The 69,016-nt window shown below is 56.7% G+C and overlaps 1 protein-coding gene across 4 annotated transcripts; it reads left to right on the forward strand.

Annotated features, from left to right (window-relative positions):
- Positions 1–524: 524 nt before the first annotated feature.
- ADCYAP1R1 (ADCYAP receptor type I) lies at positions 525–50,337 on the forward strand. 4 transcript variants are annotated; one of them, XM_051852889.3, is made up of 18 exons: positions 525–665; positions 9,291–9,412; positions 10,683–10,788; positions 20,206–20,313; positions 22,416–22,436; positions 23,334–23,375; positions 26,203–26,312; positions 26,712–26,809; positions 27,299–27,431; positions 28,300–28,453; positions 28,749–28,809; positions 29,488–29,557; positions 33,409–33,500; positions 36,446–36,529; positions 40,059–40,142; positions 42,840–42,969; positions 44,379–44,420; positions 45,790–46,793. In XM_051852889.3, exons 2-18 carry the CDS (start codon positions 9,362–9,364, stop codon positions 45,976–45,978), a joined length of 1,575 nt encoding a protein of 524 aa, XP_051708849.1. In that variant the 5' UTR covers positions 525–665; positions 9,291–9,361; the 3' UTR covers positions 45,979–46,793. The 4 variants fall into 4 exon arrangements, with proteins under 4 accessions (XP_051708849.1, XP_002713785.1, XP_008259832.1 ...); XM_002713739.6 differs by lacking the exon at positions 36,446–36,529 and having other exon boundaries at positions 45,790–50,337; XM_008261610.5 differs by lacking the exon at positions 36,446–36,529 and having other exon boundaries at positions 40,062–40,142; positions 45,790–50,337.
- Positions 50,338–69,016: the final 18,679 nt, after the last annotated feature.

Genomic DNA, 69,016 nt, shown 5'->3' on the forward strand with positions numbered 1-69,016 from the left:
TCCCGGAGGAAGGGAGTAGGCTCTCTCACACAAGGACTCCTGAGGGAGAAGGGAGACAGCTTTCTCGCCCTGTGTGTCCCGGGAGGGCAGAGAGGCGGGCGCTGATGCCCGGAAGCCCTGCGACAGGGAAGCAGCACCGAACCGGGGGTCTGAGCACCGCGGCTCCCGCTCCGGTCCGCGCGGCGGGCGGGGTCCCCATCGCGCTCCCTCCGCCACCTCCGACCTAACCCCGCCCCCGGGCGCTCATTGGCCGGCACCGCACCCCGCAGGCTGCCAAAGTCCGGGGAGGGAGGCGGGGGTCGGTGGCCTGGCTGCTGCCCCGGGCCTGGCTTCTCCGGCAGGACAGAGCCGGGCTGGGCGGCCGCGCGGTGCAGGGCGGCCCACGGAGAGCGGGGGCGCCGCGCTCAGGCCCCGGGCGGTGACTAGCGGCGGCAGCTGCGGGCGAGCGCGGTCCCCGCGTGCGCACACGCACCCGCCGCGGCGCAGGGACACACGGACCCCGCCGCCTGCGGCCGACGGGCGCCCAGAGCCGGCTTGGCGAGCTCAGCGGCGCGCTCGTCCGCATCTCCGGCGGCGCAGGGCGCGGATCGCCTGCAGCGCGCCTTCCCCGCCGAGGCTGCCCCGGGCCAACCCGTGGCCCCGCGGCCAGGTCCCGCCTTGAGCAGGTAAGGGCCGATCGGGCCGCCTCGCTCCAGCTCCAGCGATTTCGGACCCTTCCTGCAGCCCGGTGCCCCCAGCACACCGCGTCCTCCCGCGACGGAGAGCCGGCACGAGCCGGTGCGGGGCACAGCTCCCAAATCCGCCGTGAAGCCCGCTTCGCCGCCGCTCGCTTCCTGCGCGTCGGTCTGGCTCCCCACCCCCACTCCACCCCGGTGTCTGGGGCCGTGCTTGGGGCACCCGATCCCCGCAGTCCCCAGGTTGGGGGGTCGGCTCGACCGTCTCGCGCCCCTCCCGGTTCCGAGAACCGAGACTGGCCGCTGCGGCCGGAGGGACGCAATGAGACCTGCCCCCTGCCCCCGGCAGACGGACGCGTCTACGCGGGTCGGGAAGGCGCCGCCGCGTGTCCCCCCCGGGGCTGGGTGCCGCAGTCCTTTAAAGGGTCTGAGGAGTGGACACACGATGCGAGGGATGGAGTAGGGGCCGGCGCACAATGCCCGCGAGGCGAGCCGTTTAGGCTGGTTCCCAGGAGCGTGGTCTCTCGGTTTCCCGCGGCGCGCAGGAGCTGGCTCAGGGATGCCTGAGCTTCGGCGGTCCCGTGAGGAAACGCCCTACGAAGCCTGTAGGGGAAAATGCGCCGGCCTCCTGCGGCCCGAGACCCCTGCCGGCCGCCCGAAAGGCCCGGGCTGCCGCAGCAGCTGCAGGGAGCGGGGGCCACATCCTCAGCCGGACCTTGGCGGACTGGGGGGTCCGGAGGGACCAGGGCACTAGCGGATGGCGCCTGACCGCCCGGAGGAAGGCCAGCAGGAAGCTGATGGCCTCTCACGTGGAGCTGGGCACCGGGCCGCGGCCCTGGGAGGATGCTGGGGGCGGGGAGGGGACGCCCTGTGAATTCTTCCGCTCCTCTCTGTGTGTTCAGAGCAGGTGCGTCAGAGTCTTTTTTGCCGCCCCCAGCTTTACAGAGTCCCATAAACACCGCCCCCTCCCCCCAACAAAAACCAGACTCAGCACTGGGCTGTTCCTTGGGGGAGGGGTGGAGAGGGGCCTCATGCTGTGAGCAGGGCGCCTGGTCCTGGGAGTGCACTTGGCCAGGGGCAGACGGGCATTCTGAAGGTCAGGCGGGAGGCTTCTTTGGGGGTGGCCGTGGGCTTGGGGAGAGGATGAAGGGCTGTGTTTGTGAGGGGAGGGTGCAGAGCAGGCAGCAGTGGGGTGTGCTCTGGCTGTGTGTGAGGGGAGGGCTCTCCTCGCTGACCTTGGGGAGGGCGGGCAGAGGTGCTAGTCTGGGCGCCAGTGGAAATTTGGAGGTAGGAATTAGAGAGTCGACACACTGAGGCAGGCCCCAGGCCGGATCCTGCAATGGATCCATCCACAAGTGTGTGTGCGGTGACCGGGGAGGTGGACGGGGTCCCTTCCCTCTGCCCCGCTGCTGTTTCAGGGGTGCTTCCTGTCTGGGACCAGACCCCTGTGTGGGGCGAGCAGAGGTGTGAACCAGGAGTCTTTCCAGGGGCCCTGCCTGAGCCAGAAGCCCGCCGCAGGCAAAGGAGGTGTAAGGGTCCTGCCTGTGTAGGGTTCAGGCTGGGAGGGGGGTGCGGGGAGCACTTGAATCCATCCTTTTCACAGGGCTGCCTCTCTCTGCTGCACCCCTGCTTTGGGACACTCCCTGCATTTGTGTTGAGTCAACAGATAGCCACGGTGTGCGCTGACAGGTGCATGGATGTGACTGAGATGCTGGGGAGGGTGGCTTTCCTCCTGGACCAACGGCTTGGGCTTGAGTGTTCCGGGTGGCCAGCCTCCCAGAGACGGGCGTTTCATTGATCATGGGCTGGCGCTGAGGAAGCGGAGGACACCTTGTGCTGTTTGCCAGAGGGCAGAGGCAAGGTGTGCCAAGCGCAGAGCATGAGCCCTGCTCCGTGCCAGGAGGGCCTTGCTCCCCGCGGAGCTGACCTGGGCTGACACTTGCCTGTCCTGGGAGCTGTGTGAGCAGAGATCTGACAGCCCAGCCAGGGGCTCCCTGGGGGCCTCCTCCCTGGCAGAGCCACATGTGGCTTCTGAGTGGAGGAATCTGAGCTTCCGGGGTCTGAATGAGCTGGGCCGAGGGGTCCGGCTGCCTGGCAACACGGAGCCTAGAAACTCCTCGGTGGCGACGTGTTTGTGCCGAGCTCTGGATGCCGTCAGAGCACACGGTGACAGCCACCCCCACAGTGACACACAGAGAAGGAGTGACACACAGCTGGGGAGGCGGGCAGGCATCCCATGACACCTTCAAGGGAGCTGGGGCAAAACAGAGCAACAACAGTGCAGGCACACGCACACGGAACCCCACGTTCCCAGGTCTGGCCATGCCTGGGGTTGCCCGGCTCTGGCCCACAGCCTCTCGTGACGAACGGCTCCACACACCTTGAATGAATCGGAGACAGTGTGTGTGTGCCTGTGGGTGTGCATGCGTGCGTGTGTGTGTGTGTGTGCATGCTAGAATGCGTGCGTGCCTGTGTGCGATGAGCCAAGATCAAGGGCGGGAAGGCTTTCTTTGGGAAGTGCCAGGTAGTAAATATTTTGGGCTTTGGGACCATGTGCTGTGACACAAGGCTGTAATTCTGCTGTTGTCGCCTGAGCAACCACAAACCACACATAGAGGAGCGGGGCTATGTTCTGATAAACTTCACTGGAATTTGAATTTCAAGGAGTTTGCATGTATCATGAAGTAAGGTGTGTGTGTGTGTGTGTGTGTGTGTGTGTATGTGTTTTCCTGGCCAATTAGCAACCTAAAAGCCCTTCTCGGCTCACTGGCCACACAGTATAGGCACCAGGCTGCTTCTGACTCACTAGAAGGCTTTGCCAACCCCTGGGCTACATGGTTAGAGACAAAAGAGGTTGGAGACAAAAGGGGCACAGTGCTGAGCAGAGATGCCCCAGGGTACCTGGGATGCTCCACTGCATCCCACCCGGGGCTCAGTGTTCCCGTCTGTTTAATGGGCCAGCCCCAGCAGAGGTTCCTGCTGGCCTCACCACGCTCCTGCAGACCAGCCTCCACTGTGTTGGTGAGTCACCTGGACCCAGTGTTCAGGACTGAAGACTGAGAAGATGTCTCTAGAAGTCACCACACAGCTCCCGAGTCCCCTTTCCTCTTCCCTCTCTGTCTGCGTCCAGGTCTGTGCCCCCTCCCTGGGAGGGGGCCCGCCTGGAAACCTGGGCATGAGCTCACAGTGCCCATGGGGCGGCCTGAAGCATCCAGTAGGAAGAGGGAGCTCCTCCATCCAGGGCTGGCAGCTCTTAGAGGACTGCGACGTAGGAAGGGGCAGTGCAGCCAGGGTGGCTTCCTGGAGGTGGAGTTGGTCATGGGGAGTAGCTGGGCATTTCATTCCGCCTCTCCCCAGATTCAATGCGTTGGCTTGGTGATCCTCTCCTTTCCACCCTGGCTGATGGGCGCAGCAAAGGATCGGCTGAGAAAAAAGATGATGAGACCCGTCCAGATTCCTCAGCTGCCTTAGATGTGTGCAGTGAGCCAGGCCCTGCCTTCCGTTTCTTCCTCTGCTCACTGCCCTTCCTGGTGGGTCCTCCCTGCCCCTCTGGGTCTCTCCAGGTCTCTGAACACCCCCCTCTCTTTCCAGTCCTGCCAGTCTTCCCCACCCTGGCTCCGTCACCTCTGGTTCTACAGGAGGGGCCCGGGGCTGGCTTTGCACCTGCTCCCGGCTGTGGAGGGCTCTTCCCTAAACGGGAAGCTGACCGCACCACTCCTGGGTGCCCCCCTCCTCAGCAGCCTGGCCTCTACCCTCCTGTTTGACCCCCACCTCCTGATGTCTCCCTGGGCTCCTGGGCACCACCCAGGTCACCACACCACTCTGCAGGCGCATCTGAGTTTGCCAGGCTCCCCAGAGGGGACACCTGCCTGTCAGTGCTGGCCACACCCCCACCCCAGAGAGGTTGCTGGTTTCTAGGGTTGGCACAAAGGCCGAGGGCTGTCCACTGTAGCCACCACTGCCCGCCCTGCCTGCTAGGTGCTCAGCGAACACAGGGCTCCTGTGGCTTCCAGTCCCTCCCCTCTCTTCCCTGTCTCTCCCACCGATCCCTTCCCTTCTCTTCCCTTCCCTTCCCTTCCCTTCCCTTCCCTTCCCTTCCCTTCCCTTCCCTTCCCTTCCCTTCCCACCTCACTCCTCCCCTGTCTTTCGTCTTCTGCCTTCTCCCTCTCTGCCTGCCCTTGCCTGGGCCCTGGGAGCTCCTCCTGACTCCTCTGGGATAGGAGATGACCCCGAACTTGCCTGTGTGGGAGGAGACTCCTTACACGGCACACCTGGGGAGAAGGACCTTGTAGTGGGACCTTGGGGAAGTCTTCTGGGCTCTCCGGCCTCTAGCCCTGACCAGTGGAATGGGGCAACACTGCCCGCATGCACCTGTGTGTTCCAGCCCATGTGCCCTGCAGGGCGTGGGTGAGATCATGGCTGGGGGCCCCTCTGGTCACCTGGTTTCTGCCACCCCCTGAGGCAGGGGAAGATTTGAACACCAAAGAGGAGCATGGGCGTCAGTGATCACCCTCGAGATGGCCAGGGCACAGCCCTGTGTACGGCTGATGAGGGCTCCAGGCTGTCCACACGCTGGGCAGGGGCTTCCTTGAGGCAGAAGCCGTTACGTTGCCCAGAGCTGGCCAGGAAGCACGGGGGACCTCGGAGCGGCTCAGGGAAGGCCTGGGCCAGCCACTGGAGGAGGACAAGTGCCTGTCCTGGAGCCGGGCCGCACTTGGCAGGGCTACTGTAACAGGGCCCCTGTGGGGTTCCGAGCCCTGGGGGCCCTCACTGGAGGGGGCGCGTCTCCGAGGCCCCTCCCACTCTGAGATGCAGGACAGGGAGAGCCCGTGAGTCCCTGGCACTCCCACAGCTGAGTGACAACGTCTCTTCTGGTGCCGTGGCTCACCGGAGGGCACTGCTGCTCTACCAGTTCCCAGCCCAGCTGTTCTGGGTTGTGGGCTGTGGGGCCTGAGGAGGGCGGGCCTTCCCAGGTTGGACGTGGGTGTGGTGCGCCTGTGGGGTCCCCTGAACACCCATCCTGTCCAGGTGTCTGTCACTCATCCTGTTCCTACCAGGCAGACCTGCAGGGCTGTGTGACTTGGGAAGCAGCTCCTCTGGCCACAGTGTCCCCACCTGCACCGTGAAGAGGTGCCTGTTCCCTTTGGAAATGTTGTGTGTAACCAACTGCTCGTGAGAGCAAGTAGTTACGCGGGCAGGGGTAGCCGAGGGCCTGAGCTGATCTTGCTTTAGCCGGTAACGGAGCAGCAGGGGCACAGGGGACGTGCGTGCGCTGCCTGCTGTGTGGCCCGGGGAAGTTGCTTAGCCTGTCTGTGCGTCAGTCACCTCTGCTGTAGGTGCTGGCAACTGCTTTGTAGGTTTGGGGCAGCTGAAATGAGTTAATCGTTTATCGTGTGTCGCTTGGGAGCGTTCCTGATACATCCTGAGTGTCTAACAAATGTTTGCCCTCAGCAAATACAGGTGAAGCGGGCCCGCCACTCTCATGCTGAGTGTGACACAGGCTGGGGGTACCAGGAGGGAAGGTAATGACGTTAGTTATTGAGTGTGTCCCTCCCCCAGTGCCCGGTGTGCGAGCCACTCTACTGCGGTATAAATTTTGTTGATGCCCTGGGGTGATGTCTATAGACAGGCCTCACTATTGCTCCCATTTCACAGATGATAAAATAGAGGCACAGGAATGAGGCCACCTGCCCAAGGTCCCAAGGCTAAAACCCATTGAAAGCGTCCCCCAGTCTGCCCCACGGAATGCCAGGAGGTGGTGTGTGATTGTCCTTGAATGCCAGCTACCCCAGCAGAGCCTGGACCCAAGAGGGAGCACCTTGAGATTTGGGCTGAGTGTGTGATCCTGAGCCATGTCTGCAGCTGGGTCCCCAGACTGCAGCGGCCTGGCCTCCCGGGGGAGCCAGCTGACGAGACTGAGGGAGCCGCACCAGGGGGCACATCCCCGAAGGCTGGGTGCTGCCCAGCAGAGGTGGTGCGGGGCGGGGTGAGGGCAGAGGGGCACCTGGTGGGGGGCGTGGGAGGTGATCCCTGAGGTCCCCAGTTGAGGTGGGTGGACAGGGAGTCCAGGCCTGGGAGCTTGCCACTCCTGTTTCCACATCTCGTTGCTGAGGGTGCCTGTGTCCATTTGGGCAGGGAGTGGACTGCAGTGGGGAGAACAAGAGAGGGCAGCAGTGGGGGTCAAGTACCCGGGGTCAGTTCCAGAGGAAGTCCCCAGCCACAGCACCCCGTGTCACTGGGCCTCCTTGTGGTGGTGCTGCTGTTGGGTGAAGCGGCCTGGTGGCCGAGCAGAGGGCTGCTTCCAGTCCACAGCTGTGGCTGAGAAGCTGCCCTGCTGCCCCATGTGTGACCCAAGTGTGTGCTTTTGCTTTGTACCCGCGCCTGCACCCAGAGCTCAGTGGGCACCGTGTGATCGTCTCTGCTTTATCCGAGTGCCTGTGCAGAATGGGTGCACGTGAGTGTCTTGTTACACAGCTCCACACGCCTGCACGGCACGGTCGCCTGGGCCTTTGTTCTGAGAGTGTGTGTGTGTGTGTGTGTGTGAGAGAGAGAGAGAGAGAGAGAGAGAATCAGAAATCAGCCTGTTCTCAGAACACAAGCTCCTTCTCCGCTCATCCCAGCAGCCAGTGTCCCCTTGGCCGATGGCTCCTCCATGCCAGCCTCCTTGGCTCTAACGCAGGTTCAAGGGGAGTCTTTGAGCTTTGAGGTCCTGGCTCTGCCTGGGCCTCGCCAAGAGAGCTTTCAGCAGGATGCTTGGCCCGCAGCTGGGCGGTCTGGTCAGGCAGGGGTGATTTTGCAAGCTCTGGTGGGTGGCCAGGCTGCCCCCTGGGCTGAGTGGTCAGGGCTGGAGGCCCAAAGAGGGCAGTGCTGCTGCCGTCACGGAGTGTCGCTGAGAGTGGGGGCTCTCCACTGTCCTCCCTGGGCCCGAGGTTGTCGCCCTTGAGCTCGGGGCCCTCTGCCTTGTGGGAGTGGCTCTTGTCCCTCTGCGGGCCAGGAGAGGTGGCTTCCAGACTCTGTTGAAGTCCCTGGGGCCAGGCAGGTCAGGAGGGCCTTGTCTCTTGAGTGGAGGTGACTGAGACTCCTGGAGGCAGCCTGTGGTCACCGGGAGGAGGGCCCCGGGAGTGGGCACAGAGGCCGAATCCTGAGTGTCTGGCAGAGCCTGTGCCTCATGGCCTCATGTTGCTCATGAATGCTGGGACCAGGGCTTCCCAGCCTGCCCAGCGCTCACTGGCCTGTGGGAGGAGGCGGGGCCAGTGCGCTGTGGTCCTGTGGTCTTCCTCTAGTATCTCTCACCGACACCTGTAGCCTCCCTCTGCATCCCTGAGTGAGCCCCGAGCAGGTGGATAAGATCGGGGCTCCCTTTGGTTGAGCCCTCCTGCTGTGGTTTTGATCACTGGGGAAGGAGCCGTGGCATGGCAGAGAGTGGGGGGTTCTGCCTGCTGGGGTGTGCAGAGGGTTTGCTTCAGCCCCAGGCACCTGTGGGTTAGCAATGCCCTCTTATGGGCTCCTCAGTCTCCTTTGTGGCAATTTAACAATCACCATTTAGAAATGACGATATAGTATTCCATCGTGCGGTTGGGCTGGGGCCTTTGCAGCAGTGCCTGGTGGAAGGCCGCTCTGCCGCCCCACTTTCTGTGGTTGCTGCTATTTTAAATGACGCTGCGGCGACTCTCCTGGCATGTGCTCCTTTTGGTCCGAGTACAGGTGCTTCCCAGATGTGGAGTTGCTGGGGCACAGGGCGTAGGGACTGATGATACATTTTAGAAGCAGAGGAGATCTTCCCTGGGGACAAGCTGGGCTCCCGAGGCTTCCTGCATCCTGTGTGGCCCCTTTGGAGCTCCTGTAGCTCTGAGGCCTGAGCACACTCCTCAGCGGTCACTCTGTGTGCTGTGTCACCGCTCACGTGGGGGCGAGGTTGGGCGAGAGGAGGATGTATTTGTTAGGGTAGCGGGCTAGGCAGCTGGGACGGAGAGGCCCTGCAAGAGTGAGTAAATGAGGAGATTGTGTGTCTGGCATAGAATGGTTCGGCCTGGGCAGGCAGTCTTGGCTGGAGGGGTGGTTTAGCTGCCTGTGGTCGCTGAGTCTGGCTGCTTGCACAGTGTGCACGTACCCCCTCAGACTCCTGCGTGTCTGCTCTGGCAGAGCTGGGCGCAGCGCTCGGGAAGGAGGGAAGAGCAGGTGCAGAGGGCACACCGTGCTTCTTGGACCAGTGGTGCAGACGTGGCTCGTGTTGTGGCCACCACATTGCACAGGGGCCAGCTTCATCACATGCCTGCTCCTGAGGGCAAGCGAGACTGGCACCTGTCATTCCAGACAGGCATGCACAGGCCAGCCACAGCTTTGTCACTTGGGGAGCGTGATTGGGAGGCAGCTCAGGGGCTGCAGAGGGGAGAGCCATTCCAGACCATGCCCAGAGACAAGACAGGGCCAAGCCAGTGTGTATCCAGGTATTGCCGGTGCCCACACGGGCTGGGTGCCCAGCAGGTGTCTCTGAGTTAGGAGACGAAGATAGGCGAGAGGCAGGTATGGAGGGCAGTTGCCTTTTGAGGCTTGTAGTCAGCTGTAGGTAGGGGCTGGGTAATGATTCACCAGATCCGTGTCTTTCCTTCCTCCCAGACCGCGGGCATCTTGGGGCTGAGCAGTGGCTACTGGGCGCAGGAGTGCGGCAGTGCTGGTGGAGAAGCACCATGGCCGGCGTCCTACAGGTCTCCCTGGCTGCACTCCTCCTGCTGCCTGCGGTAAGAGCCCAGGGCCCTCCCCTGCACGACCCCTGAGACGCTGTCCTTGTGCCTGTAGCCACGCTGTCTCCTGGGCTGGTGTCTCCGTCGGCACTGCCATTGTGGCACTTCTTGTGAATCAGAAAATGTGCCCCTTTCTCACCACCCTCGCCTGATTGGACTGGAAATGGTTATCAAATGTCCAGGTCTATTATGATGGGGATGGGTGTGTAGTGGCCACCGTGAGAGTTGTACAGTACACAACCTGCTCAGCTGTATGCGGGGAGCGCTGCTCGGACCACAGAAGGCCCATGAGGCCTGCCCCGTTAGAACTTAGACGCCTGTGCTCTGCTCATGTCTCTCCCTGAGCTGGAGTGGGATGGGTTCCCGGCTAATGGCCCTACCACGTGCCCTGGGAGCTCAGACAGCACCGATGGTGCCATCCTCGGAGCCCTGGGTCCTGCCTCGCAGGGGCCCTTTTTTCTGGGAGCAGTCAGGATTGGACCACATCCCAACGGGGCCGTCGCCAGCCCCAATGCCTGTGACTGCCTGTGCCCTGGCTGACAGCCCCCTCTGGAGCCATCCCTGCCCGGGGTTTTGAGTTACAGTGCCAGCCTCGGGAGGCAGCTCTCGTGAAGGGAGCATGGGGGCCGTGCGGTTACTTGGCTCTGAGCTTGCATCCACGTCTGCTGCTCACCAGCTGGGCTGGAGTTTCATGACCTCTCTGAACCTGCTTCCTCTCCCGTAAATAAACCATGGCTACCACTGATGCTTTGCCTGCAGCTGCTGCGGGCGGGCGCGCCTCTCTCCAGGAGCCCCAGTGGAGGGTGGAGGGGGGAGGTGGCGAGCACACGCTCAGCCTGTCCTCGCACTCCCTTGCTTGTCTGCGCCCCTGGAGTGCGGCACTTGCCCTGGGGTGTCTCTCCGACTTCTAAACCATGTGCTTTTCAGCAAGTTACTTAGCACCTCTGTTCTTGAGTTGTCCCATCTGCAAACATGGGAAATGATAAGCCTAGGAGCGACTTCACAGAGCTCTTGGGACACCCAGTGTAGTGCCCGCGCTCACTAAGGTGCTGTGTCTTTACCCATGTGACAAAGACCCCGAAACCGAGACCCTGGCAGGGAACCCATTCTGCCTAAGGCTGCGTGTAGAGTGAGAAGAGCTGACAAAGTGGACATCAGGGCTCCTGCTGTCTCTCTGTAACTGTTCCTGCTGCCTCTGGCCCCACCCCCAGGACACTGCTCCTCCAGCTTAGACCCCTCCCACCATCCACCCCTTGTGTCCCTGCAGGCCACTGCCATGCACTCTGACTGCATCTTCAAGAAGGAGCAAGCCCTGTGCTTGGAGAAGATCCAGAGGGCCAATGACCTGCTGGGCCTGAACGATTCCTCCCCAGGTAAGCTGGGGGAGTGGGGAGGGGCTCGGGGAGACCCAGCGGCCCCAGCACATCCTTTGGGGGCCGGTTCTGCATTCTCCAGCCAGTTGCAGGGGACGGGCCTGTGGGACAATGGGATCTGGACCTGCTGCCCCTGGGGGTAGTGAGTGACACGGGGTTGCCCTCCGTGGGGCTGGCCTGCCTTTGTCTGGGTGGCTGGGTCCGGCTGCCTTCTCTGCTCTGAAGCCTGGGCCAATGCTGGTGCCTGGGCTGGGCAGCGGCTGTGAAAAAGCTCGTTAGCAGGCAGCCCAGGCCTGCGGCAGCAGGGACACAGCTGTTGCTGGTGGCTGTGCTGGAGAGCACTTGGTCGCCCCAGGGCAGGCAGTGTGGGGACACCCCACCCACACACACCTTCCTGCTCATCCCACTGGAAGCCAGAGGAGAAGGCACAGGAGGAGCCTCAGTGTGACAGGCCCCTGGTGTGCTGCTCCTGGGGCTGCTGTGAGCACTGGGGGGTGGGTGGGGGCTACTTCCTCCTTGGGCGGGGTGGGGCCATCCGTTGCCTTCTCTCTTTTGGTACTGACACACCCCCTGACCCCAAGAACAAGAAGATGCCTGCGGAGGACATTTCACACATCCCAAGGGAGTGGCACCACCCTGGCGAGACCACCTCCCCCAGCCCTGCCCCTCTGACTCCCCCATCCTGCAGGTGGGCAGCCAGGGCCTGCAGGGGCAAAGTGCCCTCAGCTTCCTGCCGGAGTCGGAGTCGGAGTCGGGGAGGGGGCGTCAGACTTGGGGCCGGGGCCATCCTGGGGCGTCTGCAGCACAACAGGCCTCAGCGGCAGGACTGGCTCCTTGTTTGCCTGAGGCTGGGGCTCTCTGCCCGGGCTAGAGGGATCCACTTCCCCTCTGGGTGCTCCCAGCTCTTCTGAGCACCATCTGTTTAAAGACTTGATTAATCTGCAGCCCCGTTAAATGGATCGGTCCCTGTGGACCGAGCTCGGCGGCCAGCGGCTGCTCAGCGAACGGGGCTTCTCCTGGCCAGCCTGCTTTTCCTCTCGCTCAGCTCCTACTCAACCCTAACCAGGGCCCCACCAACTAGGAAAACCGAGGCAGGGAGCACCAAAGGGTACACGGGTGGAGGTGGTGGGGAGGCCGGCTGAGATATCTGCCTGGGGGTGGGGGCACAGAGCCCCAAGGACAGTGACTGGCCCTCGCTCCAGGACCTTTGTTCCTGTATCACACGTCTCAGGTGCATTGGGGGTTGAGCAAGGAAAGAGTTCAGGAGGGAAGTGAAGAGGGGGTGGGAGGTGGGGCCGGGTCAGCAGGCTGAGCCTTGAACAGCTGAAATTCGTGCGTGCCTGTCATGCCCTGCGCTGAGAGCGAGCCAGGCAGGCTTGCTCCCGGGCATCATGGCAGAAGCGAGAGGGGTGGCTGTAGGGAGGGACACTGTCCTGGGAGGAGCAGGCCATGCCGGGTTGGGGGGCGGGAGAGGCCTCGCCCCCAGACAGGCTGAGACAAGGGAGCGAGGTGCTCTCTGTGGGGAGGATCAGGAGGGATTCCTGGCGAAGGCGCTGTTGAGACCAGAGCCTTGGTTCTCAGGCCTGGCTGCATGCGGTCCAGTCAGTGAGAGCGGAACTCAGGCCCTGAGTCCCCGGAGGGTGTGGAAGCAGCCAGGTGGTTCTGGTGTGAGACTGGAGCTGAGGGCCCGAGCAAGGCCCCGGGGTGGCCAAGCATCTGATGGCAGGTGAGAACACAGGGAGGACACTGGGAGAACATTCTAGGCCAGGAGGCAGGAGCCTGGCGTTTGGGGGCAGTGACGACCCCTGTGTCTGGAACTCTGTGTGGGATGGGTGGGTGGACAGGCAAGGGCTATGGCTTGAAGGCCCAGGGTGCAGGTGCAGGTGCAGGCCCTGTCCATCTCCCACGGAGGTCACGGTGGAGAGGACAGCAGTGGCCAGGGTGACAGGGAGTGAAGGGTTCTCCAAGAGGTGAGGGAAGAGCTGTCCTCTAACCCTGTGTGCCCAGACCACAGTCTGCCCGAGCAGAGGGTCTCCCATGTCTTCCCCATTCCCCTCCCTTGAGCCATAGAGTGAGCTCTGCAGGGCAGAGCTGAGAGCAAATTGACCAGAAGCCCAAGGTGGGCATCAGGTGGGGACGAGGAGACTGAGGGCCCAGCCGGGCCACCAGGCCCGTGACTCTGCCTTGCTCTGGGGCTCCGGAAGCACCAGGGGGACCATGTTCACGGCCAGCATGTTAATTGACCATCAGTTCCCCATGTGCCAGGCGCTGTGCTGGTGCTGTGCTGGTGTCCTTCCACCACGGCAGCCCAGGGGGTTGGGTCTGTCGTTAGCCCTATTTTACAGAAGAGGAAATGGAGGCACAAGGAGGTCATGCACCTTTTATTTTTTTTTAAGTATTATTTATTTGAAAAGGAGAATGAGAGAGGAAGAGAGATAAAGACAGAGAGAGATCTGCCATTCACTGGTTCACCCCTAAATGCCCTCGGCAGCTGGGGCTGGGTCAGGCTGAAGCCAGCAGCCTGGAACTCCATCCACTTCTCTCACATCAGTGGCAGTGACCCAAGTACTTGAGCCGTCATCCCCGCCCTTGCAGGCGCATTGGCAGGGAGCAGCCAGGACTTGAACCGGCACTCGGATATGGAATGCACGTGTCCCAAGAGGTGCTTAACCCTGCTGTGCCCAATGCCTGCCCTGGGAGTGTCCTTGCTGGGGTGGTGTTCTCGGGGGCCAGATGGGCAGGCAGAAAGGCTGCAGTGCCAGGGAACCCGCGTCTCCTCTGCGCGTGGCCCTGAGCTCTATCGCTCTGTCCACTGGGCCCTGCTGTCCATCTGGCTTGCCCTGGGGAGCCCAGCCTGGAAGTCTAACCTGGAGTCAGCAGGGCAGCTGCAGTGTGGTCCCCTCGGGGACCCCACACTCAGGAGGAGGTGACGAGGGAGTCCTGTCGCAGCCGGGCCAGGGCAGGAGAGCCGAGGTTTGCAGGGGATCGGGAAAGCTGGCTCTTTGCTGTCCTGACCCAGTCTCAGAGCCTGCCCTGGGCGCCACGTGCCTCAGATCAGGAGGGGGAGACCTTAGGGTAGGATGAGCCTCTTATCTGGGCTCCCAGCTGCCCTGAGCCTGAACAAGTACCACGCACGGGTAGGGGAGGTGACCACAGGGACCCTCCCTCTGGAATTGACTCCTGGTAGGACTTGATGTCCAGCCTGACAGAGGGTTACATTTTCTCCCACACCTGCCCTTTCCTGCTTTGGTGCTTGTTAAAGCACAGCTGCTGGCACCACCCCCAAGAAACCCCAAGTCAGTGGGTCTTGGATGGAGCCTGTGCATCTGCATTTCTTCCTTTCTTTCTTTTTAAAAAATATTTATTTGTTTGAAAGGCAGAGCTACAGAGAGGGAGAAGCAGAGGCAGAGAGGGTGCCTCCCTCTACTGGTTCACTTCCCAAATGGCTGCAACAGCCAGAGCTGGGCCAGGCCAAAGCCAGGAGCCTGGAACTCCATTTGGGTCCCCCATGTGGATGGCAGGGCTATCTTCCACTGCTTTCCCAGGTGCATTAGCAGGGAGTTGGATAGGAAGTGGAGCAACTGGGGCTTGAACGGCGGCTCTGATGTGGGATGCCACACTGCAAGCTGCAGCTGCACCTGCCGTGCAGAGCACCAGCCCTTTGCGTCTGCCTTTCTGACAGGCTCCAGGTGGTGCTGCCCATCCGGGGCCCCCGCTTTGAGGACCTCTGCCTTCGACTAGTCCTCCTCCCATCCCCCAGCACTCTGCTCACAGCCAGTCCTCACCGAACAGAACAGAAATACTGGCTGCAAAGTCCATTTCAGCACATGGAGTCATTTCTTACCCTTGTGCTGTGTGCTTAAACTGGGGCCTGGTGCCAACAAGACCCCCAGCGTCCCCAGTGGCTTCTCAGAGGAAGGACCCGGGCTTTGTCTCAGTCGCTTCAGCGTCCTGCTCTCATGGGTTTTGAACAATGTGGAAATGGACAGGCTCATTGCCATGACAACACGAGATTAGCACCTGATTGCGTTCCAGTCGCAGGCTAATAGCTCTGGCATTCTCTCTCAGTGCGACCTGCCTGAGTGGACTCTGTTCCTCCCTCTGCCACAGTGCCCAGCTGCCTGTTGGCTACTTTTTGTAGAAGACCCGAGGTGGGCACAGATCAGAGAGCATGCGCAGCACTGCCTGCCCCCTCCTGCCGGCCAGCAGCACTGAATTCCACTGCCTGAGTGCCACCGTGGTGAGCTGTGCAGACTGAGCCAGCAGGGCCAGGGGATTACGGGAGAGACAGATTGAGAGGTTTGGGGAGCTGTCCAGAATGTGGAGGTCTCTGGGGAATGGGGCCTGCTAGGCTTGGCGTTGGCTCCTTCCGGGAGCGTGCCTTCCTGGCCGCTGTGTCACCAGCCTGTCCTGGTTTCCCTCCTCGTCTTCTTTGCCAACTCTTCCTCTAAATGTCAGCATTCCTTCTTCTGCTGGGGCCGGACCTCCACTCTCCTCTGATTCATGCTTGTTCACTAGACAGACCATCCAGACCCGAGGCCCACACAGCACCCCTGGGCTGACCGCTCCCAGCCTTCTTCCCCAACCAGTGCTGACTTCTCTCCTGCACTCCAGACTTATCAAACTGCCTGTTCGACGGCTGTCTCCATGTGGATCTGCTTAGCATTGTCTCATCCCGGGCTGAGCTCTCCATTTCTAACCTGCCTAGTGGCCTGTCCATGTACTTCTCACCCAGCCCTTCCCACTGTCCATCATCTGTCATCCATCATCCATCATCCATCAATCACCCACTCATTCATCACCCATCCATGTATCTGTCCATCCCTCCACCATCCATCATCCTTCATCCACCAATTTATTATCCAGCCGCCCAGCCATCATCCATCCATCCATCCATCCATCCATCCACTCAAGCCAGGAACTTGGGTGATTCCCTCAGTGCTTGTCTCTAGTCAGGATAGCCTAGACTATGGTGCAGGAACAAATCAACCTTAAAACCTCAGAGTCAGCACACTAAGATTTCTTGCCTGTGCATGTCATAGGCTAGTGTGGTTAGTAGGGGTTGCTGGACTCTGCAGTCATTCAGGGATCCAGGTCCCTTTGATCTTGGAACACTGCCATCTTCAGCATGTGGCCCCCCAAAGGTGTTACAGAAAGGAAAGAGAGAGCGAGGCTTGGAAGCCTGGGAGGGGTGTTTGGTGATCAGTTCAGGACTCCACCCACTTCCCACAGATAAGAAACTCAGTCACGCATGTGATATGGGTGAGTACTGCCGTCTCTGGGGTTTTGTTTGTTTGTTTTGTTTTTTAAGATTTTATTTATTTATTTGAGAGGTAGAGTTACAGACAGAGGGAGGGAGAGACAGAGAGAAAAGTTTTCTATCCGCTGGTTCACTCCCCCCCAAATCGCCACAATGGCCGGAGCTGAGCCAATCCGAAACCTGGAGCTAGGAGCTTCTTCCAGGTCTCCCATGCAGGTGCAGGAGCCCAAGCACTTGGGCCATCTTCCACTGCTTTCCCAGGCCATAAGCAGAGATCTAGATTGGAAGAGGGGCAGCCGGGACAAGAACAGGCACCCATATGGGATGCCAGCATTGCAGGCAGAGGCTTAGCCTGCTACACCGCAGTGCTGCGGTCACCGGCACACTCACCTGCCATGTCCCGCCAGTTGTCACCTAAGTTAGCCCTGTTGGTCTGCCCCCATGCTCTGTTCTACACAGCCCTCCTTTCCACTTCTGCTCTGGCTCAAAATCAAGCTTTCGCTTTTCCCCTGCCCTGTCTTCACCTGACTTCCCACATTTGCTTTGCTATCTTTTCTTTCTGGTTTTTTTTTTTTTTTTTTTTTTTTGATGTCTTTTATTTCTCTGAAAGTCTGAGTTCTCTCATCTACTGATTCACTTCCCAGATGCTCTCCATGGCTGGGGCTGGGCCAGGCTGAAGGCAGGTGCCAGGAACTTGATCCGGGTCTCCTCCATGGGTGCCCTGGCCTGCTGCCTGGTGCACGTTAGCAGGAAGCTGGAAATGGGAGCAGAGCCAGAACTCAAACCTGGGCCCTGTGATACGGGACGCGGGCAACCCGAGCGGCGTCCTAACTGCTTCAGTTCCTGAAATATCCCGTTGTCCTTAAGCCAGCAAACCAGGTCATGTGACTCCTTGTCTTTCAACTCCTCTCATCAGGTGGAGTAATTCTCTGTAGCCCCCTTACGCCCCTGATGCCCCTTCCTAACCCCTGAGACCTGGGAAAGCGTCCCCTTACATGGCTAAAGGAACTTTGCAGATGCAACTTATGTGAGGCTCTCCAGATGGGAAACTGGCCTGGGGTATTTGGGTGGGCCCAGGATGATCACGAGGGTCTTTGTGAAGGAAAGAAGGAGGCAGGAGAACTAGAGAAAGAGAGGGAGTGAGGATAAGTTGCTGTCTTTGAAGAGAGGAAGGGGCCACTAGCCAAGGAATGGGAGCAGCCTGGAACTGGCAGGAAGGCGGATCCTCCCCAAGATGGCCCAGGAGGACCGCAGGGCTGCTGGCTCCTTTGCTTCAGCCTGTGAGACCCTTTTGGGACTTGTGACCGCAGAACCGTATGGTTGTGCCATTTGAAAGCAGCAAGTGTGCAGTCGATTTACAGCAGCGATGGGAAATGAGCTCCCTGCCCAGTGCATTCTCCTAGCCTGTAGCATAAAGCCCAAGATCATGAACGTGACCCAGCCTGCGGGCTCTGCAGGGCAGCGAGTAGGTCTCTCTCCCCCCGCTGCATTGCTCAGCAGCCTGACTCATCACCGGCACTCACTGCTTCTCAAATACACGAGTGAATAAGAGGAAGGGAGACAGTGGGAAGAAGAAAGGGGTGAACAGAGGAGGGGAGAAGGAGACGGGCATCTTGACATCTTCCACTCCCAGGGGAGAGCGGGGTGCGGAGTCCGTGGGGCTGTGGAAGCTGGGCACATTCTGTGCGAGAGGAAGGAAGCCACATCCCTGTCCTTAATTAGAAACCTCAAGGCGCTCTCAGGAGCTCAGCTCCCACCCTCCTAAGCACAGGGGGAAGGCCTCCTGGGAGGATTCCGCTCCAAGGTCCCTGAGGCCAGAAGGGGTGGGAGACGAGATTTCCTCTCACCAGGGTTGGGTTGAGAGGAGGTGATGGCAGGAGAAATGTGCACCAGGCCAGTGGGCAGCCGAGGGCTTCCTGTGACCCCAGGGATGTAGCCAGAGGAGCAGGTAGAGAGCTATGAGCTCCAGGCACTCTCCCCACCTCCCCTGGCCCGGGTGCTGCCATCAGAACTGAGGAGGGACCATGGCAAGGGACATGACGAGGGGACATGACTGACGAGGCACAGTTTGAGCGTTCTCAGCCCATGAGATCGGGGTTGGGGGGTCCTTGGAGGACGCCCCCTGGAAAGCACCCCTTGCCACTCTCAGCCATCACTGAGGGGTCAGCAGTTCCCAGGGGAATCTCTGGTCCAGGTTTGAGCTCTGGTCAGTCAAAGTCAGGAGTAGCCAGAGGCAGGCCGCCTCCGCTCTGCACCCCAGGAAGCATGAGTCAGGGTGGAGACTGGAGAACAAGACTGGGGGCTCCTGGTGCAGTCCCTGCCCTTCCCCTCACTCTGCCCTCAAATGTCAATGTCACGGTATTGTTTTCCCCGCACCTGTGGCCTCAGTGCCAGGGTGGTCTGTGGTGTGCAGAGGGTGCTCAGAAAACTGTTGATGAGAGGCTGCGCCTCTGACCTCCAGCCAGGAGCGCCCCCACCTCCTGCCACCCCTGCTTGGCCCCACTTCCTTCATGTCCCTCCAACCTCATGACCCTGCCCGCTCTATCTAACGTGGCCCCTTGACCCCAGCAACGTCAGCTGGCAGCCGCAGCTGGCTGTGCCAGATCCTCATGTTCTGCATTAAGGGAGCATCTGTCAGCTGGGACTCCCAGGGCTTGAGCCAGACATAGCCAGGATCCACAGCCATTCCACGGTGCACATGGGCTGTGCTGGCCAAAGACGGGCTGTTGAGTGTCTTTCACGGACGTGACGTCACAGGCAAGGGTGTGCTGGCTGTCCTGCTGTGTGAATAGACAGGAGCCTACTGCTGTGAGACCTGGGACCCGGCTCCCTTCCCTGTGCATCGTGCTCAGGGCTTTCAGCCTTGCTTCCAGCTCCCTAGCTGTCATTGCACAAGCAGGTTGCCACTGGCCAGTGTGACTGGAGGTGAATCCGAACAGTGAGGGCTGAATTCTGAGAAACAGGGTTTTCTGCACCCAGAAGTTGTGCTTGCTTCTGGTTCCAAACCGTGCCCAGAAGTCACGGGCCCCAGTAGAGAGACCTTGAGCTTTATCAGGTCTACCCTGACCCTCCCCACTGCTTAGCACCTGCCCCGGTGACTTCCGGGACCTGACGGCTGCTTCCACAGGCTGTGAGCGCACCTGCAGGGCTCCGCGCCGTCTGCACACCTGGGTAGACCTCTCTCAGGGGAATGACTCCCAGGGGCACCTTAGTGAAATAATAAAATTACCGCTGATAACACCGTGAGCATGCAGGAGGTGGGCCTGGCACTGTTCAGAGAGCTTCCCACACGTGAGCTTGTGACTCCTCACGGCAGCCCGGGGAGGTGGGATGCTGGCAGCCACCCGCTGTCCCTTGCAGGCGCCTCCTCACTTTCACCCTCCTCTGTCTCTGGTTGCATCACTGCATGCCCCTCCTCAGCCCACCCTGTCCATGTGGGGTCCTGGGGCCCCCTCCTCCATGCTCTTCTCACCCCTTGCCCTTTCCCTGGCTTAATGCTCAGCCTGTGGCTTCAACCACTGCCCATGTGCTGGGTGAAGAGTGAGCAGTGGGGTGCTGAGGCTGCAGAGCAGGGGCTGTAGGTGCCGTGTCACAGGACTGAGGGTGCTGAGCACTCCGAGAACTTCTAATTGCTGTGGGTGGAGTGGACAAGGGCACCTGTGTGTATACATGTGTGTGTTTTGTGGAGAGTATATAGTAATGCGTATGGTATGTCTGTAGTGTTTGTGCAGTGCACATGTATATGCATACACATGTAGTATGTGTTACATGTGCACCATGTGGTATGTGTTTACATACATGTACATGTATGTATGTTGTGCATTTGTTGTGTGTATATGGTCTGTGTGAATATGGTGTGTGTTTGTGTGGTATATGTGCATTGTGATGTGTTCTACCATGCTTATATGTACACAGTATGTATGGTGTGATGCACATGTGTGGTGTGCATGTGTGTACATGTATGGTACATTGGTGCAAGTGTGTGCACTGTGGTATATATGCATACACGGGTGTGTGTGGTGTGGTATCTACAGGGTGTACAATGGGCACACACGTATATGATGAGCGCTGTGGTGTGTACTCCTGTGGTGTGTGTGTATGCATGTGATAGATGTGTGTGGTGTACATGTGTGCTCACCGTGGTTCTCTGCCCACAGGCTGCCCTGGGATGTGGGACAACATCACATGTTGGAAGCCTGCGCACGTGGGTGAGATGGTCCTGGTCAGCTGCCCCGAACTCTTCCGAATCTTCAACCCTGACCAAGGTGGGTTCAGTCCAGAGTTGCTGCACCCACCTCTGTCCAGCCTCTCCCTGTGCTGGGCCCCAGGCCCCCCAGGGAGGAAGCAGCAAGGTGGGGCTGGTGTCTGGGCAGACATTCCCAGTTCTGGAGCTCACATGCTGGGGGCGCTCCTGCACGTGAGAGCACATGGTGAAAGGTGAGGGCGAGGCCGGGCACCTGAGCCAGGCAGTGCGCCCCTCCGCTGGGCCCCTGCTCTGGACACCCCCCAGGGTCTCTGGGTGAAGTGCAGCCCTGCGTGTGGCTGTCACATCATGCAGCACCTGTCACACTTCCAGTACCCGGCAGTGAGTGTTAGCGGGCATTGTCACCACTGTCACTGGAGGGACGTGTGCACAGGACACGCAGTGAGGCACCCGCTAGCAGGATGAGTGAAGGAGGCTCACCCACGTCCACACTCACACACCCACTCACCCAGGCCTGGCCCTCCCGGTGGGCCGTGTACACTCGCGACTGCCTGCGTCAGGTTGCACGCCGGGGTCCCTGCCACCCAGAGGCAGCTGTGAGGGCTCAGGAGTCAGGGGCTGCCCAGGGAGAGGACCTGGGCGCAGGGGCTTGCAGATGCTGGCCAGGGACAGGTGTGCAGCCTCCTGCGTGTCTGTGTGCAGCCTCCTCGGTGTCTCTGAAGAGCTGTGGAGAGATCCTGTGACCCCTGAGTGACTGGGGAGTTATGAGGTGGCCGGGGGGATGTGGGGCAGAGTGGAGAAGGCAGTGTCCTGCCCAGAGATCACCAGGGCTAAGGGGTCTGGGGGAAGCTGGGCTGCGGATGGCTTCTTTGCGTGTGAGTTAGGTGGGCTCTTCCTGGCCGGCTGACGTCTGGCTGGGGTCTGGCCGGCTGACGTCTGGCTGGGGTCTGGCCGGCTGACATCTGGCTGGGGTCTGGCCGGTCCAGCCCGCATGGGTGTCGAGAGAGGCAGAGCAGCTCGCTGAGGGCACGGAGCTTGGGCTGGGCAGGGATGGCTGGTGGGGATGGCCTCAGGCAGGGGTGTACTGGGAAGCACTTGCGGTCATCTTGGGCCCTGGGTGCACCTTGGTGCAGAGGCTGGAGGGCGGGGCCTCCTAAGGGTACCAGGGCCTGGGTGCTGTGTGTCTGTGCACAAGGCCCTTGTGGCCTGGTCTCTGTTTCCTCTCCCCTGGCCTAAGGCTCAGGCACATGTGCTTCCAGCGGTGGAGTCCCGTGTCCTGTCCAAGCTGCCCGAAGCCCCCTTACCTCTGCCCTGGGGGTGGAGAGGGGCTTGCAGGAGGCAGCAGAGAGAGACAGTAGTGCACCTTGGGGGCCCCAGCACCCATCTGTGCTCCATCCCAAGACCAGAGAAGGCAGAGTTCATCTGCCATGCCCCACATCCCTTCGGGACACCAGCTGTACCTCCCACCTCCAGACTTCCTCCCAGGGCTGACACCAGAGCCCTGCGTGAATTTGAAAGGGGAGACTGGCGGCCGGGAGTGAGAGGCGGCAGCAGTGAGTTAGGCTGATTCCCAGTTCATGCCTGCAGAGACCAGCATGCTGGCTTCCCCCATCCTGGGTTGCCTTCATCACTCGTTTTCTCCTTAGTGTCTACTGTGGGTCAGTTTCCACGCTAAGATGGCTTCTCATCAGCCACGGCCACAAAAGGCAGAACGAATCCAAAGTGCAAAAAGCCTCCTTAAGATGCGCTCTTGCCAACAGCCTCCTCCCTCTGGCAGGGGCCCGGGGAGCCTGTCTTTTACACCTGCTTCCTAATGGCTCATTAGAGCAGGGCCATTGGCACCTCCGCTCGCTGGCTGCTCTCTCTACCTCGGGGTGAGACTTGCTTTCAACGCTGAGAAGGCAGAGGATGGAAGATCCCAGCCCACTTAGCCGGGCAGAATGGAGCAGGAGATGCGGGGTGCAGCGGCTCCAACCCCTCCCTCCTCCTCTCAGTTGCCTCTGTGCGTTTTTGGAGGTGGAGGTGACATGGAGGTGTCCGGGGCCGGTCCCACCCCCAGCTGGTAGTCCCCAGCAGGCTTCTCTCCAGTGTTGGGGGCATGGGTGACGGCGACCCTGACGCCAGCCCACCTGCTCACCTCTGCTCTTTCTCTTTCTCTTTCAGCCTGGGAGACAGATACCATCGGTAAGAGGCACCTTGTTGAGGACAGACCACTGTCCAAATGTCTGTCTGTCCATCCAGCAGGGGCCCTGCCCAGGGAGGGTCCAGGTTCCGGCTGCTGGGGTCCAGTGGAGGTGGAATGAGCGCTCACTGGGGTCGGTTTCCCCTGCCACTCCCTGACTTGGTCACTCTGCAGTGGGGGGCATGGGAAGGTGGACGATTTCAGCTCAGGGCGCTCACACGCGTGTTCAGGAGCACAGGGCTTAGAAGCCAAGCCACACATGTGTGCACACAGACGCCTGAGCGCTTGAGTGACATCCAGAGTGCTGTCCCCAGTGGCTGAGAAGCCGGAAGGGGCATCAAACAAGAGGACATGAGAGACCGAATGATGCACCTCGTAGGCAGAATAGCTAAGAGGTCAGGAGAGGCTTCCTGGAGGAGGTGCAGCGTCAGCTGGGCCTTAGAAACAGGATGTTGAGGTGGGGGGGAATGGGCTTTCTTGAAGGCAAGGATTGGGCCTCAGAAGAGGGAGGCAATGAGAGCAAAGCGAAGGGCAGAGAAGTGTCCGAGGCTGAAGGTGCAGCAGGTCCAGAGGCCTGGTCGGAGGGTTGAGCCCCTAGGAAGCAACCTCCAGGCCCGGACCCCCGTTGCCATTCTTGGCCCGCCTCCTGAAAAGGCCCTGTCTTCCTTTCTCATTCTCTCCCATTCCTCTCTACCCCCCGAGGCCTGCCTTCCCCGTGAGGGTGCCCCTTTGCCTGCTGAGCACCGCAGAAGTGCAGACCCGGCGAGCATGGTGCTGGCCGGTGTCGGGGAGGCTGGGGCTGGTGTGTGTGCAACACTGCATGCCTGGGTCAGCCTTGGCCTTGGAGCATGTGCCGTGAGCAGCCGTGCCCTGACGCACGCCCACCTCGTGTTTTACAGGAGAGTTTGATTTTGCCGAGAGCACCTCTTTGGATCTCGCGGGTAAGGGGCCAGGCTGGCGGGGCGGGTGGGCGTCTGCTGACTGTGAGCTTGGGGTCCCAGGCCCGGCCATGCCCCTCTCCCTCTGTGACTCTGCCTTCTTACTTAGGTCAGTCCCCTTTTCTTTCTGGTAAAGTCCCAGGTGGTCTCCGTGGAAGACTGCACTTCCGTGCCCAGCACATCCTGTGTTTGGGTGCAGCTCAGAACAGTCATGGCAAGTTGGGATGAAAAGATAAGTTTATTTTGGTGCCAAAAATATTGACATCCAGGCGTGGTTTTGTCGTAACACGCATTTTCCCATGAACTTTTTGAAGACCCTACAGAAGCACGGATCTCAAAACTTTTTTCGTACCAAAATAAACATCCTTTAATTACATTTTTCAGAAACGTCTTGAAATGCTTTCGTGCGAATTCAGGGGAGCCCTTTGGGACCCTAGGGAAAAGAACTGGATCAGTCGCTCCCTGATGGTTTTGAACCCCGACGCGTAGGGCAGAGGTTCTCACACTGTGCTTGTGTTTTGCCGTTGCCTTGTGGGCTTGTTAGAATGCAGATTCCTGGGCCTCGTCCCCAGAGGCTCTGATTTAGTGGGCTGGGCTGGGGCCTGAGAAGGAGCCTAGCTGCCCGGTCTCCCAGCCGGCACCCACTTTGGGGATGATCACCCTAAAATTCCATGCTCCTTTGAAGCTGCTGGGGGCAAAACAGCCTCACCAAGTGGGCGCAGTCGCTGCAGGTTTTTGACAGCCTACAGCCTGCTCTTCTAGAGAGTTCTGTCTGAATAATAGTCACCAAATAGCTCTGGAACAAAAAGGCCTATAGTGTTCTGAGCCTACACTGTGTTGTCAAAAAAGAGCGAGAAAAAAGAAGAAAAATAAAAGAAAGGAAATGGCTTTTCCCTCTCGGTCACGTTTTTTTACAAAATCATTTTCCAGAGCAGCCTGCCTGTCCTCTTCCTGCACCCTGGGTGGGTGGCGGGGGGACTTGGCCGGGGTTTCTGCAGGAAATGTTGGGAGGCACTTGGAGGGACGTTGCCAGTGGCAGCTCGAGACGGACTGGCTGGAAGACTGGGCCATTTGGCAGGGAACCGTGGGACAGAAGTGAGCTCCGATGCTCTGCCCGGGCCTGCCAAACTCCCTCCTTCCTGTGCCGTGGGATTCGGGATCTCAGGAGGAATGGACGCTGTTCTCGCACTCGGCTGGGAATCTCCTCTCCAGCAGGGGACCCCTTGTCCCTGCTGCTTCCCTACGTCTTCCTGGCGTGTTTCTGACTCCTGTGGCTAAAGAGAACTGGCCTTTGGTCTCCCCACTCCACCAGCAAGGATGCAGGCTGGAGAAGCAGAGGGGCCTCCTCTCCTGGCCTCAGCCTCCTGCCGGGCATCTCCTGCGACCCAGTGCTCACCCAGCTTCCTTTGCGAGCTGCCCAGAGATGGCTGGGGCCCAGAGGGGAGGGCTTGTCCAGCAGTGTGGGTGCTGGAGCCCCTCCTCTGCAGATGCCCCTTGTTTTACACCGTTCCCAGGTCACGGAATCTGGTGGAGGCAAGACCCATCCTCTTGGGTCCCAATACAGCAGGTGAACTCCCAGGGAGCCCATCCGGGGCCACACTCAGGGGCTGCCTGAAGGAAAGGGGGCTGCTTGTTCTCCCACCTTCCCAGACATTAGCATCCCCACCCCCTTACAGACCAGTGGGTGAAGGGAGAAGGAAGTGAGCAATCACTAAAGCCTGGAACAGCCCCAAGCAGGGCGGGAACCGGCTTGGACTCTACCCTGTAGCCAGCAAGTGATGCCTGGAGTGGCCACGACTGGGCCCGCCTCCTTGATGTCCCACAAAATGCCCTTAAACTTGGATCAAAAGAAGCTGAAGGAAATTAGTGACAGGAAATTGACCTGACCTTAACCTATTAAAGACAACCCTTGTTCCCTGTGTTTTTTTTTTTAAGCCTACATGTGATCTTAGGCTCCGGCACTGGGTCAGCAGAGGTGAGGCCCTTGCTGACTAAACTCTGGCTGGTGCGTGAGGTCGTGGCTGTTCCGAGGGAAGCACTGCCCATAGCCGCGGTCTCAAGGCTGCCTAGGGCCTGCCCCTCACTGTCCCCTCATGAAATTCTGGTGCCCACCTAGCAGGGCTGGAGGAGACCCCTGGGGCCAGGTCTAGAATCTGCATTTGTGATCGAGCTCCCAGCTGATGCTTCTGCACCTTGGCACTGAGAAGCATTGGCCAGGGCGCAGGTCTTTCCCAGAGTGGGGGGCAGGGCATGCAGCCATGTTCACCTTGGCAGGTGCAGCCCCCTCATGCTTGGGTAAGAGTGCCGTTTGTCCCTTGCCCCTCCCCCCAGCATCCTCCATAACGGCTGAGTTGGGCGGCATCAGCAGTCACTGATTTTTTTTTAATAAAGATTTATTTATTTATTCAAAAGTCAGAGTTACAAAGAGAGAGGGAGAGAGATCTTCCATCTGCTGGCCTCAGTGGCCAGCGCTGGGCCAGGCCGAAGCCAGGAGTCTGCAGAGGAGCTTCTTCTGGGTCTCCCATGTGGGTGCAGGGGCCCAAGCACTTGGGCCATCCTCTGTTGCTTTGCCAGGCCCCGAGCAGAGAGCTGGATCAGGAGTGGAGCAGCTGGAGCCCATATGGGCTGCTGGTGTCGTGGGTGGCAGATTTACCTGCCACGCGACCACGCTGGCCCCACAGTGACTGATTTCTTGCACCTCCAGTCCCCGTGCTTCCCAGCCGGGCATGTAGGTCTCCAGGAATTCCTCTGTAAGAAGTCATTTGTGCAGGTGAATTCCAGGGCCCTTCCAGGTCATCGCCATGCTCACGGAGTTCTCTGTTCCCTGCAGACATGGGGGTGGTGAGCCGGAACTGCACGGAGGACGGCTGGTCTGAGCCTTTCCCTCACTACTTCGACGCCTGCGGGTTCGATGAGTATGAGTCTGAGCCTGGGGACCAGGTGAGTGTCTGCATCCTGTGCTCACAGGTGACAGGGGAGGGCTGGGGAGACCCAGGGCTCTGTGCTGTACTTGTGAGCGTACCAAGGCAGATGTGTGGGGGTCAAGACCTTTACCCACTGCACTGTGGCTGCTGCCTAAGTGCCCTCACGGCCACCCCGGCGACTCTGCCAGGAAGGCTGGCTTTGCCAGGTCCCAGGCCAGGGGCTGGAGCAGCTGTTGGCTATCACTGGCCAGGCTCTTGCCTTCCACAGGCCTTCACTGAGCGGTTGCAGGGGCAGTGCAGGGTGCTGGGGGTGAGCTCAGCAGGGGCAGAGAGGGAGGAGGAGCCGGGCCCGGAGGGAAGCCTGGCTGCAGGTGGGAGGAGGGCTGAGTCCCGCCCCTCCTGTGCCCTGCTGCAGGACTATTACTACCTGTCGGTGAAGGCCCTCTACACGGTCGGCTACAGCACCTCCCTCGTCACCCTCACCACCGCCATGGTCATCCTGTGTCGCTTCCGGTGAGACCTCCCAGCAGCACTGGAGCAAGCAAGGGTGCCCCCCCCCCCCCCACCAGCTGAGAGCCCATGCCCTCCCGCCCCACCTTCCCCTGGATGTCAGCCCTGGAAGAACCTTCCAGGCATTTCCCCTACCCTGAGAGTAGCAAAGGGGACCCTCACCCCAGAGAGGGCGGCTGACTTGTTCAGGCCACGCAGCGGGCAGAACCTGGGCAACAGACCTGCCCCACGGGCTCCTGTCTTCCTGGCCCAGCCAGGGAGGGCCGCAGGAGGGAGCAGTCTGACCACGCCCAGTAGCGGCTCCGCGTTACAGGGTCCTGGCAGTCGGGAGGATCTCCAGAAGTGGGCAGGTGGAGATGCCTGGGTGGGGGCCCCACGGATACAAAGCCCTGAGCAGGGCCCAGAGCAGAGCCTGGAGAAGAGGATGTGCAGTGCCTGGGTGCTGCCGGCGCTGGGCTCAAGGCCTCCTCCCGCCCGGGCGCACGCCTGCAGGAAGCTGCACTGCACGCGGAACTTCATCCACATGAACCTGTTCGTGTCCTTCATGCTGAGGGCCATCTCCGTCTTCATCAAAGACTGGATCCTGTACGCCGAGCAGGATAGCAACCACTGCTTCGTCTCCACCGTGAGTGAGCCGGGGGCTGGGGCACCTGCCGGGGAGGCCCTGTGCCCTCCCCCTTGCCATCCCGCTTGTCCAGCATGCACCTGCTGGCTGGTGAAGGCGCTGTCCCCTGTTAACATGGGAATCTGGAAGTCTCCCTGAAGTTACCAGGGAGCCACGTCCAGGTCCCCGCCAACCAGACGGTTCCTGCCCCCTGGCCGGGCGTTGTACTTGGCAGAGCAGTTGAGGAATGTCTGGTGGGAACTGCCAAGTGCCAGTTGACTGAGGAGGAAACCGAGACTCAGGAAGGCTTGCCAGGCGTGTAGCCAGGCTGTGTGAGGCCAGGCGCTGCCCGACCAAGCGTCTTCCATGCCTCCTCCTTTAAGACACCTCATACCCTTGAGGCAGGTGCAGTTCAGAGAGGCGGGGCTTCCAGGGGGCTTCCTGGGGCCTGACTCGGAGGGCATGCTTTGGGGGTCTCTGTGAGAAGAGACCTCTGGACCCCGATGTGTGCGCAGCAACTGGGAGGCTTCAAATCCTTGCCCTGCCAGGGAGCCCCCTGCAGGTGCCTCTGGCTGCTCTCCCTGCCCACCTCTGCTGTGGACCTGGGGAAGATGGAGGGAGTGAGAGGGCTCCATAGCGGCCCACTGTCCTTCTGCATGTGCGGCTTTGCCTCCTGGACAGCGGCGACTGGGCATCGGGGATGCTGCGGTTGTCGGCATCTCCAGCTAGGGCCTTTGCAGAGCTTTGGGATGCTTGGTTGGTGTCCAGCAGGCCGGAGCTGCAGGGCCCTCAGGAGTCCCCTGGGAGTGGCAGGACTGGGTTTTCGGGGTTCGGCCTGGAGGCAGCAGAGTGGGGTTTAGCGCCCTGGCCCTGGCGGCTCTCCCTGCAGGTAGAATGCAAGGCTGTCATGGTTTTCTTCCACTACTGTGTCGTGTCCAACTACTTCTGGCTGTTCATCGAGGGCCTGTACCTCTTCACGCTGCTGGTGGAGACCTTCTTCCCAGAGAGGAGATACTTCTACTGGTACACCATGATCGGCTGGGGTAGGTTGTGGGCTGCAGCCCCGTGCAGCTGGCTGGCGATGGCCTTGGTCATGCCTGTGCTGCCCTGCCCTGGGTGGGTGGCAGTCTGCTGGTCTCTGGCATTTCCTGGAGCTTCCTGTGCTGGGAAGTCACTATCAGAGGGCGAGGGGGCACAGACTCCAGGAAGCCTGGATGTGAGGGACAATGAGAGTCTTCGGCAGCTCCCCGTGTGAGGGGCAGCAAAGGCCTGGGTGGGGATAGGCATGGGGACTGCTGGCTTTCTTGTTCTCAGGGCCTCTGCCTCTTGCTCTCCCAGGCACCCCAACAGTGTGTGTGGCGGTGTGGGCCACGCTGAGGCTCTACTTCGACGACACAGGGTGAGTGTGCCCCTGGGAGCCAGGCCCTGAGTCCAGGTGGGCGCCCAATGGTGGCTCTGACTGCACAAGACCTACCCTCAACAAACCATCCAGCGCCAGGCCTGGGGAAGCCTGGCCGTGGGCCTGCCCCCGCGCGGCTCGGCTGGAAACCCGGTGAGCGGCTCAGAGGGCTTCAGATCTCCTCTGCTGCGGGGCCAGCGCTGAGCGTGGGCTCGCCGCTTTTGGGAAGAGAGGAGGAATGTCAAGTGTGGGGTTTCCAAGGCCCAGGTCGCAGAGGGAGACAGCGCCCCTCCCCGGAGCCCTGGGCAATGCCGGCTCTCAGAGTGTAGCTGCTGTCTTGGCCGCGGGGCACAGGGACGGGTCAAGGCTTGGGCGAGCAGCATTTTGAGAACCTCATGATGGATAGTCTGTGCTGTTTTGAGCACGTGCAGAATTCTTTAAATAAATCTCCGGGAGTGAGACTGCTGGACCAATGAAGGTGTTTGAAAATTTCAGACCCCAGTGGTCTCAGAGACCCCTGCACGATGTCTGTGTCCTTGGGAGGGGACGGTCATTCTGCAGCCCACTGGAGCGCTCCTTGCAGCTGGCCCCTGCTCCTCCCGGGCCTCTGGGGAACGGACTGCAGGTGTCCCAGCCAAGCCCTGACCTCATCGCTTGTCTCTGCCTGTGCTCTTTCAGCTGCTGGGATATGAACGACAGCACAGCCCTGTGGTGGGTGATCAAAGGCCCTGTGGTTGCCTCTATAATGGTGAGCGTCCTTGGGACGGAGAGAAGGGGGTGCTGGGGGCGGGACTGAGAGGGTCGCCGCACAGCCCACCCCCCTCGTCGTCATGGCTGCACTGCATTCGGCACAGATTGTTGAGCTGTGCCCCGGGGTTGACCTTTTATATGACTCTCTTTTTCTTCATTATGAAAGATGCCACTGAGAATAGTTTTGTGCATTTTTGAGCACATGCGAATATTTCTTTAGAAAATCCATAGGAGGGAGATTGCTGGGCCAAGAAAGGTTGTACATTTAAAATTTGAGATCCCAAGTCGTCTCACAAAAACCCGGGCACAGGTGTACACCTGCCCGGGGAGGTGACTCCCTTTCCCATAGGGGTGTTCGTTAGGTTTCCTTCGCTGTAACAAAATACCCTGAAGCTGGGTAGTCTGTAAAGAAAAGAGATGTCTTTAGCTCAGGTTCTGGAGGTACCAGAGCTAGGAGCCCATGTTTGTGTAGCTCTGGCGGGGGCCCTGTTGGTTGTGTTGCATCATGATGGGGAGAGAGAGCCAATGGCAGAGGCAGAGGTGGCGGGGAGGTGGGCAGAGGCCAGTCTTAGAACTCGCCAGGGGCCCAGGAGAACCATGTTAACCGCCTCCCAGGCAGTGCTCCTCGTGGCCTGATAAACTCTCCCTGGGCCCCACCCTCTAAGGTCCCACTGCCTTTCATGTCGCCACACTGGGAACCAAGCTCCTAACTCGTGAGCTCCCGGAGGACACCTCACACCCAACTCACAGCACCCGTGCTGTTGCTTGCACTTTGCAAATCGTCACTCAAGTTTTTGCGCTGTCTTATGGCGGATCATGGTAGCTCATTGTTTTCGTGTGCATTTCCCCAGACTGCCACATGACTGAGCATTTTTCCAAGCATTCACTGGCAATATCTTTTTATTCTGGGTATTCCTGTTTATTTCCTTTGCTCATTTTTCTAGCAAGTTCTCTGTCTTATTGTTTGAAGTGTAGGATCATTTCATTTGCTTTATATATTGTGAGTGAATCTCCAAGACAGTATTATGTTTATACAGCCAAATAACCATGTTTTATTTTTTAATGAATTCTCAGCCTTATTATTTATGGAGGCATTTCCCAACCTAAAATATAAAAATATTACATTTTGGGTAAGGTTTTTGTGGATTAGACTATTATATCTCTAATCCAGTTGAAGTTTAATTTTTTGCCTGGTATGAAATGATATTTAATTTTATCTAATGTTATTTTTTTGAATGAATGGATGTTTCACTCTCCTGATGGTTTTTATTGAATCCTTTTTCCATTACACTGTGATTTTATTTTATCATAAGTGTGTAGTATCCTTGTTTTGGGTTCCAGATCCCCATTGGGTATTATTAACCTGTGTCTGCTCCCCTGGCACAAGCCCTCTGGTGCTGGTTACTGTAACCTTGTAGTGTGTTTTGAATCTGGTGTTGCAATTTCCCTTTCATGATTCTTTTTTGTTCTTAAAAAATTTCTTGCATGTGTACTCTCGCAGGTGAATTTTTGAATGCTCGTCAAGTTGCAAAAATGATGTGGTTGAGACTTGTATAGACGTAGAATTGAGTTGATAGACTATGTTGGAGGAGAATTGATTTTCTTTTTTTTTTAACTTTTATTTAATGAATATAAATTTCCAAAGCACAGTTTATGGATTACAATGGCTTCCCCCCCATACCGTCCCTCCCACCCACAACCCTCCCCTTTCCCACTCCCTCTCCCCTTCCATTCACATCAAGATTCATTTTCGATTATCTTAATATACAGAAGATCAGCTTAGTATACATTAAGTAAGGATTTCAACAGTTTGCTCCCACACAGAAACATAAAGTGAAAAATAATAGATGATTTTTTTAAATGATGATGAAATCAGATCAGACCTATTGTCATGTTTAATCCCAGTGAGAGTCAAGTTGGGAGTTGATAATTTCTTTTTTTCTTTTTTTTTTTTTTTTTTTTTTTTTACAGAGGATCAGTTTAGTATGCATTAAGTAAAGATTTAAACAGTTTGCACCCCCATAGAAACACAAAGTGAAATATATTGTTTGAGTACTCATTATAGCATTAAATCTCAATGCACAGCACATTAAGGACAGAGATCCTACATGAGGAGTAAGTGCACAGTGACTCCTGTTGTTGACTTTACCAATTGACACTCCTGTCTATGGCATCAGTAATCTCCCTATGCTCCAGTCATGAGTTTCCAAGGCTATGGAAGCCCTTAAAAAAAAAAAAAAAAAAAAAAAAAAAAAAAAAAAAAAAAAAAAAGGTGAGTCTTCCTCTCAGGCTGCGGCGTGAGTCTCTGTTTATTCTGTCTTTCTCGTAGGGTCGTTTTCAGAAAGTTTTTTTGGTTTCCTTCCTCGTTCTTGTTATGTGTACCCTACGGTATTTTCTGGTTTGGACTTTTATGGGTTCTAGGAATCCTTCTTTCATTACGTTTTCCAGGTTTACTACTGATGTTCAGGGAAGCTGTTGAGTGTGGTGTGGCTTCTTCTTCCCTTAGATGTGCTTCTTAACTCCCTTGTTAGTTCTTTGGCTTTTTCAGCTGGTCCTCGTGGACTTCCTAGAGACAAAATTATATAATCAGTAGGTGAAGTTAGTTTGTGCCCTTCCTTTGCAGTATTTATACCATTTGTTCCTTTTTCTGTAGAAATCATGTTGCCCCGCACTGAATCGGGGAAGGTCCTCTTTCCGGCATGTTACAACAGGTCTGTTTTTCCACATCAGGAATGGGTGTTGAATTTTATCAAATGTGTTTATTTCCTTAGTGATGAGCATTTATGGTAGTCCAGTGTTTCTCCAGTGCAAACATTGCTATAAGAAAGATATTTGTGCATATCTTTGGGCACATGCAGCCATATCTTTGGATATTTTTGCATTCCTAGAATGAAAAGTGTATGGTTATGATCTGCTTTACTTTTTTTAGTTATTTGAAAGAGAAAGAGAAAGAGAGAGAGAGAGAGAGAGCGAGAGCGAGCTTCTTCTGACCACTGGTTCACTCCCCAAATGTCTGTGATACCCAGAGCTGGGCCAGGCCAAAGCCAAGAGCTGGGAATTCCATCGTGGTCTCCCACAGGGTAGCAGGGCCTTGAGCATGTGGGCCATCTTCTGCTGCTTTTCCAGGTGCATTAGCAGGGAACTAGATAGGAAGCAGAGCAGTTGAGACTCAAACCAACACTCTAGTATAGAATGTGGGCATTGCAAATGGCAGCTTCCCTACAGCGCCACAATGCCCACGCCAGTATTCATCACTTCCTGTTGTAATTTGGGATCTCGGTCTTCTCCAAGGGCTGCTCTGGCCAGGCTCCGGAGCCTTCTCATTGTGCCTTGTGTACGTCTGTCTCCCTTCCCCTTCTTTCTCACTGTCACACAGCTTCCCACTTGGGTTAGAAAGCGTTTGCCTCCGATCTTTACCTGGAGGCAAATGCTGCCGTGGCTGTTCCCCGGGCCGTCCTCTAACTCGTGATGCGTGCAGCTGCCCATTCTGGTTCCCAGTGTTTGGTGGCTGTGAACTTGGAGTTCCTCCAGGGAATAGCTCTCACCTCCGCCGTAGCCTCTGCTCTCCCTCTCTTGGGTTGTAGTTTCTCCCTCACCTCCATCCTACTTTCTACTTTCTCTTTGGGAGGTGCTGACTTTGCTGGCTCACTCCTGGTACCCTTTGTCACTTCCCAGGGTCTCGATGGGGTTCATTTCCTTCCTGCTCTTCCTTCAACAGAACTGTGGGAGACTCGCTGTCCATCTTAATTTACAAGTCTGGATGGGGAGAGGGGCGTGTTGGGGGGACACCAGGGGGTGTAGGAGGTCCTTGCCCGGAGTGGCCTCCATCCTCTTTTTCTTTGCCCTTAGGTTAACTTTGTGCTTTTCATCGGCATCATCATCATCCTGGTGCAGAAGCTTCAGTCGCCAGACACGGGTGGCAATGAGTCCAGCATCTACTTGTGAGTACCACTGATTGGCTGCCACCGCCAGCCCCGCCAGCCCTGTGGGCCCTCCAGGCAGGTCACAGGTGGGAGAAGGCCTGGGCTTTGCTGATGGGGCCACCTAATATGGGTGTTTGCAAGACGACTTTTTGATTAAAGCGCTTTTATTTACTTATTTGCGAGGTAGAGTTTCAGACAGAGAGAGGCAGAGGCAGAGAGAGAGAGAGAGAGGTCTTCCATCCACTGGTTCACTCCCCAAATGGCTGCAATGGCTGGAGCTGGGCTGATCCCAAGCCAGGAGCCTGGAGCTTCTTTTATGTCTCCGACGTAGATTCAGGGGCCCCAGCTCTTGAGCCATCTTCTACTGCTTTCCTAGGCAATCAGCAGAGAGCTGGATTGTTAGTGGAGCAGCCAGGACTCAAACCGGCACTACGGGTAGAGGCTTAACCTACTATGCCACAGCGTTGGCCCCTTAAAGTGCCTTTAAAACCCAGTTGCCCTCCCAGACTTCAACTGGCCTGGGAGCTCCTGATCTGCATGGTCATCGCATGGAAAGCGGGAGGGAGAGAGAACGAGACAGACGTTATCTGTGTGAGTGGGGACAGTCAAGGTGGAAAAGCCCAGATGCTCCAGGGTAGGTAGAGCTTGGCTGTTTAGGACTGCTTTTCTCTTGGGAATCCTGGCTGTGGGGGAAGCTTGGGAACACCAGTGGGTGCCTTGATGCCTGAGATGCCCACCTCCCACCCTGCATGTAGGGCTTGCTCAGGCACACCTGGGAGTCAGGTGGATGTTTTCCCTGGGTGGAGTGTTTGAAGTGGGGGATCCTTGTCTCCTTCGCCCACCCTTGGGGTGGCTCTCACCATGCATCTGGTCCCACCGCCTCAGCTCCCTCCTGTCCCAGCAGAGGAGCGTGCGATTTGTTTAGGATTCCTGGTTCAAGGGCAGCCTCTTAGCGTTGAGTATGGGCTTTTCCTACTTCAGGGCTAATTGATTTCCCAGGAGTGTTTCTGCAGCCACAGGCTGAAGGCTTATCCCAGCCCTGTCCAGTTCTGAAATCAGACAGAGCGCCTTCCGCCTCACCTTTCATAGGAGCAGGGCCAGCCAGGGTGCGGGGCTGGGGACCCTGCTGATCCTAGGGAGCAGTCAGGGGTGTCCAGTGGTTGGCGTGGTCCCTGCCTTTGCCCAGGTAGAAGCCACATGTGTTGCTCTCTCTGTCCTTAGAAGAGAGCAGGTGAGAAGGAGCTGGGGCGTTTCCATGGTGTCATGTGTGCTTGGCCCTGCCTGCATCGTGGACCTCAACAGGGGACTCCCTGCCTTGATGGCTGCCGAGGGAACTAGCAGGACAGCCGAGAGCCCCTAGAGGGCTGGGCCCGGACCCAGAGAGGGGAGGGGCGGGAACTGCTCAGAGACCGAATGCCAGAGCTTTCCCTGGGGCCCTTGGGGCTGGCTGTTGGTCTGCCTGCTGGTCAGCCTGGGGAACTAGCCTAGCACCTGGCTTGCTCAGCCACCTTTTCTCTTCCTGTGCGATGATGACACGGCATTGGACGAGATACTTTGTTTTTGCTCTCCATGTAGTCTCTCTTGCATTTTTTCCATATTTTTGCAAGTTTTCACCATGCCCTGCTGATGTGTGTCTAGTATAGAGTGGGAAATTGCCCATCGATGTCAGTCATACAGGCTCTGAGGCCAGCATGGTGGGGACCCAGGAGCCGGCCCTTCCTAGCCTTGCCTTGAGAGCCCATTGCCGCCTTCAGGTCAGGGAGAGCTCTGCCCCTCACCTCCCTGCCTACTGCTGGGAACGGGGCCTTGTGTGTGCTCCTAGAACCCTGCTTGATTGGGTTCCTTGGACCCTCACGATGACTTCCTGTATAGGAAGCTGGCGGGTGGTGGAGCTGGCCTCCTGTCTTGTAGCTCCAGCAGGCTCAGCGCCTCCTCCTAGGCAGGAGCAGTTTCTCCTTCCGAGCATGCCCTCCCCAGCAATCCTCTTCTTTGGGGGATTCTCCCAGCTTCCTCTGGCTCTGCTGGGCAGGGCCACAGGCAGGGGCTCAGCCTCAGTTTGAATAAGGACACTCTGCGAGCTCACACGTCCCGCCCCAGCAGCAAGGACCCCAGCGGGTGGCAGGGAAGGCATGTGCACCAGAATTTCAGGTTGCCCATAGCCTGGGCACTGTGGACTCCTTTTACGTCTTACGGATGCACAGATGAGAGCTATTTGTAATCAGCACATGGGTTGGCCACTGGAGGATGGAGCCAGGTCTTCACCTAGCTGGCCCATCTACTTCCATACATGTGAAAATCCCTCTTGCCATGTCAGCAGATGCTTTTTTTTTTTTTTTTTTTTAGAAAGCCAGAGCTCTGCTAGTCTTGAACCCCAAAAAATTAAAACCTTAGATGAGGGGATCTTGGAACCAGATGGGAGGGCTGATGCCAGACTGATCTACTTGATACATTGAAATTCAGCAGCACGTTGGAGTGCTTTCAGGGCCAAGGGGATGCTGCTGGCACATGAATGAATGGCAGTCCCAGTGCCAGTGCTGCCGGAACTGAGCACACTGACACCTCTGTGTACATACACTTCCTGCTCACACCCGCAGCGAGTGTGTGGACTAGGACAGCCATGGGTGTCAAACCCTGTTCTACCAGCAGGGGACTAGTTGTCCCAGAGCAGTGGGGCAGGAGGCCCTGCCCTCCAAGCTTGACTCAGTGGGGTTCCTGGAAGAAGAGCTCCCTGCTGGCTTCCCATCTCCAGTGAAAGTGCCCCAGCCTGCAGGGCGTGGGTGAGGCATGGCTCTGAGCTGGGCAGTGTCTGGGAGGAGCGGGTGATGCTGCCTGTGGGTGGAGAGGGCAGCGGGAGATGCCAGGGCTGTGCCTGGGGCCCCTGGGGCACCAGCGTTAGGTGTTGGGCTAAGGAGCCCCTTCAGTTCTGTCCACAACAGCTCTCCGGTTTTTTCCTCTGTTTCCAGAATAAATGTAAGCCTGGGAGTCCCCAAGAAAGCCCGAGAGGACCCCCTGCCTGTGCCCTCAGACCAGCATTCACTCCCTTTCCTGTAGGTTGGTTCCAGCTGCTCAGATGACAAGGGTTCGTCCTCCGTAGCCGGGCACTCCTGACACCACCTCAGCAGGACCTGTGGGGTCTGGGACCCTGCAGGGGCTGGGGGCACTGGACTTTCCATGCACTCTCCCCTGCTGTGCCTGGTGGGGGCCAGGACTGGGGCAGTGGCCAGAGGTGGAGCTGGGGGCTGGGTCAAGGCTGCATGGACTCAGGGTTGCTTTGGTCGGGGTAAGGGTTAGGACTCAGCCAAGGCTGGGGTCTGCATTGAGATCATGGCTACTTGTTGCCTGGGGATGCTGTGCCTCAGTTCCCTAAGGGGAATGGGGTGGCCGAGGTTGGCGGGGGAGGCTTCCAGGGCAAAAGCGGTACAGGGAGAGCCTCAGCCCTGCCCCAGGGGGACTGGCGTCATTCGTGAGGTCTGCGCCCAGAAGATGGGCATTGGCAGCTGCATCCTGGTCTGGGGCTGGGATGGGACATCTCTTGGCTCCCCACATCCCTGCCTGGGCCCCATCACAGAGCTTAGAGCCAGGCTCTGCTGTGACCGGGCAGGAAGGACAGCCAGGCAGGTGGCAATCCCGGCTGCCAGCCAGGGGCTCTGGTTTGTCTTCCTCTGGCAGAGACCTGGCCCTGTCCGGAGGCGCTCCACCCTCACCCACAGCTCCTGTGAGGGGTTGTTCACCTCATTTTGCAGGTGGAGAACTGAGGTCCGGAGGAAGGGAGTGCTACTGCCTAAGATCAGCCAGCAAGGAGCCCTGTGCTCAGGTGCCCCCTCAGGTGTCCAGGCTGCAGGGAGCAGGGGGCTGGCTTCTCCGTGTGCTGGGAGACGAGGCCGTGTGGGCAGGGGAGCTCCCGACACCTGCCCAGTGTGCTGGCCAGTGCTTCCCGGGGCCCGGGCAGGTCCGGGGGGTGTACAGCCTCTTAGCCCAGGCCTCGCTCTGTGAACTACAGGTCCGTATTGTGCTCCACGACCACTGGGGTAAGGGGGTGAAGAAGGTGGGGGTACAAAGAGCATCCCGCTGGCGTCTCTGTGCTGTGTCCTGCCGGGTGTTTCCTGCGCCACAGCCCGTGCAGACTGTGTGCAGAGGCCGCTGCAGCGTTCATGGAGTTTGCCCGCCATAGAAACCGTGGATGACAGATGTGACTGCTATGATTTGGAGATGGCTTTGACTTCCCAGTGGATGTCCTGCAAAGCTGTGGCAGAGCCGGGCCTGGAAGCTGCAGCTCCCTGGCCTGTGGCTGTGGGTGGAGGCCCTCTCATTCAGGCCGTGTGGCTCTCCAGGCAGCCTCTCCCACCCCCCAGGCTAGGTTTCTCATACCCTCTTGGATCCAGCCCAGCCTTGGTCTCCTTAGCCGGCCTCGGTGTGTCTCTTCCTGGGGGGAAACTCCTCTTCCCTCTGCACTTTCAGCCCTGCCTTTCAGAGACCCCCGCAAACCTCTCCTTCTCACGCCCCTGTCTGGCATTTCTTGCCATCTTACTCTGTTTCTTCTCACCAGTCCTTTTGCATCGCCTCGTTGCAGGTTTAGAGCAAGGACTGTCTTCCCCTTTCCTTCTAGATCCCTCTGCCTGGAGCCCCCACCCCACACTTTGCTGCTCCCTGATCTGCCTTACCCACCCTCCCCATCAGAGTCACACATCCCAGCTAGCATACCACTAGATGAATGGCCTTTAGAATATTCCAGAATCTCCAGGTGTCTGTGATTTTTATGGACATATCTCAAGTCAGAGAGGGGCTCCGAGGAGAACCGCCAAGGCTTTCCACGTTGGGGTGAGGGTCGAGGGAGGCAGCAGCTGAAGCTTGGGGGTCTCGGGCTCTTGGACCTCGCTCTCTGTGGTTGGCTGAGGCTGAAGTTGAAGGGTCGCGTGCCATAGAAGAGACTGGCCGAGCTCTCCGTATGGGTCATGCAGATAATAAGCCTGGACAACAGAAGAGAGACTATTTCTGGATCCCCAGTGGTGTTCTGTCCATTATTGATAAGCACATACTTCTTAGCGTGAGCCTCTGTCAGGGTATGAAACACCTTTGGCATTCACTGGGGACACTTCTCAGGGGCGGGGCGGGGTGCCTCTGACAGTGCTGCTGCAGTTCTGATGCGTGTGTGGCCCTCTTGGGCCCTGGTTAGATGTGGATTCTGAGCCCGCATAGCTGGGGAGGGGCCTGAGATTCTGCAGTGCTGGGCGGCTCCCAGGAGGTGCTGACGCTGCAGGGCTGAGCACCACAGCTGTTCCTCGTGTAGGGAATGAGGCTTCTGATGCCCACTGCACAGTGTGATGGGCATTGAAAGGTGCCATGTTTTAAATGGCAGCCACGATCCTGGTGGGACACGGAGGCTGCCAGCCAGGGTGGGCCCTGACCTTGAAGCACGTGAGGTACACGGCCGCTGAGGCAGAAGGATGGGTCCGCACAGGTGAGGCGCCTGCAGAGCTAGAATCACATGCAGCAGACCCGTGAACACCGAGCCTCCATCTCTTGTGCGCGCCCGTCTGCCTGTGCAGCAGGTCCACCATCACCAGCCAGGACCACGGGGAACCTGCTCAGGGGCTTGTGCAGGAGCGACAAGATGGTGTGGCTCGGAGACATTGCTGATGTGTGCATCAGGGAAGGATGAGACGTGCCCAGGGCTTGTGCCCACCCAAGCAAGACCGGCAGACCATGAGGGGCTCAGAGAGACCTCTTGGCCTCTTCATGAGTGTGTGACCTTGCTCAGTAGAATACAGAGCCAGCTTGCAGCCTGGGCTCAGCGCCGTAGGGGCTCTCCCTTCTGCAGCGATCCCAAAGGGCACTGCTCTCAGCACTCCATCCTGCTCCTGGAACTTGGAGCACAACACCCAGTAGAAGTCCCGGCCCCGTGTTGTGCTGCCCAGTGTGACAACCGCTAGCTAGCTGGGGCCTTAAAGGGTGACTAGGAGAACTGAGAAGTGCATTTTTTACTTTGCTGATTTTAATTAATTTTAATTCAAGTGTCTGCATGGGAGTAGAGCAATGGTGGTCACATCTAGACCAAGTAGGGCCCCATTCAATCCTGCCTGCCTCTGCTCCCTGCTCCCTGCTGTAGGCGCTGACACTGTGGCCTCTGGGGCTCAGAGACAGGAAGAGTGAGAGGGTTCAGGGGAAAGACCAGTGGACAGCCAGGTTGGTCCTCATAGCCAAGCCCGGACCGACTGACTGCAGGCTCAGGCTGGCTGTGCTAAGTCAGCAAGTGAGCGAGCTCCCCCACGTGAGCCTCCCCCACTCCCAACAAAGTCATGCTGGGCTCCGTGAGTGGGACCTCGCCTAGGCCCCACCTTCTGAGCACACACTCTGCCCCCAAGCTCGCCCGCCTCTTGTCGCCCGCGGTGTCTGTACACACGTGTGTACACGCATGGGCATGCACCTCTCTGTCCAGAGCTGACCAACCCTCGGCCCTCAGCTTCCTCCTTCTCCTCTCCCTGCCCGTGTTCCTCTGCCCTCCCCGGGAACCGTGCTGCCCCGAGGCCCACCTGGACGCCCCCCAGCTGACCGAAGTGCTAATCTTGTCACACCCAGCAGCTGCGTGCAGAAATGCTACTGCAAGCCACAGCGGGCTGAGCAGCACTCTTGCAAGATGTCAGAGCTGTCCACCATTACTCTGTAAGTGTGCGTGGCCGTGGCTGTGGCCGGGCGACCCGGAGGGGTGGGGGACGCATGCTGCTCCTGCCGCTGCCTTGAGCTTGCGTTCCTGCCAGGCTGGAGGGCAGTGGACAGCCCCTCCGGGCCTCCCAGCCCTGGCTCTGTTTCCCAGCTGCTGCATGCTGTTGTGTGTGTGTCCTGTGAGTTCTTTGTGACCTCGTGGCCCGGGGGCGGGAGGGCAGGGCTGGGGACGGGGCTGGCCTGTGCCGAGAGGGAGCAGCTCACGGTGCTGCAGCTCCTGGCTGCCCTGTGGCCTCTGAAGAGCCACACTTCCCTGGGCTTCAGTCTTAGCCCCTGCAGTTGTTTCTAGGAGTCGTAGAGTTTGGGTCCATCTAGACTGTGTCCCTGCCCAGGGCAGGAAAGGGCAGGCCAGTACCCGGAGTGAGTTGCCGTTGGCTCACTCCCTGCGTCCTCCCCAGCAGCCTGTAAGGTGCGTCTTCGTATCAGCCCCGTTTTACAGATGAGGACACTGAGGCACAGACAAGAGAGGGGACTCCCGCACTGCTATGGGATCGGTACAGAGACGATTTCAACCCAAGGGAGCCCTAAGCACTGCGCCCCAAGGTGTCTCTAACGGGGCCTTTGGGCCTCAATGTGGTGTCCCACGGGTAGTGGGCACAGTAAAGTGGGCGTGTCTGACCGCTGGAAACACTTCTCGGTTTTGAAGACTTCTCTGCCTGGGGGTGGGCTCCTTGGGGAAGAGGACACAGATTGAGGCCTGGGTGGTGGTTTCTCCAGGTTCATCTGATCACAGCATGAGGCTCACCCCTCATGGTCTCATTCCAAGTCCTGGTGCTCTGGCCCTTGCAGCTGCTGGCCGGCCCCCGCTGCCCTGTCTGCTGGAAGGGTCTGTGCAAGAAGTCCTGGCTGTGCCAGGGCTGCTGGGGCCTGGCTGGGTCGCCCTTGGACTATTCTCACCCCCATGACCACAGGCACATGTAGCCTGTGCCTGCAGGGGCGCTGTCACTGATGCTCTGAGCCCCGCCAGCCCGGGGCCACCACTTCCTGGTTTCCAAAGTTCTCATCCAATCGCAGGGGGCACCCCATCTGTACGAGGGGAGGCCTCGAGGTGGCGGCAGGGGCCGTGGCCTGGGCACTTCTATTACAGCATCCTCTGAAAGGCACCTCTGTGGGCGGGGCCGCGCAGGGCTCCAGGATGCCCCGTGCCTGCCCTTCCTGCTGCTGTCCCCTGCTTTGCTGACTTTCGTCCCCCGGCACTTGGGGTGCCCGGTCCTGGGGCCCCTCAGACAAGCAAGCCCCGAGCCCTGTTTGGTCTTCGGCGCATTTAGCCCTTCATGGAACAGACATTTGCTGGATGTCAGCGTGGTGCCAGGCCGTGCTTGCCCCGGAGATAATGGAGATAAACGAGGGGTTGCCTGGCATTCCAGGAGCCGCAGTCAGAGACGGATAGAAGAGAGGGGGCAGAAGGAGGGCTGTCAGGAGCCCCTCCAGGCCCAGAGCAAGGGGTCATGGGGATCCTATTGGTCCGGCTCTGCCCAGAGACCCCAGGACGCAGAACAGCTGCCTGTGAGCAAGGAGGGGACAGATGGGCGCCCCACCGGAGGGCACGGCCACTCCCTCCACCTGGATGGAGCACTCAGTCCCTCCTCTTGCTTCTCCCTCTCCCTCCTGACCTCTCCTCTCTTGGAGGCCCTCACACGCCGTGGATTTCGTGTTTCTAGAAGTCTGGAGCCCCCACACTCCCCACAGAATGGTTCTGCCCCAAAAGGGCTGGATGAGGGAGGAGCTGGGGCACAAGGTGTCACCGCATCAAGTCAAACAGATGCCCCCAAGCCTGCTGCCCACCCCGGGCATGGGCGAGGCTGGCCCTAGTGCGGCTGAGGGGCAGATGCCTCGGCAGGTCAGGCCTGGGCTCTGGGGGAGGCTCACTGCCCTAAATAGGCTGGGGTGGGCCAAGATGGGGTCTGCGAGAGCCCCAGGAACAAGCCCTGCGCTGTACAATGGGACCCACGATGCATCTGCTCTTGAATGTGCTCCACTGGGCTTCTGTACCCCCCAAACATTGGAGCAGAGCCCCCAGGTCCCAGCCTGGGTGCCAGAGGCAGGCGGGGTCCCCCGCAGAGCCTGTTCTCCTTGCTTGTCCCTCCTCAGAGCGGACACCTTTCCCTTCCTATGACTCAGCTTCCGCCTGATCGCTTGGTGATTGTGTATGCTCGGTCAGTCCCTCCCCCAGTCCCTCCCAAGTGCCTGCCTCGTTGTACCTCCTCTGTCCCTGACATCGGCTCTCCCCATGGCTCCTGGGGAGCGTCCCCAGCCAACTCAGGACTCAGGCAAGCCGTGGGGGCAGCTCAGGTGCAGGGAGCTTCCTTCCAGAACAGGGTGGTGTTTGCTTCTCCGGTCTTGTGTTCGGCCCTGACCTCACGTCCCCTCAGCTATTTGCACATTGCACAGAGATGCCTGCAAATCACATGGGCTCTGTTAGTGGTTCCACAGGACATTGATGGGGTGCTCTACAGGCCGGGGGTGCCCCCCCGAAAGTTCCAGGGGTCTTGTTGGCCACCATCTCTCCCAGGCCCCTTGCACAGATGCACAGGGGTCTGTGACAGGGACCCCAGCTGCAGAGGCGAATGGGGGCTGGGGGCTGAGTGCCCTCCATGGCAGCCCCTGGAACAGAGGCCTTGCTCTCTCTCTCAACAGGCGGCTGGCCCGGTCTACCCTACTGCTCATCCCGCTCTTTGGAATCCACTACACGGTGTTTGCCTTCTCCCCGGAGAACGTCAGCAAGAGGGAAAGACTCGTGTTTGAGCTGGGCCTGGGCTCCTTCCAGGTAAGTGCGGCGGGTGTGTAGAGGGCAGAATGCAGAGAGCCCAGGGCCCTGGCTTCCAACCCGCTGTGCTCCTGGAACCCTTCTAAGCTTGATTCTGGGCCTCAGTGTTTCCTTCACTGAAATGGGTACTAGAGCCAAGTGCTCTGTGAGGGCCCCGGCTGCCCTGTAGCAAGACACACTAATTAGTATCTGATTGTCAGGATGTCTGGACTCCTGAGCCAGCCCCGCTGGCAGGATCTGAAATAGCAGCACTGCCCCTTTCCCTGTCAGCTGGGGCACGAGACAGAGTGGCCTCGGCAGTCCTGCATATCTGTCTGCCTGCTGACTTCAGCCTGCCAGAGTGTGCACCCTGGGAGGGCTGCAGTTCTGTCTTACACAGAGTCCCTAGCACAGACCTGGCCACAGAGAGCCGAGTGAGCTGGGCAGGTGTGTACAGAAGTGGCTGGGGAGGGGATGCAAGAGAATAGAAGAACTGCCCCTGAAGGAATGGGAGGAGGGGACTGCACCCAAGGGAGTGACTCATGGGCTGGGAGCAGATCGGAGCCATAGAGGGTCCTTGAAGGCCGTGTGCTGGGCCAGAGCGTCTCACCCTCCACCCACTGTTGATACCTGTGTGATCTTTGTGCTCAGGAACTCATCCTGTGTGTTGGATCTGGATCTCCCCTTGCCCTATTTTTATTCAACTCCATTTTACTGGATTTCCAGTTTCCAGCCTGTTGAGGCAGGAATTTTTTTAGACAGATCCTTGGCGATTTGCAGGCTGGGAGTCACAGCCCAGGGCTCCCGTTTCTGGGCTTGCTGGTATGTCCCAGGGGCCCTGACACCTTCGCAGGACAGCACGGAGCCAGGGAGGGCCAGGAACTGCTTTGCAGCATTGAGGAAAATGCTGCTGCTTGTTTGGTGTCCATCTGTTGAATACACAGCCTCTGCCACATGTGTGTCCCCATGAGGTTCTGAAATGCTGAGTACACGAGGGACCAACCCACAGGGGCTGCATGGGGAGCTGGTGGGGACAGGGACCACACAGGTCTGTCCTGTCCTGGAGGGGTCCTGCCCTCAGGACCTGGAAGGCTGGTTGTGGAGCCCAGAGAACATTCTGGGGCACCCAGGGAAGACTTCTTGTGGAACGTATGATAGAGCTGGTCTTAGGGAAGGCAAAGGCTTTTGACTGTGAAAGCAAAGCCAGGTGTTGTGGCAGTGGGAGGGGACTTGACCACCGGCTACCTGGCTGCAGGTGCACCTGCCCATCTTGGTGGAGTAGAGCAGTTCCCAGCTGACCCCAGATCCCAGGACACGTGGTCCCCATGCAGGCCGTGGTGGTCTTTTGCTTCCTGGCGTCATCCTCTGGCCCACCCCTCCTGCAACCCCCTGCATGCAGCATGCTCAGGCCTGTTTCTCTCCCTGCACAGGGCTTCGTGGTGGCCGTGCTGTACTGTTTCCTGAATGGGGAGGTAAGACACGGTCCTTACTTCTTAGCGGTGGAGGGGGGACAGGGGATGGGCCTGCAGGCCACCCAGGGCTCCTTCCATGGCTCAGGGCTCTGCCAGGCTACAACACATGGTTGCCAGCCTTGCATGGTGCTGGGGCTTCCTCCTGATGCCCTGCACCCTGTACCAGGATTGGTACTGCCTTGCCAGCTCTGCTGCTCAGACCCAGGCCACGAAGGTGTCGGCTCTGCACAGCACAGTTGCCCCGGGATCCTGCTCTCCCCATGACCCACCAGGGGAGCACAAGTCCTGAGCTGCTAAGCCAGGGCTGCCCTACACTCAGTGCTGCCCCCAGCAGGCCAGCCTGGCCCAAGCATGTCCTCTGCTAGTGTGGGCACTTGGAGGCACCCCCGGGAGAGATGGGAAACCCAGGAATTCTCCATTTCCAGAGCTATCCACCTCACCCCTTCTGGTCCTTGGGCTGGCGCCTTTGAGCAGATCCCAGAGCTGGGGCGCTGGAGCAGGGCTCAGGGCCAGATGGGTGGGAGGGGGTTAAGGGTGGTCTACACCAGTGAGGGGGTCATTGCTGCGTAACTAGAACCTAAGCAGGCTCCTCCCCTTTTCTGCACCTCAGAAATGAGATTGAGCTCAATGGGCACCAAGACAAGCTATTGAAGGGGCAGATTAGGACCCCCCTTCCCCAGGAGAGGCTGAGAGGGCCCTGCAGGCAGTGGCTGTGAGAACCAGGAAGGGGGAGTACGTGCAGCTTGCCAGGGGTCTCAGAGGAAGCAGAAGGTAGACTAGAGAGGGCGGGTGCGGGTGCTGTGTCCAGTTGCACAGCTCTGCAGAAGGTGTTTGCTGAGGGGCAGGTGGAGGCCCCCACTGGCCGTGCCCAGAGCTCGTGGGGATGTGTTTGCCCGTAAGTCTCGCCATCGCCTGAGTAACTCAGCTGCCTGGCTGTCACCCTGAGGTGCTGCTGTCATTGTTCTGGGGAAGGGGCTGGGAATGGGTAGAGTGGGAAGCCCCCCAGTGATTGTCATGTGCAGTGGAGTGTGCGCATCGTTGTCCTGGGCATCTGCCCTGAGGGGCTGCTTGCCAGAGAGTCCCTGAGAGACCAGGGAGGCTGACCCCTGCCTGGCTGCAGGCAGCAGGAAGCCACTGGGGGGCCCTGCTCACATAGTGACAGGGACAGAGGTGGGCTGGTCAGTCCAGGGCTGTCTGTCTATGGCTGGCAGAGGCCCCTGGTGACCCTGACAGCTGCAGGCTGCAGTTGGGCGGTGGGCCGGGTGCTGGAGGTAGCATTGCCAGCTTGGGACAGGCCCAGGCCAAGGCAGGGCCAGGCAGTGGGGGAGGTGTCTGCCTGGAAGTGACTGCCTGGGTTTGCTCCACGCAGGTGCAGGCGGAGATCAAACGGAAGTGGCGCAGCTGGAAGGTGAACCGCTACTTCGCTGTGGATTTCAAGCACCGGCACCCGTCCTTGGCCAGCAGCGGTGTGAACGGGGGCACCCAGCTCTCCATCCTGAGCAAGAGCAGCTCCCAGCTTCGCATGTCCGGCCTCCCGGCTGACAACCTGGCCACTTGAGCCGCCCTCCCCTCCTCCTCTCCTCGCACACAGGCTGGGGCTGCGGGCAGGCGGGGCCCACGCATGTTCGCGCCTCTTCCCTCCCCTTGGGCAGGCCCTGGGCTGGAAGCTGGGGCCCAAGGAGGGGAGAAGGAGGCGGGGCACAGACTGGAGTTGCCCCTCCCATTTTGGTACTAGCCCCACCCATCATGTCCCCTGGGCTGAGACCCCAGACATGTAAATAGTCCTTGAATTTGGAAAGGTGTCCCCTCCCTGCCCCACTGTGTCTTGGCCAGCCTCGGGGATGGCTTTGACCCCAGATGTGAGGCCTGGTGAGCCGAGGCTGAAGGGACTTCGGATGTGGGGAGCCTCTTGGGCCCAGACCCCATCCCTGGGGCCCTGCTGGGGTGCCCAGAGCATCCTGCTCTGTGGCCCAAGGCTTCCTCTTGCTCACCCGGCAGCTCGGTGTCCAGGGGCCCAACTCGTGGACACTGGGGCAGGAGGACAACTCCAGGCTCTTTCTATGGGACACTTGTTGGGGGTGTGGGCGAGGGCCAGGGGACGTTCTGGTGCTTTTCACTTGATCCAAGACAAGCCGAGAGCCAGAAGTGTGACTGTGAATGGGAAGGAGACCGAGTAAAAGTGGGAGCCCCGCACACAAAGACTGGCCCCCTCCATAACTGCACCCTGGACCCAGTTGGGCAGGGGTCGTGTGGTTGCCTCCTGCCCCTCCTGTCCCCAGAGAAGCTATCCCCAACCACGTCCACCAGCTGCCCCCTCCCCATTGCCCCTTATGTCAAAGCCATGACTAAGATGAACCAGCCGCCTTCCTGTGATCTGTGACGTCAGCGAATCCTGAAGCACCTTACACCTCCAGGGACCCAAGTCCGGAGCCCAGGGTCCCCCCGACCCCGCACTCCTGTGAATGATGAGGAACTCCAGGCACCAGCTCCTTGGGCCTGGACTCAGCTACCGAGCTCTCCCTAAACCTCTGCAGACTTCCCTCCGTGTGCCCTTGACATGAACTCATTGAGGGCCAGCAGGGGGTCCGGAGGAAGGAAATGCCACACCCCCATACCCATTAGCAGAAGCTGCTGATGGCGGGGGCTTTGGGTGGGACCACTGCTCCCCAGCACCCATGGTTGCGCCCCAGCCACAGCCTAGGGATTTGTAGCAGGAGGGCGGGAGCAGGTTCCGGAAAGGTGGAGGAACATGCTGGTACGCCATGGCCCCTGGAGGGCCCAGTTCATTCCGTGTCAGCTCTCCGTGTTGCTCTCGTGCCTGTGTTTGTGGATTTGTTTCATGGCCGTGTTCGAGAATGCTTAGCAGTCTGCGTGGAAGGGTGCTGCTTGGCTTGGCTCTACGAAGAAGGGACCTGGGGGACTTGCTGGGATTTAACGAAAAACCCCAAGTCCTAGGCCAGTGAAATTCATTCCTGGGGCTCTGGCAGAGCCAGAGGAAGAAAGGAACTACCTGCCCTGTCTTGGGCGCATTCGGTGGCTCCGACAGTGGCCTCGCATCACTGCACCTGAGCACACGGTCCCCTCCTGCTGCCCTGGGAGCCACATGTGTCACCCAGGCAGGTGTTGTTGTGCTTGGGACACTCCTGTGGGGGCTGGGCTGCTTCAAAGGAGCTGAGGTCCAGGATTCAGAGACCCAGAGTCTGCCCCAGGTGGACTCAGCTTGCCGTGACTGTAGACACTGTGCTCCCTGCTCTGGGCCTCAGTTTCCCCCCTTGAGAAATGAGGCACCTTCTAAAGCATCTCCGGGTTCTGTACTTCATTGATTTGCTAGTTCAAAGCCAAGGCAGATAAAAGGGCATGCATCGTTGTTGTTGTGTGTGTTGGCTAAGGTTTTGGTGTGTGGGTATGTCTGTGTGTGTCGGGGAGTGGGATGCTGTTCGTTTTCCCTTTCTTAGTAGGAGCTTCTGTTTCCTCTGGACACCACAGTGGACTGGAGGGAAGGATCAGGTCATGGGCATTGAACAGGTGCCTTAGCATGGTGCACAGACACAGGCCTGTATGCTGACTGGGTGGCCGCTGGCCACCTCCACTTCCAAGGAGAGTCTCCCAGGTATGGACCCATTCATCTGCCATCACCCCCACCAACAGGCCTGCCTCGCTGCGGAAGAAGCAAACTTGACCTTGTAGCTACACCATCACAAAACAGCAAAAACTGGCTGCCCTGCTTCCTGAGCCCTGGGGGCATGTCCTCTGATGGTCCTGGCTCCTGTGGGGTTCTGTTTATTTTCTATCCAACTGAATTTTCGCTAGTCTTGTGACCAGAGTTTGTACCTGATGTATTTTGAATTTCCCAGAAAGTTCCAACCTTAAGGTAGACAGGCAATTGTGTGTAGGGGGCAGCATGAGGTCTGGGTAAAACCCTCCATCTCTGACTCTGTTTTCCAATCTGTAAGATGGGTAGCAAGACTGGGTGGTTTGTGATAGCCCACTGCATCTCTGACATCCTCCATCTGCACACAGGGCATCTGTTCAGAAAGGGCCCCAGGTGAGAATGGTGGTGTGCGCTGGACCAGGAAAGGATCCGAAATCCTGCCTCGTGAGGAGGACTTGAGGGACGTGGGGGGAACTGGGCTGGGGCAGAATGGAGGTGCCAGCCTTCAGGCCCATGAGGCTCACTCTTGGGAAGGGGTTCCTGTGCTCTGCAGTCAAGAACGACAGAAATGGCCCTTGAGAGGCTCAGTTGTCTCTGGGATGAGCCAAGTTCTCATGCTCTGTTGCGATGCTCCCGTGATGGACAGGCAGGCAGTGAAAGGAGAAGGACCTCCATCCTGGGAAGATGGGGCTCCAAGCTCACACTGGCGTGGAGTCCGGGAGGGGTGCGGAGGCTGGCATTTGGGTGGCTCACTGGCTTTCTGTGGTCCCCAGCACGGTGGGTCTCATGACTCCACCATGCTTGAGGCCAGGCCCCATCCTGTCTCCGTGGGCAGCTCTGTGGGCCTCCTTGTCATGTCCAGTGGTCTCCAATGATTCTAGCTCTTCTCTAACCCCCACCCTCTGGGGATCCAGGCCAGGGAGCTATAGCCAGGCTACACCTGTGTCCGGCATCACCCACAGGACCTGTCTTCTTGAGCTGACACTCTTGTCTTCCTGGGAAAGGCAACTCAAAGAAGGTCTTTTTAATTCTCTGAGGGTCCTGGCCCCCTTCAGAGTCCCTTCAAGGTGAAAATAGTAAGGACATGATTATCATCAAGTCTTGCTTGAGCCCAGAGACTGTGGAAGCTTGAGGAGTTGTGAGCAGGGAGCAGGTGAATTGGACTTCTCCCTGCTTTGCCACTGGGCTGCTATTTGACCTTGACTCTTTTCCATATGTCTTTGCGGGAGATGCAACATCCCAGAGCTGGGAGGAAGCCTGGAGCCCTGCAGGTCAGGACTCCCCACTGGGCTGGTAAGGAGACACAAGTGGTCCTGCCATGGGTGCTTGCCGCCATGTTGGGATCCAACATGGCTTCCTGATCATCTTACTGAGGAAATGGCCCAGCCCATGGGTGCACAACCTTGTACACAAACCAGAACATGAGAGTAGTCACACAACCAACATTTAACCTTGCACAGGTGGAGTGCTTGGCTACACAGCATTGTTTAGGAATCCATGCTGGAGGAGAAGCAATGCAGCCAGCCTGGCATAGGGAGACTTCTTTATCCCACGTACTCTGCAGCGCGAGGCTGACCCTCTGCGGGTCTCTGCCTCCTAATGTGAGAAATGTGCACTGTCTGTTCCCCAGGCCAGGGACAGGGTTGACGTGAGGTGCCCTCGTGCATGAAAAGACTCTGGGTACTGGCTCCTTACAGGGATGAAGGGACTCCTTGCTGTTTGTCTAGTGCTTGGAGCCCTCCTGGGTTAACCTTTACTCAATTTGTAAAACCACCAGCATTGAGGGTAAGGGAGAGGCCAGTGGGCTCTCACAGACACACAATTCTAGCTTCGTGGTCATGAGCTGATTCACTTTGACCTGAGAATTAGGATGGGGAGACTTCCATGTGAATGATGTCATCTGCCTGGAAATCTTCGAGGATTTGGTACATTCCTCAAATGGACTGCGTGCCCATTCCTTCTCCTTCCCTGAACTCAAGGTCCCAGGATGTGTCTGCCCTTGGCCATGTCTGTCTTGTCTGTGTCTGTCTTCTGTAGCTTTGTGCCTGTCAGGGCTGGAGTGGAGCAACCTCCTGGCATCCCAGACGTGGACCCAGGCTGACTCATTGTAGCTGGACCAGCCTGGATTGTAACTCCCACAGTAAAGATAAGCCCACAGATCTCACTGCTACCGCTACTGCCATTAATGCTGTGCTCACAACCTTGTCTGGGATTTTAAGGATGTCCAACTGCTGTAGATGACTCAATAAATGTCTTATCATTTTTCCTGGTGGCTGTATCCTGGTGGAAGTGCAGGGCATGGAGGAGAGAATGACATACAGGAGACTTCTCCAAAATCTGGTAGCTCCAGGGTCATGGACTCTACAAAGCCCTGGAGTCTTTAGATTGCAAAGGAGAGGAATGGGCCTGAATGAGCTTAGGGTGGGCTTAAAGGAGTCTTGTCCTCCTAAGGGTCTACAAGGATTACGCAACTTGAGTAGAATCAAAGTCATTTGGAAGTCGGGTTGCTGGAAATGGAAGCATCTTACCTCAAGCTTTGATGCCTCATAGCCTCCATGTTGTACGATGGGGTGGCCACCAGATATCCCCAAACCTTGCCTGCAGGGGGCACTTCATTGCAGGTAGCCACAGGTGCATCTGCAGCTGCCAGAGCCCTATCCCTAATACTGAATATTCAGAGCTCTCAGTTCTGGCCGGTTCCCAGTAGCCCTCCTCTCCCCAGCGTGTTCTCACTGATGCGTCCTTGCGGAAGAGGTGCCGTCAGGTTCACTCACAGAAAGAGGCCACATTCAAGAAGCAAATGGAAAGAGCCAAGAGGAAGTTGAAAGGCTGGAATTCTGCATTAAGCCTGGATTTCTTGGCAGCCCTGAAGGTCATCAAACTACTTAGTCCATGTGAGTTACATCCTGGTTTTTTTTTTTTAAGATCAATTTACTGATTAGAAAGGAAGCGAGAGGTTGACCTTGTCTCCACTGCTTCACTTCCCAAATGGCCACAATAGCCATTGTGGGTCTGGCCAATGTCAGGAGCCTGAAACTCCATCCTGGTGTTCCCATTCGGTTGACAGGGACTCAAGCACTTGGACCATTCTCTGCTCTCCTCCCAGGCACATTAGCTGGAACCTGGACTGGAAGCAGAATAGCCAGTACTCCAACCTGTACTCTGATATGAGATGTCAGCATTGCAAGTGGTGCTTAACCCATTGCTCCACAATGCTGGCCCCTACATCCTGTTTCCTGTGTCCACTCCTCCACCGATGGATTAGTGCAGCCCTCTTTTCTCCCAAGCCCCTCTTGAGACTTGAACCCTGGTTATTCCCCATGAGGCTGCTCTGTTCTGCTTCGGAACCCAGTCATTTTCAGAACCACTGGAGGGGTGACGGGGGTTGTTAAAACACAGTGTGCCAGGCCGGTGCCACGGCTCACTAGGCTAATCCTCTGCCTTCTGGCTCCGGCACACCGGGTTCTAGTCCCGGTCAGGGCGCCGGATTCTGTCCCGGTTGCCCCTCTTCCAGGCCAGCTCTCTGCTGTGGCCAGGGAGTGCAGTGGAGGATGGCCCAAGTACTTGGGCCCTGCACCCCATGGGAGACCAGGATAAGTACCTGGCTCCTGCCATCAGATCAGCGCGGTGCGCCGGCTGCAGCGCGCCGGCCACGGCGGCCATTGGAGGGTGAACCAACGGCAAAGGAAGTCCTTTCTCTCTGTCTCTCTCTCTCTCTCACTGTCCCCTCTGCCTGTCAAAAAAAAAACAAAAAAACAAAAAAACAAAAAAACAAACCCACAGTGTGCTGGGCCCGCCTGTTGCATTTTGGACCCAGCAGATTGGAGGTAGGCTCCGCAGTTTGCAGCTCCCAGTAGTTCCCAGGTGCTGCTGCTCTGGAGGTCATACTGCAGCCACTGCTGTAGAGGGCTTAGCCCAGGACGTAGCACCCCGCTGGAGAACCCTGGACCTGATTCACTTCCCAGGAGGCAGCAATGCACCAAAACACGAGCAGCAGGGACTTTGACTTTCCTCCCGGGCCGGCGTGTCTTAGAATTGAAGGCAAAAAGGCCCAGGAGGACATCAACATGTGGAGGTTCATTTAGCTCAGTCAAGGCAGCCATCTCTGACTTTCTTGAGCCAGCAGGGATTGTCCAAGACCCAGATCTAAGAATCCGAGGCATCCTGAGTCTCTGAATCCTTGAACTGTCATTTGAATCAAGTAGGATTGAGCTCAGTGGACTCCCACAGAAATCCCCCAATCAAGATTGGCTCTAAGAAGGCAATAGTTTATTCCTCTCATATTGAATAAGTCCAGAGGCAGACAGCCCAGATCTGGTGCTGTGGCCTCACAGTCTGTCTGGGGAGCCAAGTTCTATCTTTCTGTTCCTCCCTCCTTGGCATGTGAATTCCAGTCCTAAGGTCACCTTGTGGGCCAAGACGGAGTCCTGGAGCTCTGGATGTCACCAGACTCAGGGGAACGTGGGAGAAGGCAAGAAATCTCTCCCCGCCCTTTAGTCTTCTTTTAAGAAGCTTTCCACGGGGTGTATGTTTGGCTCAGTGGTGAAGATGCCTATATCCCATCCTGAAATCCTTTGGCTTGAATCTCAGCCCTGCTTCTGATCTGTGTTTCTGTCAGTGCACACCTTGGGAGGCCGCAGATGATGGCTCTACTACTTGGGTCCCTGCCACCTGTGTGAGGGATTCGGAATGAATTCCAGGCTCCTGGCTTTGGCCTGGATCAGCCTTGACTATTGGGGGCATTTGTGGGCCCAGCTGAAGGAAGTGCTCTCTCTATATCTTTGCTTTTCAAATAAAAAAAAAATCCTAATCTGAGAAGGTGTCAACTTAGAAAAAAGAAGCCGCCTTTCTGCTTGTATCTCATTGACCAACTTGTAGTCATATGGCCCAATCTCACCGCAAGACACACGGTGTAATATACCCTTCATGAAATTGGGAGAGACTGGGTCTTTGGGAAAATGGTGGTTTGTATCACAGTCTGAACCCCACCCCTCCATGTATTTGTTTAAAGACTTATGTATTTGAAAGGCAGAGAGAGAGAGAGAGAGAGAGAGAGAGAGAGATTGATTTTCCATTAGCTGACTCACTTCCCAAATGGCTACAACAGTCAGGGCTGGGCCAGGCCAAAGCCAGGAGCCTGAAATTCCTTCCAGGTCTCCCAAGTGGGTATAGGGGCCCAAGAATTTGGGCCATTTCCCATGGCTTTCCCAGGCACATGAACAAGGAGCTGGATTGGAAGTGGAGAAGCTGGGATACCAACTGACACCCATATGGGATGCCTGTGCACATGCTGCAACCCGACCCACTGTACCACAATGACAGCCCCTCAAACCCCCAAGTATTTGGGCAGTTTTGCAGTGGTCACTGGGCTCATCCCACAGCTGTAGAAAACCAGAGCTGGGGTGAGTGACTGGGTGCCCCGTTTTACTATATTGGGAGCAACCTGGGAGATGCAGTCCCCGACCTGGACCACACAATTCTGAGAACCCTGCTCAGGACTGGGGAAACTGCACACCCTCACCCAGTGATCCCCAGTCTAGTTTTGAGGCAAGGACACGTCTGCATAATTTCTAGTGCCCTCCATCCTTTGAGCTCTCCCTTGTGGCTGCAATTCCCAAGTGGTTTCTGGGCCCTACCTTAATGAATCTTTCTAATTAGGGGCATTCCCAGAGTAGTGTGTAGCTTCTTGGTGGGTAGAGGATGGAGCCTTTTGAATGCTGCCGGAAGTTACTCTCAAGTGAACTCAGTGTAGATGAGCCTCCCAACTTTGCTAGACTGCCCCCTTGTGGACAGCCCATGCAGTTGTTCTGTTGGGAGCACGGACCCGTCTCCCTCACCTGAGATTATGAATTCAGTATGTGAAACTCAGGCACCAAGAGCTCTTCCAGACACTCATTTGAGGTCAGAGAGGCTGTGCCTAGCAGACGGTGTTGTTTTGAGTCCAGAAGAGACTTTTAAGATGGGGTTCTGTAGGCACTCACGTAGAGATCATTTTTCTTGGCTTCTGAAACACTTTATTGCTGAATTTCCATAAAGAAGAATAAGAGGAACAGAAGTGATATGTTAACAATAGGGTGCTTGGCTTCCCTTTATTTATCCAGCATCTACATTGTGTTTAGCCAATCCTTCCCAAGTGCCTATTGTATGCCAAGGACGGCTCTTGGGCACTGGTGAGTGTCTCAGAAGGGGTCTCTACTCTCAGGAGTCTGTAGTCTACTGGGGAGAGTCACACAAGAAAGGGAGAAACAGAGGAGAAGAGGGGTACTTGAATTGGGGTGGGTGTCATGACGAAAATAAAGCGAAGTCAATAGTGCTTGGATGGGTTATGTATGGAGAGGGCAGCCAGGGAAGGCCTGGGACACAGACTTTGAAGCCCCTGAACCTTCTGAGACTCCCTGCCTTGCTGCAGCATCACTTGTAGGTCCCTGCAGACACAATGTGAGGAGCAGCAGGTGGAGGGCGCCCCCAGGGCACGTGCACAGACATGGGACGAACCAGTAAGTCACGTGTACTGGCTTCCTGGGGCTGCCGTGACAAGTCAGCACAAGCTGGATGGCTGAAAGCACAGAGACTACAAGTGTGACATCGACGTGTTCCCAAGGTGCAGCATTCACTCTGCAGGGCCCAGAGCAGTGCCAGCTCTGGGCTTTTCTCCTCGCCTCTAGCATCGCTGGCAGTTCCTGGTGTTCCCTGGCTTGTGGATTTATCACCCCAACATTTCCCTCTGCCGTCACACGGGCCTCTCCCTCTCTGTGTCCCTTATAAAGATACCAGCCATATTGAATTTAGGATCCTCCCTAATCTAATACGACCTCAACTAATTACATCTGCAAAGATCCTATGCTCAAATTATACTCATTCACAGATACCCGGATTTAGGCCTGCAGTATATCTTTTGGGAGATACAACTCGCCACACAACAAAGGACAGCCAGGTTTGAGGTGTCTGTGGCTGAGCTGGACGTTTATTCTACTTATATTGTTGGTTTGGAAGAGGTGGGGGTTGCTGATGGATTTAGGACATGAGGGGACGTCACTTTCACACCACCAATGCATTTGCATTGTTAAAAGAATTATCAACCTGATCCAGAAGCCTCCCCACTCTAACCCTGGTATGATCCACTCAAAGCATTTCCCATTTTTCTCATGGAAGCTTGCTGGCTCCTGAGGTTTTCTTGTCTGCCAGGTCACAGTGCCCCATCCTTGAACTCATCCAAGTGGGCTGGGCGCTGACCTCTTCTTAATGCCCAAACCACCCTGTGCCGGCCTGTGGCACAATGAACTGGGTTTTCCTGAAACAGAGAGTGGGAATGCGGGGACAAGGATGCAAAGAATGGAGCCAAGACAAGTCCTGATCAAGGCTCGTTTATTGAACAAATCCAGTAGTATTTAAACATGACCAGTTGTTTACAAGAAGGAGCACAAAAGATTTACATATCAAAAAGGCTTTTAAGGTTACAAAGAGTTCCCAATAAGGTTCTTAATTATTGATTAGAAGGTTACAATAAAACACTTAGGTGATAAATGCAGGTTACAGGTGTGACTGATTATCTGTATCATCTCTTGTGAAAGGTTTAGGTTCTTCCTGCCTCTTCCCGGAATCTCCCCTAGCCTAATTGTCTCCATTCATATGTTTAAGTGTAAACAAAGGGAGTGACTACCTGTGGCTGCCCACACCACCCCAACTGTCAAAGGAACTGAGTGCCTATTTCAAGGCACATCCCAAAACTAGCCATGGTTCTGAGAGTCCGTCATACTCATGGACCCCAGGAGGTGCGTGTGAATCTATCCGGTGTGCAGCCTCTAAAGCAGACAGGGAACTGGGAGTGACCTCAACTTTCATCAGCTCGTCTTCTGCCAACGCATTGGGCAGGGTGTCTGTTCTGGTCCTCAGGGCTGTGTATCAGGACCACCCCTCACAGACAGCTCCCACCCCCGCCTAGGGGTTCCCTCCTGCAAGGCCCTCCTCCTCTCTGCTCCTGATCCACACTCAGCCATGGCTCAGTGGCCAATGTTTTCCTTGAGTTGATTCTCAAGGTGGCCCTGTCTGTTGGGTCCCCCCTACACTGGGGGCCATCTGGAGTGTTCTCCTCTCTGTAAACCCCCGCTACTGGGAAAGCTTCTGTTCCTCTGCCGTCGACCAAGACTGTAGTGGATAAACTTGACTTCATCACCCACCACGGTATATTGGCCCAGGCCAGGGCTCATCATGCTCTGAGTACCATGGAGAGAGCCGAGCGCCCTTCAGGTCCAGCACCACAGACAGTTCCGAGCGCCGCACACACTGGAGAGGCTGGCAGAGCCTTTTTAAAATCTGACCTGAGCAAGGCAGATGTAGGCTTGTTTTTTTTTTTTTAAAGATATGTATCTATTAATTTATTTCCACTTTTATTTGAAGGCAGATAGAGGGAGAGACAGAGAAGGATCTTCTATCTGAAAGTGGTCACAACTGCCAGAGCTGGGCCAGGCAGAAGCCGGGAGCCTGGAACTCAATCCAGGTCTCCCACATGGGTGTCAGGGAACAACTACTTGAGCCATCACCACTGCCTCCCAGGGAATTAGTAGGAAGCAGAGGAGCTGGGATTTGAACCAGGCACTTTGGTTTAGAATCTGGGTGTTCCAAGAGGTGTCTTAACCACTGTATCAAATATCCACCTCAGCTCCAGGTTTTACAGAGCCTGAAACTCATATAATTTGGAAAATCCTCTTTAATACAGAATCAATTCAAAATTAGGTATTTGTTTCAAATAAGAAAAGTTGACAGCTATCAGTAAATGTTACAAAATCCAGAAAAACCACCATAATATTTGTACTGATTACCTCACAATGGGTTTTGCCTTCTTTTAAGCTACATATTCCTTGATTGTTGTGGGCTCATCCTGCAAGGCCCGCACACCGCCAGGGTGGTGGGGCGATGGTGTTCTTCGACAAGAAGCACCGGAGACAAGTTTCGGTGAATGTGTCCGTTTATTAGTGATCAAACACACCTCCTAAAGGGCAGGCAGAGGGGGCGGAGCTAATTCAGGGCACCACTAATTCTATAGGATAGAGCCGATATTGGGGCCACTATGCTTCTCCAGTCAGGGTCGGCGTGGTAGAATGTTTTTGTATCAAGTTATGATCTCTGGTCCTCCGCTAACTACCACCTATGCAGCCCAAGTACTTCTGGAGGGACCGTGGTAACCTGTACGGTACAGCAGCATCTCAGCGGTGCAATGAGAAGCCACACCCCACTCATCTCTAACCCATAAACCCAGCTGGGTGTATTTCTAGGGCTCCCCAAATGCCAATGGCCAGTTCAGTCCTACCCGGCAGGTGAGAAGGCTCGATGGAGGAGCCAGTGTGGAGAGAGACCCCCCCCCGGGGGGGGCAAACAGCTTACTTTTGCAACGTTTTTGGAAGCACAAGAGCTGTGAGTGCATTTCTGAGGCCGGAGCAGGGGAATGGCTGGAAACCGAGCGCTGAGTGTGGTCCAGGTCTGTGGTTCTGACATCACAGGGGGGACCTTCCTCGGGCTTTCGGGACTGCGAACTGGGGCTGTCACATTGCCATGGTTACCACACCAGCCACAAACTTCTCACAGCAGAGACTCTGAGAGCAGGGGTGCAGCAGAACTGTTTCCCCGCTGTGAGTGATCAGCCGTTACTGGGGTACCAGGGGACTTCAGGAGTGGGCCACTACAATCTTTGTGATGGCCATCTCTGCCCTGGGCCCACCGCTGCTGCCCCAGAGGTCCTGTTCTTTGTTTTGGGAAAACTTCTCCTTGACAAGACACAAGGTCTGGGAAGGACCAGAAGCCAGGTCACGCGAACCCCGAGCCCACTGCTCTGGCTGTGGGGCTGGGGTCAGGGATCCCAGAAACAGGGACTTCTGGTCAACTGGGCTGGAAAACACCTCTCAATGCAAACACAGGGAAATCTGGGGGACGTTTGAGTAGGTGTGTGCATGGACTTTAGCAAGCAGGGGCCGGTCAGGCACCGGGAGGCCATACTTGATGTTCCGAATGTCAGGGATGCCAGTTGTGGGAGAGAGAGGCTTAGGGTACCTGGGAAGGGAGAAGGAACCACTCTTGATACCCCAACTCTCAGCACAAAAAGGGGGCGCTTTCCAGGGCTCACCTGGAATCCTGTTCCATCGGCAAGGGGCTTCGGGCAGGGCCAGCACCTCTCCAGTCTGCAGCAGCCCAGCAGGCAGCCTGGAAGAAGCAGCCCCTGGCTCCCTCAGTGGCCCACCGCAGAGCACCGTGTTCTATGTGGCTGTCCAGCGAGTGGCCGGGACCTTCCGCTTCTGCTCCTGCACCTGCCCTTCCCCTGGCCACCTCTGGAGAACCACGGCCCCTCCTTGCCCCCAGCCCTCTGGCCCCACACATGCACCCCTCCTTACGGGGAGGGGGATCCTGACATAGCAGCCGGGGCTTCTCAGTGGTGCACAGGAGGCCACTGCGGAAGGGACAACGGTGCCAGTTTGCGACAGAAATCACCACATGAACCCATGGGAGACCCAGGGGAGCGCGGTGACAGGGAAGCCACAAAAGGGCTCCCAGGAGGGAGAGGTCCCCCAGACACCAGCAGCTGGAGGAAGGCGGCTCTGCTGCAAGTCACCCCGTTGCAGGCAGAACTCTGAGCTTGCAGGAACCATGACGACTCCTCCCCCGACAGCCCAGGGCCCTGGCCAGCTCCCCAAGGCTTCAGGACCCCACCTGATGCTGACTCAGCAAGGGGGCGGGCCGAGTTTGTGGTTGTCATTTATCTCTGCTTCAGGGGCGGGCGCCAGCTCCTGCAGGGGTCATGGGGGCCTCTTCCATCAGAGCCCAGGCCCCATGGCTCAGGGCTAAGGAGCAGGCCGTGGTGTTCAAAGGTGGCTCTGAGTGTCCCCTGGCCCTAGGATAGGTTGGGAGTGGCCCTAGGGTTGGTAAAAACCATGGCAAGTGGGTTCCCCTGCAGAGCCCCGTCCTCATGCCCGGATCAGTCCCCCCAGCAACGGTGGGCTGGCTGGGGGAGGCGCCCTCACTCCACAGGCCTACTGCCTTCAGAATGACTTTGCTGGAAGAATCCTTATGCTGGCAGGACCGAGACATGGAGGGAAGTGTTAGCTTGAGGATGGAGTCTCTATCATTCTGCGCCTTTGAAGCTGGCTCAATCAAAACACTCGATTCAAGCTGCCCCGCTCTCGGCTTTGACTGGGCCCTGGGACTGCCCGCCCCATTGGAACCACACTGGGGTCTGGGTGTGAGACGCCCAGGCCCGCGGCTGGGCCAGGGCCCACAGGGCAGCATGGGAGGAAGCCCACGGGGTGCAGAGGCCTTGTGGGCTGGGCAGGCTCCCCGGGGAAGGGCCCTTACCCGTCACCCCCGACGTCATCCCCGACCCGCGCTGTTGAGTCTGAATAGCAGCCGGCGGGCAGCGCCCCCAGGGCGGGGCCCAGGAATTGGAACCCCGTGGATCAGCAAGGGCCTCGATGGCCAAGGCTGGAGGGCGAAAATCGGCGCTCGGGTCTGCACTGCCCTCTGCTGGCCGCTCTGTTGTTGACAGGTGCAGCCGGGAGCGCCCTCCTGGAAACCACAGGCGCTTCTTTGAGCCGCGTTTTCTCTGCCAGCCGGGCTTGTTTCCACACAGTGACTCACACGAGATAATGAGGGGCGAGAGCGAGTGGAAATATTTACTATAATTAACATCGGGAGGAAACACATCTTCAACCGCTTGTAGAGAGAGTGTGACCAAGAGGGCACCTGGCAGCTTCTTAACCCGTTTCCTGAAGTCACATTTCTTTTTCTGATCTTATAGGGGGCGACGTAGACACAGGAAAAATGCCACGGGTGGCATTGTGGCCGTGAGTTTTCACACTTAGTTGTAAACTCCAGTACACTTGTCTGCTCATTCATTCTTCAGAAATATTTACTATATGCCCTTCTCCCTGTGTTTTTCAGAACAAGAGGTAAGGATGGTGATCGCAAGGAGCTTCCTGCTTGCAGGGAGGAGGCCAATGAATATAGAAGGAGGCAGGGTGGGGCGGGCTTTGGCATCCTAGTTAGGACCTCGTTAGGACGCCCCCCCCCTCCCTGCGTCCCACAACAGAGCGCCTGGCTTTGGTCCTGGGCTGCGGCTCCTGGCCCCAGCTTCCTGTTAATGTGCACCTGGGGAGGCGGTGGTGATGCCCAGGCACCGTTCTGTGTCTGCAGGGGCTGTGGTCTCGGCTGCGCCAGCTCTCACGGGGAATCTTTTCCCAATAGGACACTGGCCACCGGACATCTAAGCACCTCCAGAACCTACATTTGGGATCTTAGAACATCCCCCAGGCTTCCTAAACAAAAGTAACACGCGTGTTTTCATTTAGGCCCCGTGCTCAGAGCAGAGAGGTCAAAGGACTGGAGACAATGTAGATGCCCGCCCCCTATTTCACTGAACTCAACGTCTTCCGCATGGGTGGCAAGAGCCCCATCACCTGAGCCGGCGCTGCTTCCCCCCGGGTGTATGTTAGCGGGAGGCTGGGGGCAAGAGTCGGGTAGGAACCCAGGTGCTCTGATGTTGCTGCAGCAGGCCGAGTGCCCGCCCCTTGGGAGAGTTTTTGATGAGAGAGCATTTCATCATCTTTGATTCTGAGCGTTCCTGGGCAAATGCAATGTATTCTGGAACTAAACACCGGAGACTTTATGGTTAAGGATAAACAGGCAGTGTCGTCTTCTTCTTTTTAAAGATTTATTTGAAAGAGTTACACAGAGAGAGAAGGAGAGGGAGAGGGAGAGGAAGAGGGAGAGGGAGAGGGAGAGGGAGAGGGAGAGGGAGAGGGAGAGATCAATCTTCCATCAATTGGCAGCAATGGCCAGAGCTGTGCTGATCTGAAGCCAGGAGCCAGGAGTTTCCTCCAGTTCTCCCAGGTGGGTGCAGGGGCCCAAGGACTTGGGCCATCTTCTACTGCTTTCCCAGGCCATAGCAGAGAGCTGGATCGGAAGTGGAGCAGCCGGGACTTGAACCAGCCCCCATATGGGATGCTGGCACTGCAGGGGGTGGCTTTACCAGCTACACCACAGTGCCAGCCCTAGGCAGTGTGTTTTTGACCTAAGTTTAAAAGTGAACATGGACTTGGCACAAAGTTTAAGTAGATACCTACATAATTCTGCCTACATGGAGGTCTGTTAAGACACTGCAAAGTTGTGCAAGATGTGAGACAATTATTTTTAATTTATTTATTTTTATTTGAGAGACAGAGCTCTCATCCCCTGGTTCACTCCCCAAATGACCACAACAGCTGGGACTGGGGACAGACCAAAGGTAGGAGCTGAGAACCCAATCCAGGTCACCCATGTAGGTGTCAGGGACTCACCTACTGAAGCCACCACCTCCTACCACCCAGGGTGCACATTAGCGGGAAGCTGGAATTGGAAGTGGAGGCAGCACTCGAACCCAGGACACAAGTTCAAGTCTGATACAGGATATGGGTGTCTCAACCAGTGTCCCAGCCTCTGGGCCAAATGAAGGGCAACCCTGAGAGAAGTCACTGTGGTATCGATTTGCCCTGTGTACAGCAGGAGTCTACTGTCCCTGGTCCCAGCCCAGTAAATGCCAGCCACACCCAACTGGTTGGTCAAATCTGCCCCCTAATGTTTCCAAAGTGGCTCTTAGTGGCTGGTTTTTCCCATCTTGAGTCTGTTTGAGGAAGGATGCTTACTCTTCGTTTTACTTACCCAATACCCAGTACCTCCCAGCCTGGAGCTGGGCTACACGTAGCTTCCTGGCACAGCTGGGCTGCTGGTAAGGCTGATTGTACCAAGCTGGCGTGGGCTTCTCAACATTTGCTGAAGGGCTGCTCCTGTGGTCTGATCCTCCAGGTTCCATCTCTGACAGCGGCTCTGAGGCCCGGGACTGGGGCCTGGGCAGCGTGCTGGTTACCCGGAGGCCTGGATACACCGAGACGCCCCCTGGGTCAGCACCCTCAGATGCCATGGGTGTTTCCTGTACGTTTCGAGCTTGTCCTCGTTTGCTTGTCAGAGCTCATCACACACGGCTTTCCCCAGCTCCAGCGATGGTCTCCGGAGCTTCCACCCCACCCCAGCTCAGCCCAGTCTCAGCATCCTAGCCTGAGATGACTCAGGCTTGCTCCAGGAGATAGGGTGCCTTGGTCTGGGCTGGCTCAGATAACAGCCATCTGTGGGGACAGGAGCAGGCTGCAGGCGGCCTGTGGTCTTAGCTGCTTCTGTAGTGGATGGTGTAGTGGACAGGAGCTCGTGGCTCCTGTCTCCAGTTCCTGTGGCCCCGTGGCCTCCTGCCCAGCCTTCGTCTCCATACCTGTGGACTTCACACATGACCATGGAGGGACTCCTCGTGTGCCTTCTCTCCTATGGCTACAAGATTCTGGAAGATTCTCCTCCAATGGCAGCTCACTTCCTACTGGTGTGCCTTGGGGCCCTGAGGGATGCTCTTGGGAACAGCGGTCCTCAGCCCCCATTTGCCTGTGTGCAGAGCGCTCTAAAAGGCTGCCTGGCAATCTCGTCCTTGGAAACTGCGCTCTGCTGTCTAATTCCAGGAGTCACGTGGCGTTGTGGTGCTGGAATCAGCGTTGTGCCCTTACGGCGCCTGTCTTCCCAGCACACACTGGGTCTCGGCTAAGTGACGGCTGTTTTGACCTCTGCTTCTTAGGAGGCAGGGGTGACCCATCTGTTTCCCACCTACACACCCCATTCCCAAGGTTGTAGTTCTACCACAGTTTCTGGTGGACAGCAGGGGTGGGATGTGGCTGAGACTCTCACGTCCCTGTTTCTTTGATTTTGCTTTGGTTCCAATCTTATTTCCAATCTTATTTTTTACCTTCTGTCTCAGAGCGTGCAGGCTCTAGCACCTAGAAGACATTCAACTTTTGCAACTGTGCAATATGCCCAAGTCGCTGGTTCCTGAATTCCTAGACTTTTTTTTTTTTTTTTGGACAGGCAGACTTAGACAGTGAGAGAGAGAGAGAGACAGAGAAATGTCTTCCTTTTCCATTGGTTCACCCCCAAAATGGCCGTTACGGCCGGCGTGCTGCGCTGATCCGAAGCCAGGAGCCAGGTGCCTCCTCCTGATCTCCCATGCAGTGCAGGGCCCAAGCACTCGGGCCATCCTCCACTGCTTCCCGGGCCACAGCAGAGAGCTGGACTGGAAGAGCAGCAACCAGGACAGAATCCGGCGCTCCAACTGGGACTAGAACCAGGGGTGCCGGCTCCACAGGCGGAGGATTAGCCAAGTGAGCCACAGCACCGGCTCAATTCCTAGACCTAAACAAGGCTGAATCCCATTCCCATTCTCCTTTCATGCAGACCAACTTGAACCAAACCACATTGCTTTCATTAAGAAACTTACTGGGGCTAAAACAAATCGGAACGGTTCAGCGGAGTGCCTGTGGCCATTGGCTGGCCCACTGCGCCTTTCATTCAGTCAAGGAACTGATCGCTATAAAGGTCAGGACCATGGTTAGCTTTGAGGCCGGCAACGGACAGCGACTGGGCTGCCACATGGAGCCAAGGAAAGTGCTATTTCCTGATTTGGATGCAGGCTACAGGGTGTTTGCTTTATGGCCATTCATGAAAGCTACGCATTTTTGTGTAGTTTTATTATCTGTATCTATTTTACAGTAAAATTAGACTAAATAATGCAATAAAAGACAGGAATGTTCAGGCTGTATTAAACAATATTCTCCAAGAGCAAGTGCAGTGTCACAGAGACACCCACCTCCCATCTCAGAGAGTTTGTTCAAGTCCTGGCCACTCGGCTTCTGACCCAGTTCCCTGCTGATGCACCTGGGAGGCAGCAGATGCTGGCTCAGGCACTTGGGTCCCTGCCAAGCGTCGGGGAGATAGGGATGGAGCTCACGGTTCCTGTCTTTGGCCTGACCCAGCCCTGGATGATGTGGTCATTTGGGAAGCAAACTAGTGGATGGAGACTGACCTCTATCTCTCCTTTCCAGCTTTCATTTTTCCTTTCAAACAAAATCTTTTAAAAAATATGATCCAGCCATACACAGCCTGTAGCAGACACAATTTAGCTTCTCAGAAACATTTTCCAGGTGGACCACATGCTAGGCCATGCAACCGTTATCAATGGATCAAAAAGGGTAGAAAGAACACAAAATGTGCTTTTGGGTCACAATGGAATGAAATTGGAAATTACCAATAGCCAAAGCAAACATTGGCAAACTCATAAATACGTGGAAAACCCGTAAATAGTTAGACCTGAAGAAGAAATAGAATCTACTTTGAGATGATGGAAAAAGAATACTTATATATGAAAAATTGTTAGGATGCAAGTGGAGGAACGTTTAGAGGAGAGTTGTAGTTGTGAGAGCCTATATTGAGACAGTGGAGGAGTGGGTGTCTGACCCAGCAGTTCAGACACTCACATCCCACGTCGCCAGGCCTGAGTCCTGCTCTTGACTCCCCTTCCTGCTTAGGCAGACTCGGGGAGGCAGCGGAGACGGCTCAGCTAACGGGGCCCCTGGCACTCAATGGGGAGATCTGGACTGTCTTCGCTTCTTGACTTGGCCTGAGGCTGTGGTAGACATCTGAGGAGTGAACCAGTGCGCAGGATCTCGCTTGCTCTCCTTCTACCTGTCTCTCTCTGCTTCTCAGATAAATAAGTGAAATTCAAAGTGAACCAGCCTGGCCGGCGCCGCAGCTCACCTGGCTAATCCTCCGCCTTCAGCACTGGCACCCCGGGTTCTAGTCCCGGTTGGGGCGCCAGATTCTGACCTGGTTGCTCCTCTTCCAGTCCAGCTCTCAGTCCAGCTCTCTGCTGTGGCCCGGGAAGGCAGTGGAAGATGGCCCAAGTGCTTGGGCCCTGCACCTGCTGCATGGGAGATCAGGAGGAAGCACCTGGCTCCTGGCTTTGGATCAGCACAGTGCGCTGGCTGTGGCCGCCATTTGGGGAGTGAACCAATGGAACAGGACGACCTTTCTCTCTCTCAGTCTAACTCTGCCTGTCAAAAACAAACAAACAAACAAACAAACAAAAAAAAAACCAAAAAAAAACAGCCTGTGATTATAGGGTAAAGTATGTTATTACGAAAATTAAAGGGGAAAAAAAAGGAAGAAAGAAGGGGGATTGAAAAAGAGAAGGAAGTATGCTTATCTTTTCAGAATTGTATCTATGAAATACATGAAATTTGTTCTCTTTATATATATATATATTTTTTTTTGACAGGCAGAGTGGACAGTGAGAGAGAGAGACAGAGAGAAAGGTCTTCTTTTGCCGTTGGTTCACTCTCCAATGGCCGCCGTGGCCGGTGCACCGCGCTGATCTGAAGGCAGGAGCCAGGTGCTTCTCCTGGTCTCCCATGGGGTGCAGGGCCCAAGCACCTGGGCCATCCTCCACTGCACTCCCTGGCCACAGCAGAGAGCTGGCCTGGAAGAGGGGCAACCGGGACAGAATCCGGCGCCCCAACCGGGACTGGAACCCAGTGTGCCGGCGCCGCTAGGCGGAGGATTAGCCTAGTGAGCCGCGGCGCCGGCTGAAGGAATTATTTCTAAGGCAAACTTGCATGAAACTCGTTGCTGCAAGACCTGAGGGCCTTAACAATGAAGTAGAACTGGGACCCGGAGTGGAAACCCCGGCCCCCGAGCCTCACCGCCCACAGGGATAGCAGCAGTACTACTGAGCACCGTGGGTTCTTACAAATGGGAGCCAACAGCAGGTGACCCTCTCCGGGGTTTCCATTTACTTATTTACTGGAAGATATTCCCGTAATTTTCATCAGTGCTGCTATCTATGAGATTATCTTTCTTTTAGCTGTGCTGGGTATTCAGAGGCATTAATATACTTTAATACCTCTTCCTGTTGTTTCTCTAATTAAATGCATGTTGGATTTCCAAATAGGAAATAATTTGCCCAAGCACTGGTAGTAAAAACTGCTAATAACCTGGAGAAAAATATCTGCACGGGGCAACATCAACCAGACATGAGGGATCTTCCGACCCAGCAAAGGCCTGGGGCCCAGGTGGGCTGCAGGGCCGGCACTGGGCTGTGAGGTGCCGGCTTCCCGAGGGGCTGGCGCAGGTGGAAGGCTGCCATGGGCAGTCCGAACATCTCTCCTGTGCTCTGCTCTGAGCTGGATGTGTGGGTCCCGGGGCCCAGAAGAATCGCGAGTCTTTCCCGGCGCTCTGGGTCAGCTTCCTGCTTCGTTACCTCCACCCGTCCTCCCCTGCTCCGGGCCGCCTGGCGCCCTCGGGGTCCTCGCAGTAGCTACAGTAGCTAACGGTTCCTGCAGTTCTGAGGATCGGCCACGAGATGGCACCAACGACTCGGACTATAGAGAGAGCAGCGGTCCACGGGCCCGGGCGAGCGCAGGCCGGGTCTGGAGACGCTGCTTTCTGCGCGGTCCTCCTGACGCCTTCAGTCCTCTCCGCACCCCAGCGTCACCTAAAAAGGTGTTTCTTTACAGTCGCAGTGTTCTGTTTCTGCGTGATTTCTGAAGGCAGAGGAAACCTAGGTGTTTGGTATAGGGTGCTATTAGGGGTAGAAGAGATGGAGTCTGGGTTCTGGGAGAGTTTGGGGGAACCCAGCTAAGGGCACAGAACTGACTCTGGCCAAGACAGGTGCGGCGACTGCTGCCTCTTCTGTCTCGAGTATCAGGAGCATCCCCACTGGCCTGGTCTGCGGGCCCCTCCCACCTGCACGCCCCAGGATGCCCTTCCTCCCCACCCCCTGCTCCCCTGCTCTTCCTTTTACGGTTCATCCTCATCCCTAACCCAAGCTCCCCAGAACCCAGAGCCGTCCTCTAGTGCCTCTCTCACTCCCTGTCAGCGCGCAGCCCTGCCCTGTGTGCCTCTGCGTGGCACAGGTGAGCTGCCTCGCTTTGACCCGCTGCTTGCTGGGCTGCACCGCCTGGTGTTCACTTTGGGAACCCAGCAGGGACGTCCAACTGGAAGGGCAAATTGAAGTGCGCAAACACACTCTCGACAGAGCAGGGGTTCTCAGCCGCAGATGACTCTGTCCTGCAGGGGACATTGTCCACGAAGCATTTGCCCATCCAGAGTCGCGAAGATATTCTCCTGTTTTCTTCCGAAGCTTTCCATGTTGAGTCTCTTGTTTAAGTCCATGATGTCTTTCAAATTAATTTTTGTACATGAGGTGAGAAGGTCAAAGTTCATTTTCTTCAAACTTAGGTGGTTCTGCTGGTTCCTCTACAACAACTCACATTTTATCTTACCTTCTAAAGATTACATTGATTGAAATGTAGCAGAGACAGGAGAAAAGTGGGCAAGTTCTGCGTCTATGGACTGATGAGTCCTGAGCAGGAATGGTCTCCACTCAGATCAGGTCAAAGAACAGTGCAGCACCTGGGAAGCCATCCCTTCCTGCTAGCAACAACTCCCTTCCTCTCCTCCCCAAAGAAGTGGCTGAACGCATGGATTAGTTTTTCTTGCTTTGGAAACTTGTATAAGAATATATGGCATGTAGTCTTTTATGTTTAGATTATTCTGCATAACAGTATATGCTAGGTCCATATTGATGCACATAAAAGCAGTTCATTAACTCTCATTGGTATAAAATATTCCTTTTGATAAATAAATCACAACTTACTTATCCACTCTTTTGTTGATAAGTAGGTTGTTTTGAGTTTTTGACTTCCACTGATAATATAGATATGATTATTCAGATTCATATCTTTTAGCTTCTATGCATGTATGCATTTCTGTTGAGCATATATGAGTGTTCTTGCAGAAGTTCTTAGAAAATGTATATTATAGGGGCCGGCGTTGTGGTGCAGCAGGTTAACTCCCTGGCCTGAGGCACCGGCATCCCATATGGGCGGCACTGGTTTGAAACCCAGCTGCTCCACTTCCGATCCAGCTCTCCGCTATAGCCTGGGAAAGCAGTAGAAGATGGCCTGAGTCCTTGGGCCCCTGCACCCTCCTGGGAGACCCAGAAGAAGCTCCTGGCTCCTGGCTTCAGATCGGCACAGCTCCAGCCATTGCAGCCAATTGGGGAGTGAACCATTGGATGGAAGACTCCCCCCCGCCGCCCCCACCTCTCCTCTCTGTGTAACTCTGACTTTCAAATAAAAAAAAAGGGCATTGGCTAATTATCTTTAAAAAAAAAAATGTATATTATAAAAAACTCACATGGAATTCAGAAAACTTTTTACACTAAAATAAACTTCTAATTATTTTTTATTTCAATGTTTCCACAAACTTTTTGAAGTACCCTCATCTATGAGTGGAATTCCTGGGTCACATTTTATGCTTGTATTTTAAACCTTAAGAGATACTGCAAATAATTTTCCAAAATGGCTGTATAGATTCACAGTTCTGCTAGCAATATGTGAAGCTTTCAATTGCTTTATTTCTTCACCAGTCGCTAGAAGGATCACTCTTAAATGCTAGCTTTTCCTGTGGGTGCGCAGTGGGGTGTTTCACTCTGGTTAGTGTACATTCCACTGTTGGATAATGACATTGGGCATTCTTTTAAATGTTCACTTGGGCATTTTCTTTTGTCAGGTGGATGTTCAAGTTTTTTCTGTTTTTCTTTTGAGTTCGTAAATCTTCCTTTTATTGATTTGGAATTGTTTTTAACAAATTTTCTGGATACAAATCTCTTGGGACATGCACACACACACACACACACACACACACACACACATATATACACATTTGATAATATCTTCCACTCTGTGGTCTCCACTTCCACTCTCCAAGTGTAATCATTTGATGAACACAAGTTCTTAATGTTAGTACAGTTGAACTCACCGATCTTTTCTCTGTGGTTAGTATCATGGAGATCCTACTTAAGAAATCCTAGACTATCCCAAGTTCATGAGTATGTTCCTCCATGGTTATCTTTTTAGTGTTGTTTTTTATCACTTACATTTGAATTTTGTATCCACCTTAGATTAATACTTATGATCGAGGTTTATTGTTTTCCTTAGGGCTATTCAAATGGCCCAGCACCATTATTGACTGAAAAGGCATCCCTCCCCTGATG

This window comes from Oryctolagus cuniculus, chromosome 16 (assembly GCF_051225735.1).
Source record: "Oryctolagus cuniculus isolate XC-2025 breed Fujian yellow rabbit chromosome 16, ASM5122573v1, whole genome shotgun sequence".
Lineage (NCBI taxonomy): Eukaryota > Metazoa > Chordata > Mammalia > Lagomorpha > Leporidae > Oryctolagus > Oryctolagus cuniculus.

Excerpts from the sequence above, each read along its gene's own strand:
- ADCYAP1R1 (XM_051852889.3), top strand. The coding sequence starts at position 9,362 with ATGGCCGGCGTCCTACAGGTCTCCCTGGCTGCACTCCTCCTGCTGCCT. Across the intron at positions 23,376-26,202 it reads CACCTCTTTGGATCTCGCGG|ACATGGGGGTGGTGAGCCGG; the intron begins GTAAGGGGCCAG and ends TGTTCCCTGCAG. Across the intron at positions 33,501-36,445 it reads AATGAGTCCAGCATCTACTT|AATAAATGTAAGCCTGGGAG; the intron begins GTGAGTACCACT and ends CTCTGTTTCCAG.